We start from the raw sequence: 72,089 nt of genomic DNA, 5'->3' as shown, positions 1-72,089 counted from the left end.
GTGCAGCTTGTGTCATCATGAATAAAGATGGTGAGAGCAGAAGGACATCTTGGTCTCCTTACCAATCTTAAGGGGAAAATATTCAGTTTTCTCCTTTAGTATGATGCTAGCTATAGGCTCTTATGTGTATGCTCTATTTTCTTGAGGAAGTTCTCTTCTATTTTTATTTTTATGAGAATTTTACTTATTGAGTTCTAAATATTATCAAATATTTTTCTGCCTTCATTGATATAATCCTGTGATTTTTCTTCCTCAGTCTATTACTATAGTAGATTACACTGACTGATTTTCGAATGTTGAATCATATTTACATGCCAGGAATAAACACCACTGGGTCATGTTGTATAATTTCTTTTATATAATGCCAAATTCTATGTCCTAATATTTTATTAATGATTTTAGTATTTATATGCATGAAGGATATTGGTGATATTATTTACTACACCGTCTTTGATTGGTTTTGGTATCAGAGTGATACCCGCTTCAAACCAAAACCTGACAAGGACACACACACAAAAAACCCTACATGCCAACATCTCTGATGAACATAGATGCAAAAATTCTGAATAAAATACTATCAAACTGAAGCCAACAACACATCAAATAGATAATATGCCATGATCAAATGAGATTTATCCCAGAGATGTAAAGATGGTTCAACATATGCAAATGAATAAATGTACTACAACACATCAATAGAATGAAGACTAAAATCATATGATCATCTCAATATACAAAGATAAAGCATTAGATAAAATTCAAATCCTTACATGATATAAACGCTCAAACTAGGAACATAGAAGAAACATTCCTCAACATAATCAAGGCCATATAAGGCAAACTTATCATACTAACATCATAGCAAATGGGGAAAAGCTGAAAACCTTTTCTCTAAAAAGTGGAATTAGACAAGGCTGCCTTTTTTTTTTTTTTTTTCTTTTTTGAGACAAAGTCTTGCTCTGTTGCCCAGGTGATGATGCTCACTTTTACCACTCGTATTGAACATAGCACCAGAAGTCCTATCCAGAGCAATCAAACAAGAGAAATAAATAAAAGGCATCCATATTGGAAAAGAAAAAGGCTTTTTTTTTTTTTTACAGATGACATGATCTTATGTAGAGAGAAATCTAAAGCCTCAACCAAAAAACTCCTAGAATTGATAAACGAATCAGTAAAGTTGCAGAATGCAAAATCAACATATAAAAATTAATGGCATTCCTTTTTGGTGGGTTTTTTTTTGTTTGTTTGTTTTTTGTCTTTTTTGAGACAGTGTCTCACTTTGTCACCCAGGCTGGAGTGCAGTAGCGCAATCTTGGCTCACTGAAACTTCCACCTCCCAGGTTGAAGCAATTCTCATGTCTCAGCCTCCCCAGTAGCTGGGATTAAAGGCATGTGTCACCAAGCCCGGCTAATTTTGTATTTTCATAGAGACGGGTTTCACCGTGTTGGCCAGGCTGGTCTCAAACTCCTGACTTCAGGTGATCCATCCACCTCAACCTCCCAAAGTGCTGGGATTATAGGCATGAGCCACGATGCCCGGCCTTTTATTATTTTTGTTTTTCAGTTTAGTTAATGGTCTGCTGAATACAGAGTAGTTTAACAATTAGGGTTTGCTAGTTACTCCTCAGCGCAGAGATTCAGAGTCAGCACACAAATGTCTTAACCGTGACTGAGACAGTCACCCTGAACACAGTCCCAATTGTGTCATGTGGTCACCCCTCCCCCATGTCCATGGAAAGGGGCACCAGAGGCCAGCCGGGCTACAGCTATGAAAGGAAGACCTGACTTCAGCTCCTTGCCGTTTCTCCATCAGGTTCCTCCTCCCTGTGTGCCCATCATGTTTACCACTTCTTATTTCCAGAGGACTTCCTCCTCCATAGCTACCATCCCCTCATTGACTTTTACTGTCTACTTGTTTGCAGGGAGCTTCTCTTTGTGGCAGGATAGGGTGATGACCAGGCATTCAGGCTCCATCAGACAATCGAGTCTGGCTCTAACACTCATTATTTTTCAAACAACCTTGTGACTGTAACTACCACTTATTAGCATACATTATCATGCAGTTAATTAACAACCCTTAGGTCAGGTGTGATGGCTCACACCTGTAATCCCAACACTTTGGGAGGCCAAGGCCAGAGGATTGCTTAAGCCTAGGAGTTAGAGATCAGCCTGGGCAACATAGTGAGATCTCCTTGTCTCTACAAAAAAAAAAAAAAAAAAAAAATTGCCAGGAGTGGTGGTGCATGTCTGTGGTTCTAGCTACTCAGGTGGCTGGTGGGGAGGATCACTTGAGCCCAGGAGTTTGAGGCTGCAGTGAGCAGTGATCATATTACTACACTCCAGCCTGGGCAACAGAGCAAGACTCTGACTCTAAAAATAAATAATAAATAATAATAATAATAATTTAAAAAAACAGAGAAAAATCCTCTTAGATTCAGTTTTTACAAAGTGTCTTTGGAAGCATAAATGTGAACTTGAAGATTTTTCAGATATTTAACGTTGGATGGCTGTTTTGCAAGATTTCCATTGGCAGAGTTTTGTGCTGGAGATGAGGAAGTTTTTTTCTCCCTCTATTTTCTAAGTATTTGACAGAGAACAGTATTAAAACAACCTACAGGATATATGCTTCCCCCTGAACTGTTCTATAACATTTAACATAGCTAAAATAAATCAATGGAACAGATAACAATTATTTCTTTGTCTCCTTGCCTACACCCACTTCTCCTTTTATCAAAGGAAATTTGTCATTAGCTGAGTATATTCTAAGGTTGTTTCTTTGTACTTTGTTTTGTTTTAAAAGATAAGCACTAAAGAAAAATTCTTTGTATTTCTATAAAGCTTTTCACCTTATATTTCCACATACTTTGACAGTGTTTTTTCTTAAGTTCTGTTGCATGCTTTGTAAAAACAGCTATATTAGAGTATGATTTACACACAATAAAACTCACTCATTTTAGGTGTTCCTCAGATTGGCAAATATATACAATTTTATAACTACCAACACACTCAAGATATAGGGCTGGGCGCGGTGGCTCACACCCGTAATCCCAGCACTTGGAGGCCGAGGGAGGTGAATTACCTGAGCTCAGGAGTTTGAGACCAGCCTGACCAACATGGCAAAACCACATCTCTACCAAAAATGCAAAAAATTAGCCGGGAATGGTGGTGTGCACCTGTAATCCTAGCTACTAGGGAGGCTGAGGTGGGAGGATTACTTGAGCCTGGGAGGTGGAGGTTGCAATGAGCCGGATTCATGCCACTGCACTCCATCCTAGTTGACAGAATGAGACCATGTCTCAAAAAAAACCTGTTATACAAAATTAGAAGATATAGATATATGAAAGAAAAAAGAGGCAAAAATCACCAGTTTCCTTTGTCCAGAAGAGGCACATTGTTAAAATAACTTTAAAAATATGAACTTTCAGGCTTTTGTCTGTGTATGTGTGTGTGTCTTCTTACAAGAGTGGGTTAAAGTTGTGCATGATCTTTTGTATTTTAATTGTCACACTCGGTGATGAAGATCGTTTTCCTCACTTCTCTCCTGGGGATCTTTTCACATCAATAAATATGCACCTACGATATTCTGTATTTTATTACTTTTTTTAAACTTTTATTTTAAGGTTAGGAGTACATGTGCAGGTTTATAGCATAGGTAAACGTGTCATGCGGGTTTGTTAAACAGATTTTGTCACCCATGTATTATGCCTAGTACCCATTATTTTTCTTGATTCCCTCCCTCCTCCCCCCCACCACCCTCTGATAGGCCCCAGTGTCTATTGATCTCTTTATGTGTCCACAAGGCATTCTCACAATTTAGCTTCCACTTATAAGTAAGAACATGAGTTACTTGGGTTTCTGTTCCTGTGTTAGTTTGCTAAGGATGATAGCCTTCAGCTCCATCCATGTCCCCGCCAATGACATGATCTCATTCTTTTTTATGGCTGCAAAGTATTCCATGGTGTGTATGTACAGCATTTTCTATTCTGTTTTTTTTTTTTTTTTTTTTTTTTTTTTTTTTTTTTTTTTGAGATGGAGTCTCTCTCTGTTGCCCAGGCTGGAATGCAGTGGTGCAACCTTGGCTCACTGCAACCTCCATCTCCTAGGTTGAAGCGATTCTCCTGCCTCAACCTCCTGAATGGCTGAGATTACAGGCACCCACCACCATGCTCAGCTAATTTTTGTATTTTTAGTAAAGACGGGGCTTCACCATGTTGGCCAGGTTGGTCTTGAACTCCTGACCTCAAGTGATCCACCTGCCTCAGTCTTCCAAAGTGCTGGGATTACAGGCATGAACCACCATGCCCAGCCCACATTTTCTTTATCCAATCTGTCATTGATAGGCCTTTAGGTTGATTCCATGTCTTTGTTTTTATGAACAGTGCTGCGATGAACATATGTGTGTATTTGTCTTTATGACACAACAGTTTATTTTTCTTTGGGTATATACCCAGTAATGGGATTGCTGAGTTGAAGGGTGGTTCTGTTTTTAGGTCTTCAAGGAATAGTGACACAGTCTTCCACAATGGTTGTGGAAAACACTCCCACCAACAGTGTATAAGCGTTCCGTTTCTCTGCAACCTCATCAGCACTTCTTATTTTTTGTCGTTTTAGTAATAGCCATTCTGACTGATGTGAGATGGTATCTCATTGTAGCTTTGACTTGCATTTCTCTAATAATCAGTGATACAATATTCTTTTAAATGATTGATGAATCTTTATTCAATGACTCAGAATCTTATTTGATTCATGCTGATGGCACATGAGACTTAGATTATTTGCAATTTTATGATATTAACAGTAGGCTTTTATTCATTTTTAAGAAATTTATTGTACCTCCACTTACTTCTAATCCATATTTTTGCATTTTGAGATGATCATTTGATTTTAAGATCTACTATTCTTTAAAAGTACAACACTGGTTTCTTTCCCAGGTATCCTAGAAATGTTGGGGAAGAAATTGAACTTGGTGTGTAGATGGAGAAATGAACTTCATCTAAGTGAAGAAATACATCTGTTATGCAAGATACTCAGGTGCTGGATTTTGCATGTTGTCTCAAATATATTTTTTATCTGAATATAAAAAAACTCTCAGCCTTCAAAAGAGGAACTTTGAGTAAAAATTTGGTAGAAAAGTGTCTGAAAGGACGAGCTTCCTTTAGCAATGCAACTCCAGAAGTTTCATTTCTCCCTCTTTTTCTACTCTTCCCAAACTAGGAAACACTTAAAATACATGGGCCTAGTTGAAAAGAGCTTCAGTATTTGAGTGGGGGGTTGGGGGGTGGTAGAGCTGATGACAGGGAAAGAGCCAGTTCAGTAATTAGCCAAAATGACAATGGTGAAAATAATTCCTCTCCAAAAATTTCCATTCCTGAATTGTATCTGTGCACTTATGTAGACTACACTTAGTCCCCTCAAGTTCCCTTAACGAGTAACTGTTCTTGGCCAGGCGCAGTGGCTCATACCTATAATCCTAGCACTTTGGGAGGCTGAGGTGGACAGATCACATGAGCCCAGGAGTTCAAGACCAGCCTGGGAAGCATACTGAGACCTTGTCTCTACAAAAAATTAAAAAATTAGGTAGGTCTGATATGACTGTTGTCCCAGCTTCTTGGAAGGCTGAGGTGGGAAGATTACTGGAGCCTGGGAGGGTGAGGCTGCAGTGAGCTGTGATAATGCCACTGCACTCCAGGCTGGGCAACAGAGCAAAACCCATCTGAAAAAAAAAAAAAAAAAAGAAGAAAGAAAGAAAAAAAGAATTGTTCTCAAAGCCTTTTTGACAAAGAAAATGATAGAAAAGTCAATAGCGGAGATTAATTCACACAAAATTATTCCCCCCTCTTTTTTATTTTCTAAAAAGACTATTTTCAGAGATTTGAGACAAAAGGAAGTTTTAATATCATTTAGTACAGACTCATCTTTTTTATACACGAGGAAGTAGGTGGAGGCTATATTGTTTGCTTTCATTCTGATCTTTGTTTTCTTTTTGCTGTAAAGGCTTGGCTCTTCAATTCTGGTTTATATAACCATTTTTTATTTTATTTTATTTTTTGTAGAGACAGAGTCTCACTATGTTGCCCAAGCTAGTCTTGAACTCCTGGGCTCAAGTAATGCTCCCAGCGTATTGGGATTACAGGTGTGAGCCACTGCACCTGGTCTTTGTAATCATTTTTGAAAAGGGTTGCTTCTCTAGTAACTCCCTGATCCATAATGACTGAACAGGAAAGAATTTTCCTCTTCAAGGGATGAGGTTTAAACCTCTCAGGACTACATTAATGTAAGGAGTGAACTTCCTCCACTTAATCAACTACATTTTTCTGTATCTTTAACCTTTCTTATTTCATTCCTTCTTATTTTAGCGGAAGAAATAGCCTTGTTTCTTTGCAAAGGCAAACTTTTCATCTGTGTTTTTTTTTTCCTTTTGTTTCATAAAATCTTTTTGGAAAAGCAATCCATGCTGATTAAATACAAAGCAGAAAATAGTTAAGAGTTAATATATAATATTTTTTATCTCAGCAATGATTTTATAGAAAATGTAAAAATAACATACAAATCACATTGGCAATAAAATGCCTAAAATATGTAGTAATTAATCTTATCAAGAATGCACAGAACCTTTATGGCAAAAAATCCAAAACTTTATTAAGGATCATAAGAAAATATGAATGGCTGAGTTTATGGATGGCATGATTTAACATTTGTAAAGATGTCAGTTCTGCTTGGGTCAGCCTGGTCAGTCAAGGAAATTCCAATAAGAAAATGTAATAGGATATTTTGGGGTACTCAACAACTGACTGTGGAATTTTCATGGAAGTATAATCTATAAAATGGCTTTAAAAATTGTTTAAAAAGACCAAACGCAGTGGGAGAGGTTGGACTCACCCTTTATTAATATTGAAGATTTTATAAAGACTTCATCATAAATAATGAGATACTGGCACAAGAACAAAACTCCAATGCCACAGGATAAATAGCATAGGACTCACATACAGCCACATACCTTTATTTACCCGTCTAACATCCTTCATTCCATATGATTGGCATAGCATTATATATCAATAAAGAAAAGGTGAATTTTTAGCAGAAAGTAGTGGAAAAACTATATTATATGGAAAAAATAAAGTTGAATTTCTACCTCATACTACATACAAAGATGAACTCCAGAGGCATTAATGACTAATTGTGAAAGCAAAACTAAGGAGCTAATAGAAAAACTATAGGCAAATATTATGGTAATCTTGCAGTGGGAAAGAATTTTTTTCCTTTTTGAAAAAATAGACACAAGCTCTTCTCTGTTGCCCAGGCTGGAGTACAGTGGCATGATCATGGCTCACTGCAGCCTTGACCTCCTGGACTCAAGCAATCCTCCCACCTCAGTTTCCTGAGTGGCTAGAAATACAGGTACTTGCCACCACACCTGGCTAAAATTTCTTAAAAATTTTGTAGAGAGAGGGTTTCATTATGTTGCCCAGACTGGTCTTGAACTTTTGGGCTCAAGTGATCCTCCCACTTTGACCTTTCAAAGTGCTGGCATCATGGGCGAGCCACTGCACCCAGCCAAGATTTCTTAAACAAGATCCCCAGAGCAGAAGCCATAGGATAAAGATGAATGATTTCTAATATTAATATGTCAGTATCAAGGATTTTAGTTCAGTGACATATTCAATGTGCAAAGTTGGCAGAGGGATAATGGAGTAGAAGAAATTACTTTTAATGTTTAGAGAAGATGGCATACACATCCCTATGCAGAAAGAGAGAGAAAGGAAAAGAAAAAGGAAAAAAGGAGGAAGAAGAGGAGGGGGAGAGGAAGAAAAATAGAAATATGAGCAAAAATGTGAGAAGTCAATTTACTAACATAGACAGTTAACAAATACGTGACTAAATCATTAAACCCCCTAAATAGTAATAATAAAAAAAGAGAACAACTCTGTAACATGATGAAGTAACACATTACATCCATAAGCTTGGAAAAAATTACAAAGAGATCTACTAGTGCTAATCAGTACCAGAGTTCACAGAATTCTCATGTGCAGGGGGTCGGAGTAAAGCTGGCCAGTTTGCTCTGGAGAGAGATTCGACAGTACCTAGTGAAATTCAGTGTGACTAGCCTATGATTTAACAGTTCCCTTTCTGGATGCCTGCTCTAAGAAACTCTTTCTCAGGTCCATGTAGGGACACGTATGAGGTCATTCAATGAAACATTTTTTGTGTCAGTAGAAAGTTGGAGGTAACTTGTGTATTCATCATTAAGAGAATGGATGAATATAGGTAGGGTGCAGTGGCTCATGCCTGTAATCCCGGCACTTTGGGAGGCTGAGGTGGGTAGATTGCTTTGGGTCAGGAGTTTGAGACCAGCCTGACCAACATGGTTAAATCCCATCTCCACTAAAAATACAAAAATTAGCCAGGCATGGTAGCATGTGGCAGTAATCCCAGCTACTTGGGAGGCTGAGACAGGAGAATTGCTTGAACCCAGGAGGTGGAGGTTGCAATGAGCCGACATTGTGCCACTGCACTCCACCCTGGGTGACAGAGCAAGACTCCATCCCCCCCCGCCCCGAGAGAGAGAGAGAGAGAGAAAGAGAGAGAGAGAGAGAGAGAGAGAGAGAGAGAGAGAATGGGTGAATAAAATGGGGGATATGTCTATAATGGTATTATATATTATACACAATGACACATTTAGATTTTAAGATCATAGGGTCGGGTAGAGAAGGAAGCAGAATGAGATTCATAGCAAAATATTTTGTAATCTGACAACATACAAAGCAATACTGTGCATCTTTCATGGATACTTACATATCTAATGACATTGATTTAACACATTAGCAAAAATTTGAAGTACGTATTGAGATGTCAGGGAAAATTTGAGGAGGCTTAACAGACCTATGATGACATTGTGCCCTAAACTGTGTGATGAACTCAATTCTGCACCTGTGAAGAAAATACATGCATTCACTCATGCAAGGAAAATCTATTCATTTGACAAATACTTAGTGAGCACCTGCTGGAGTGAAAAAACATGCCACCCAAATCCTACCACATAGAAATAACCATATTTGACATTTGGTACACCTGTACTCTTTTCTCCACCTCCATCTCCCAGTTTTGAATCCTGATTAAAATAACCTTGTTTTTCTGCCGAAATGCATCTTCCCTTTCTAATGATGTCTTTTCCAATGCTACAAAACTTGCTGTTTTTAATCTCAAACATTCTCTGGACCATAATCCTTTGCCTTTCTAGTTCACAGTTCAGGACAATGTCTCCCAAACTTACTTTCTCACTCACTTCTCAACATACAACAATGGTCATTTCTTCTACTCTTTCTCAAAGGTCATCAATGGTTTCTTAATTTTTAATCAAGTGGTCTTTTCTCTGTTGAGATCAGTAAGTATTTATTGGGTATATACCTTGATACATGATGGCAGGGTCTATGTTAAGTGCTAGGGGTACGAGATGATTCCAGTCCGGTTCCTGTGTTCCAGGAAATCACACTGGTTTGAAAATAGATATGAAGGCTGGGCATGGTGGCTCACTCCTGTAATCCCAGCACTTTGGGAGGCTGAAGTAGGTGGCTCACGAGGTCAGGAGCTGGAGACCAGCCTGGCCAACATAGCAAAACCCGTCTTTTACTAAAAATACAAAAATTAGCCGGGCATGGTGACACATGCCTGTAATCCCAGCTACTTGGATGGGCAAGGCAGGAGAATCGCTTGAACCTGGGAGGTGGATGGAGGTTGCAGTGAGCCAAGATCGTGCCACTGAACTCCAGCCTGGGCAACAGAGCGAGGCTCCATCTCTAAAAAAAAAAAAAAAAAAAAAGATATAAATTGGATAATCTTAATATGATGTTCTAATTACAGAAATAAGGTGTGCCCAGGTTGCTGAAGTTCCCACTGGAGCTCAAGTGGGAACTTTGCATTTAGGAAGACGTGTTGGAGAAGATTCAGGCTGAGTATTGAAGGGTGAACGAATTAAATAAGATTAGGGAATTCTAGGCAAGTGGTTCTCAGACCTAGCTATTCATTTAAGCTTAAAAAAATACTAATGCCTAGGTCCCAGCCCAGACCAATGAAGTCATGTCTAGGGGTGGAATCTGCATATGATTTTAGAAGTTCCTCTTGTTATTTTAAGATATAACCAGGTCTGAGAAACACAGCTCTGACTGAGAGAGGAACAGGTGCCAGCTACAAGGGTATGGAATGGTAGGAGACATAGCTAATGTCAGAGCCTTTTTATTTTTATTTTTAATAACGAGATGGGGTTTAACTATGCTGCTTAGGCTGGTCTCAAACTCCTGAGCTCAAGCAATCTGCCTGCCTTGGCCTCCCAAAGTTCTGGGATTGCAGGCGCAGGCCACCATGGCCAGCCTAGTGTCAGAGCCTTTGATCTCAGACTGTCTCACTCAAAAGACTGTTCTTTTTTTTTTTTTTTTTTGAGACGGAGTTTCGCTCTTGTTACCCAGGCTGGAGTGCAATGGCGCGATCTCGGCTCACCGCAACCTCCGCCTCCTGGGTTCAGGCAATTCTCCTGCCTCAGCCTCCTGAGTAGCTGGGATTACAGGCACACGCCACCATGCCCAGCTGAATTTTTGTATTTGTAGTAGAGACGGGGTTTCACCATGTTGACCAGGATGGTCTCGATCTCTTGACCTCGTGATCCACCCGCCTCGGCCTCCCAAAGTGCTGGAATTACAGGCTTGAGCCACTGCGCCCGGCCTCAAAAGACTGTTCTTAACCACTTCTCAATACTGGTTCCACATGGCCGAGTGAGGTATTAGTCACGATATGTTAGATTATGCTGTGGTTAAACAAAAAATACTTTAGTGGTTTAGAATAACAAAGTTTGGACTGGGCAAGGTAGCTTATGCCTGTAATCCCAGCACTTTGGGAGGCTGAGGCGGGCAGATCACGAGGTCAAGAGATTGAGACCATCCTCGCCAAGATGGTGAAATCCTGTCTCTACTAAAAATACAAAAATTAGCTGGCATGGTGGCACGTGCCTGTAGTTCCAGCTACTCAGGAGGCTGAGGCAGGAGAATCACTTGAACCCGGAAGGTGGAGGTTGCAGTGAGCTGAGATTGTACTACTGCACTACAGCCTGGGACAGAGCAAGACTCCGTCTAAAAAAAAAGATAACAAAGTTTGCGTTTTAGTTTTACATGCTTCCACTGAGGATCATGGGGATGGAGGGTGGGGTTCTACTTAACATCATTCTTAATCAGAGACCCAGGCTTGGGGTCTTTTACTCTTTGACGCCAGGCAAAGGGAACATAGTGAACTGTACACCAATTCTTATAGGCTTCCACCTGCAAGTGGCCCATGACACTTTTGCTTACATGCACTTGCCAAATCCAGTCCTGTGGCCATATTCAATATCATGGTGATGGGGCATGTTACTCCATCATGTGCCTAGAAGATAACTAGAATATTTGTAAAAATAACCTTACTAAGCTGTATGAAATCAAATTAAACTTAATTGCCAATGGCAGCCATTTATATTCATCTGAGGTTCCACACTGTGGCACCTGGAAGAAGTGATTTCACTATATTTGTGCCAACCAAGATATTTCCAGGAGAGTTTAATGCTGGACTTTTTCATTCTTACATTCAATTCTTCTACTTTCAATTCCTTCCTTCCTCCCTTCCTTCTTTCTTCCTTCTTTTCTCCCTTCCTCTCCCCTTCCTCCCTTTCTTCTTCCCTCTTTCCCTCCTTCCATTCCTCCCTTCCTTCCCTCCCTCCCTCCCTCTCTCACTTCCTTCCTTCCTTCCGTCCTTCCTGTCTTTCTCTTTTCCTCTCACTCTCTGTTTCTTTTTCTTTTTTTTTGAATGGGTCTTACTCTGTCACTGAGGCTGGATAGCAGTGGCATAATCATAGTTCGCTGCAGCCTCAACCTCCCAGGCTCAAGCAATCCTCCCACCTCAGCCTCCATAAGTGCTAGGATTATGGGCATAAACCATGTGTGGTCCACTTTCGATTTCTTAACAAAGATCTGGCCTTTCCAGGAGAGTAAAAGTTGGGTTTCCAAGGTTTCAATACTTTCTGTATTTCTTCAGCTGGAAACTCTCTTTCCTCTTCTGGTAGTAAAACTAATGTAACAACGACTTTTTGAGCTAACCACAATATGCTCCACCCAAGCTCCATTTCTCCTTTCTTATTTGAGGACCCTCCCTTTGTGACGTTGATTTATGAGGACAAGTGACTTATGCCAGCTTCTTTCCATCTTTGTTTCCTTTGCTTATAAATTGATACTTTTCCCTATGTCTTTATGACTTCAAAGACCTTGCCTATAAGTGATCTCATTTAATTCCCAAATAGACTCCATAGTGAAGGCATGATTCAATCCTTTTTTACAAATACAGAAAATAAGATTCAGAGGTGAGACAGGGTCTCACAAAGGTTTCTGAAATATTTACATCTCCTCACAGCTACCCTTACCTTCTTTCTACTTTGTATTATTTTCTCCCTTTAATGAGTCAAAGTGTTTACTCATTCATCCACTCATCAGGTAGTTACTATCTATTAGAAGGCTGGCACTGACTCAGCTGCAGGGTCGTATGTACTTGGTGTCTTGTGCTCTGCTGTCCCTTGCTCAAGTAACAGACTTTTCTTCTAATAGAACTCTGATTTTCTTCAGGGAACCAGCATGTTTTATCTTCTGATTTGAAGGACCCTAGATCCCTATCCCAGGCTCAAGGCATATGGGCCTGATTGGTCTAAGCTAGTCATACCAAGAACCCAAAAGCAAAGGCAATAAAAACAAAGATAGAGCTGGGACCTAATTAAACTAAAGAGCTTTTGCATGGCAAAAAGGAACAGTCAGCAGAGTAAACAGACAACCCACAGAGTGGGAGAAAATCTTCACAGTCTATACATCTGACAAAGGACAGGATCCAGAATCTACAATGAACTTAAACAAATCAGTAAGAAAAAAAAATCCCATCAAAAAGCGGACTAAAGACATATATAGACAGTTTTCAAAAGAAGATATACAAATGGACAATAATCATATGAAAACAGGCTCAGCATCACTAGTCATCAGGTAAATGCAAATCAAAACCACAATGAGATATCACCTTACTCCTGTAAGACTGGTCATAATAAAAAAAAAAAAATCCAAGAACAGTAAATGTTGGTACAGATGTAGTAAACAGAGAACATTTCCACACTGCTGGCAAGAATGTAAACTAGTACAGCCATTATGGAAAACAGTGTGCAGATCCCTTAAAGAACTAAGAGTAGAACTACCATTTGATCCAGCAACCCCACTGCTGAGTATCTACCCAGAGGAAAAGAAGTCATTATTTGAAAAAGACACTTGGACACACATGTTTATAGCAGCACATTTAGCAATTGCAATATCGTGGAACCACCCCCAGTGCCCATCAGTTAATGAGTGGATAAAGAAACTGTGGTATAGATATGCAATGGAATACTACTCAGCTATAAAAAAGAATGAATTAATAGCATTTGCAGTGACCTGGATGAGATTAGAGACTATTATTCTAAGTGAAGTAACTCAGGAATGGAAAGCCAAACATTGTATGTTCTCACTGATATGTGGGAGCTGAGCTCTGAGTACACAAAGGCATAAGAATGATACAATAAACTTTGGAGATTTGAGGGGAAGAGTGGGAGAGGAGCAAGGCAAAAAAGACTGCCAATCTGGTGCAGTGCATACTCCATGGCTGATGGGTGCACCAACATCTCACAGATCACTACTAAAGAACTTATGTAACCAAATACCACCTGTACCCCAATAACTTGTGGAAAAATAAAAAATTAAAAAAATAAACCAATCATATCGATCTCATACAATAGATTTGAAGGTAAGCTGGTGGCCTAGTTCTGGATAAGTCAAGTCTGCCAAGAAGGACTTTTCTACCCAAATCAAAAGTCAGACTAACGATGTGAAAGCTTTTCTGTCTCCCCTTTCCCCTTCGCAAACATGAACTTGATGTCCAGAAGTACCTCAGCCCTCCTGTGACCAGGGTGTGACAAACCAGCATAGAGGAACACAAAGAGAAAAGTCTAGGTCCTTGATATTTTTGAGTCCCTGGGCTATCTACATCGGGGCTTCTTGTTAGGAGAGGAAAAACAAACCTCTTATTGTTTAGGCTTCTGTGAATTGGATTTTCTGTTCCTTCCAGTTGACTGGGTTCCTAAGTGACTTAAATGATTGTTTTGGCCACAGACTCATAAAGAATTTCTATTTGTATTATATTTGTTAGTCAGATTTGCGCACCACCATACCCAGCTAATTTGTCTACCAAACCCAGCCGCTTCTGAGTAGCGGTACTCCTTCCACACCCCGATTGCTGAAACTGCAAATGGAATGGTGGCATTCTGCACCGTGGGATCTTTCTTCTCCAGGGCAAGGCTGATCTCAGTGTAGCCAATCACAGGGAGCAGCCAGTGGAAAACAATCTGAGGCCTACCTTGGAAAATGTGAACCAGAGGGGCTCAAGTTCTCCCTCAGGAATCTGGCATATAGAATTGAAAGAATGAGTGAACTCAGAGAGCTGGGTTGAGGGTCACTTAGAGGATTTGGGGCTAGGGTGTATAATAAGGACCATGAGAAAGCTGACATCATGAGAAACCTGGTCGGGGAGAGGTTTAGAGAGGGACAGAAAGAGATACCCCAGAGAAGAGCAGAGGAAGTAACCCCTTGACATTTTCTAATGAGGTGCTGATTCCAGACTGCGTGTGCCCTTGTCATGAGTAACCACCTCCTTGGGGCAATTTGAGTGAATCTCAATATTCTTGTCCTGAAATCAGCTTGAATAACTAGGCAGTAAAAGCTATATTTTGAGTTAAGTTTTCAATGTCTTCCAATCCCTCTTTTCTTGTATGTATAATGCCAAATGTAATACCTCCTTTATGGGTTTTTGTTGGGATTACATGTGAACAAGACCCAGCACAGTGCTTAGCACATAGCTACAGCTGAATGAATGTTAATTCCTTTTCTATTTCCCCAGCGCCTAGGTTGTGAGCTTAATGAAGGCAAGAATGGCTTGTCTGATACAGCAGTCTCAGGGTTTAGCACAGTGCCTGCACATAGCATGAACTCAATGGGTTGGCAAAGGTTTTCTGTTATGACTAGATAGCAAACATTGTTGGCTTTGTGGACCATATGATATCTGTTGCAATTACTCAGTTCTATTGTGGCATGAAAGCAGCCATATGCTAAAAAATGGACATGACATGTTGCAATAAAAGTTTCTTTACAAAAGTGGATGTTGGGCTATATTTGGTCCAAGGGCCATAGTTTGCTGATTCTTGCTATAGATGATGAAGAAATGAATGAATAAAAATGAACGAATGGGATTTTATTTAAAAATGCCATTTACCAGAAAGAGAGTACTGGTTACTATAAAGGACTCATTATCAGAAAACCTGGATTCTATTTTCATCCTATTACATGTCTTGTATCTTCTCCGGCCTCATGCCTTTATTTGTAAAATGAGGCCTGATAATCCCTCCTTTGTTTAAAGATTTGGAACTGTCAGGTCTGTAAAGGTAAAATCTATGCCTTATTTGTCTTTATTCTCAGCGCCTAACAGAATTCCCACACGTCCAAGCATAATAGTTGACAATCACTTGCTCAATGATTACAAGTTTGAGGTGAATCAGGTGTTTGGTGAAGCAGGTGGTTGAACCAGATAACAGTATAAACTCTTTTATTACTTAGTCATGTATTTATTTTTTGAGACAGGGTCTTGCTCTGTTGCCCAGGCTGGAGTGCAGTGGCGTGATCTCAGCTCACTGCAACTTTTGACTCCCCGGTTTGAAGTGATTTTCATGCCTCAGCCTCCTGAGTAGCTTGGACTACAGGCGCATGCCACCATGCATGGCTAGTTTTTGTAGAAAGGAGGTTTTGCCATTTGCCCAGGCTTGTTTCAAACTCATGAGCTCAAGCAATTCGCCCACCTCAGCTTCCCAAAGTGCTGGGATTACAGGCATGAGCCACTGTTCTCAGCCCTAAACTTAAAATTGGGGAGGGTAACATGGGGAGAAATGCCAAAATATAGGTGATGGGGGGATGGAGGCAGCAAACCACATTGCCATGTAAGTACCTATGCAACAATCCTGCATGTTCTGCGCATGTACCCCAGAACCTAAAGTGCAATTAAAAAATATATACATATGTACATATGTGTGTGTGTGTGTATATATATGTGTATATATATATATATATATATATACTCTTAAAATTGGAAAGACTTTAAAATCATCCAGCCAAATTCTTACTTTGTAGAGGTTTTTTAGTAGACTTAAGATTCCAAATGACTGAAAACCCAATGCAAATTGACTTAAGCCCTAAAGGGAATTTATTGCCTCATTGATGTGCTTTGTTTAGGGATTCCACTCATGTCATAGACTAGGCTTGCTTTATTTCCTCACTTGCTTTCTGCTTGATTGTTCTCTTATGAGGCAGGCTTTCCTCGTTGGTGGCAAGACCGCTGCCATTAGCTTCCGGCTCATCTTCTCACAGCTCAGACCAGAAGAAAATAGAGAAGGTCTCTATCTCTTAAAAGTCACAATAAACATCTCAAGATTGTATATCCTTGACTTCATTTGAGTCACTTGCTTATCCTTGAGCCAATTGCACCCATGAATGAAATCAATGCCACCTGAACTGCACTGACTGAGGAAAGCCTGGTTCCCCAGAGGCAAACTTCCAAATGCAGAGAATGAAGGTGGCAAAGACATGAAATACCCATCACTGCTTAGGAGTCTCTCAAAAATACACTTTAATAAGAACTGAGCATCAAATATTCACTGTTTGTGAATATCCTGAAGCCTGATAATGGACTCTAACTTAGGAAGAGACTACCAAAGTTAGCCTCATTTTTCAGTGTTCGATCCCTCCAGTAACTAGATTAATTTTAACATTTACATTCCTAAAACAAAGGAATGTGTGCATTTAAAAAAACTAAATTTTATTTTAAAGCAGTTTTAGATTTTCAAAAACATCAAAGATAATACAAGAGAGTTCTCATGTTCCCATACACTTGATTCCCCTATTATTAACAGCTTATATTAGTGTGACATATTTATTAAAAATAACGAAGCAGCCGGGTGCAGTGGCTCATGCGTGTAATCCTAGCTCTTGGGGAGGCTGAGGTGGGTGGATTGTTTGAGGTCAGGAGTTCAAGACCAGCCCAGCCAACATGATGAAACCCTATCTCTACTAAAAATACAAACAATTAGCCAGGTATGGTGGCAGGTGCCTGTAATCCTAGCTACTCGGGAGGCTGAGGCAGAAGAATCACTTGAATCCAGGAGGCAGAGGTTGCAGTGAACCGATATCATGCCACTGCACTCCAGCCTGGGCAGCAGAGTGAGACTCTGTCTCAAAAATAATAATAAGAAATTAAATAAATGAACCAAGATGAGTACATTATTATTAACTAAAATCCATACTTTATTTATATTCTCTTACTTTTTAGGTAATGGCCTTTATCGGTTCCAAGATCCCATCTGATATACTACATTCCATTATTTATTTATTTATTTAATCTTTTAAAAATAGAGACAGGGACTCACTATGTTGGCCTGGCTGGTCTTGAACTCCTGAGCTCAAGTTACCTTCCCACCTCAGCCTCCCAAAGTGCTGGGATTATAGGTGTGAGCCACTGCACCTGGCTTGTTTTCTTCATGATTCGATGTCATTGGGTTTTGAGGAGGAAGTCCGTAGAGATAAAGTGACCCTTATATTGCATCATATCAAGGGTACATATTATCAACTCAACTTATGGTTGATGTTGACCTTGATTGTGTGCCTTAGGTAGTATTTGTTAGTTTTCTCCAATGCCCAGCAAATCCCCACTCTATGTTTTGAAGGAAGTCACTAAGTCAAGCCCACACTTAAAGAGTGGGGATTTGTGCTTTATCTCCTTGAGTGGGGAGTATCTACAAAAATTATATATAATACTTCTAGGCAGAAGATTTTCCTGTTCCCCTCTACTTATTCATGGATTCAATACTTTACTTCTTTCAGTATGGCCTCAGATATTTATTTTATACTTTGAATTATAATCCGGTATTCTTTTATTTATTTCGTTGCTCAGGTTTTCCAGCTTTGAGGTGGAGCCAAAGCTTTTTGGAAGCCCTTTTGATAATCTCCTTTGCCCTTTAAAATAATCCCATCATGAGGGAAAGTTTTTTTTTTTTTTTTTTTTAATTTTGTTCTTTTGTGTTTTAGCACCTTCTTGCTTTTACTTACTGACATTGCAGGATGCTCCAGGATCATTTTCTATATTTTTTGCTTCAGTACTAGAATCAGCTATTTCTCCAAGAAGCTCTGGTTCTTTTTATGGGAGGGTAGAAGTAGAAATTAAGATGTGGGTGCCAGGTATGCTCAATATATCCATTTTATTTATTTATGTATTTATTTATTTAGAAACAGTCTCCCTCTGTTGCCCAAGTTGGAGTGCAGTGGTGCAATCTCAGCTCACTGCAACCTCCGCCTCCTGAGTTCAAGAGATTCTCCCGCCTCAGCTTCCTGAGTAGCTGGGATGACAGGCTCGCACCACCAAGACCAGCTAATTTTTGTATTTTTAGTAGAGATGGATTTTGCCATGTTGGCCAGGCTGGTCTGGAACTCCTGGCCTCAAGTGATCTGCCCACCTTGGCCTCCCAAAGTGCTGGGATTAGAGGCATGAGCCACCACACTCAGCCTCAAGATATACATTTTTAAAAGTTAAGTTGTAAAAGGTTTATAACTTAAAAAATGGTAAATTTCTTCCCCACTTCTTTGCTTTAAATTTAAACTCTTTTGAGCTTGTTCTTCTGGCTCTTACCTTCATATTACTCATAGTGTGTTTATGCTGGTACTGTCTGATAGATAAGTTTGAGACACTATTTGTTGATTTCTTATAAAGGTGAATAGACTTTGGTTTTCTTACACCCCTACTCCACTTCCTCTCTACCAATCTTTCCAGTATAGTCATATCAAAATTGGGTGTTAAGTTGTGGCATGGTGGCTCATGCAGGCAGACCACTTGAGGCCAGTAGTTTGAGCCCAGCCTGGCCAACATGGCGAAATCTTGTCTCTACTAAAAATACAAAAATTAGTCAGGCATGTGCATGCCTGTGATGCCAGCTACTTGGGAGGCTGAAGGATGAATCCCTTGCACCCTGGAGGCAGAGGTTGCAATGAGCCAAGATTGCACCACTGCACTCCAGCCTGGGTGACAGAGCAAGACCCTATGTCAAAAAAAAAAAAAAAGGCCGGGTGCAGTGGCTCATGCCTGTAATCCCAGCACTTTAGGAGGCTGAGGCAGGAGGATCACGAGGTCAGGAGATCGAGGCCATCCTGGCTAACAAGGTGAAACTCCATCTCTACTAAAAATACAAAAAGTTAGCTGGGCGTGGTGGCACGTGCCTCTAGTCTCACCTACTCAGAAGGCTCTGTCTCAAAAAAAAAAAAAAAAAAAGTGTGTGTCAAGCCAGTAGCCAGATTTTATATTATCATGATCATGTAAATATTAATAACTTTCATATTTAGCAAATGCACCATAATTACATCTCTTTTCTAATATAACATTTTATCTTTCCTGGTTGTAATAATTACCTCAGTTTTTGTTTGTTTGCTTGTTTTTCTGAGACAGAGTCTCCCTCTGTCAGCCAGGCTGGGGTGCAGTGGCGCGATCTTGGCTCACTGTAGCCACCACCTCCTGGGTTCAAGAGTTTCTCCTGCCTCAGCCTCCCAAGTAGCTGGGATTACAGGCACCCACAACTGCATTTGGCAAGTTTTTGTATTTTTAGTAGAGACGGAGTTTCACCATGATGTCCAGGCTGGTCTGGAACTCCTGACCTCAAGTGATCTATCTGCCTTAACCTCCCAAAGTGCTGGGATTACAAGCATAAGCCTCCACACTTGGCCTTTGTTGTCTTTCTTTCTTAATTTCTCAAGTATCCATAAGATATTCATCCCATCACTGTGAGCAGTGGCTCATGCCTGTAATCCTAGCACTCCTGGAGGCTAAGATGGGAGGATCACTTGAGACCGGGAGGTTGAGACCAGCCTGGGCAACATGGCAAGACCATGCCTCTACAAAAATTTAAACAAATTAGCTGGGCATGGAGGCACGCACCTGTGGTTCCAGCTACTTGGGAGGCTGAGGCAAGAGGATTGCTTGAGCCTGGAGATTGGGGCTTTGCTAAGACATGTTTATACCAGTTCACTCCAGCCTGGACAACAAAGCAAGATCCTGTCTCAAAAAAAAAAAAATCCCAAATATTCCATCATACCTGCCAAACACCTATCAAATTTGTTTTCAAAATATCTAAGTACATGAGCTCATTCATGACACTACCAACACCCCAAGGCTTATTCCTCTGCCCTTCTGCCCCAGCCTGAGTTGGTTATAAAAGTAGCTAGTCTCCAGAGATGCTTCCCCTGCCACCCCAATGAACCACACTTCCTTGTATTCACATCCTTGTATTGCTCCGTCCACTTGAATTCTCTGGGACAGCTTTATAACTTGCCTTGTGACCAACAGAATACTGTAAAAATGATACTGAATGTCACCTAAGCCTAAGTCATAAAAACCTTCATAGATTATTCCTGAACATGTTGGAATGCTCATGTTTTAGAAAGCCAGATCCTACATAAGAAATCCAACTACTCTGAGACCACCATACTGTAAGGAAGCCCAAGTTGCCATGTAGAAAGGCCACATGGAGAGAGAGAGAGTTGTCAGCCTAGTCCCTACCTCTTCTAGTCATTCTATTAACTTGCTAGACATATGATTCCAGCTAAAAATGTCATTTTTGGTTATCTTGGACAAATAGTCCAATCCAGTCTTTAGATAGCTGCAGCTCTAGCCACCGTCACTGAGTGAGTGCTACCCAGCCGAACACTGTCATTCCAGGGAATCATGAAAAGTACATGGTTCAGGCACTAGGTTTTGGGGTGGTTTATGATGCAGTGAAACAGTTCCCCTCTCTGTTCTGCAGTTTTCTTCGTGAAATTTTTCTTCCCTGGAGTTAGATGTCGTGTTTTCTGGATCCAATGTCTTTCTGTTTCCTGGTTATTTCTCCTGTTTTGCTATAGATTTCCCTTCTATTACTTCCTAGGAAAGGAAGCATAGTAAGTAAATGTTGAATCCGTGTCCAAAAAAGTCTTTATCGTGCTCTTACATTTGAGAAATAGATTGTCTGGAAGTAGGATTCTGGGTTGAAAATAAATTTCTACTCTGAATTTTTTTTTTTTTTTTTTTGACTCAGGGTCTCTGTCTGTTTCCCAGGCTGGAGTGCAGTGCTGTAATCTCAGCTCACTGTAACCTGCACCTCCCAGGCTCAAGCAATCCTCCTGCCTCAGCCTCTGGAGTAGCTGGGACCACAGGTATACATTGCCACACCTGGCCATTTTTTTGTATTTTTGGCAGATACAGACTTTCTTTTCTTTTTCTTTTCTCTTTTTTTTTTTTTTTGAGACAGAGTCTCTGTCACCCAGGCTGGAGTGCAGGAGTGCAATCTCAGCTCACTGCAACCTCTGCCTGCTGCATTCAAGTGATTCTTCTGCCCCAGCCTTCCAAGTAGCTAGGATTACAGGAGTGCACCACCACACCCAGCTAATTTTTGTATTTTTAGTAGAAACCAGGTTTCACCATGTTGCCCGGGCTTGTCTTGAACTCCTGACCTCAAATGATCTGCCCGTCTTAGCCTCCCAAAGTGCTGGTATTAGAGGCATGAGCTGCCGTACCCAGCTGATACAGGTCTTCACCATATTGCCCAGGCTAGTTTGGAACTTCTGGACTCAAGCGATCCACCCACCTTGGCCTCCCAAAGTGATGCATTACAGGTGTGAGCCACCACACTCAGCCTCTCCTCTGAATTTTGAAGGCATTCATGCATTATTTTCTAGCTTTGTTGTTTGGAACACCAATGCCATTCTAATTCCAAATCTATCAATGTAATATGTTGTTGTTCTGGAGTCTTTTTGTATCTTTTCTTTATGTCTGATGTTCTTAGAATACATGATGATGTCTTGCTTTGTGAAGATATTTTCATTCACTGAGCTTAGCATTTGATTGGCCCTCTCAATGCTGAGAGTCATGTCCTTTAGTTATGAGAGTCTTTCTTTTATTATTTCTTTTTTTTTTGAGACGGAGTTTCTCTCTTGTTACCCAGGCTGGAGTGCAATGGCGCGATCTCGGCTCACCGCAACCTCCGCCTCCTGGGTTCAGGCAATTCTCCTGCCTCAGCCTCCTGAGTAGCTGGGATTACAGGCACGTGCCACTATGCCCAGCTAATTTTTTGTATTTTTAGTAGAGACGGGGTTTCACCATGTTGACCAGGATGGTCTCGATCTCTTGACCTCGTGATTCACCCGCCTCGGCCTCCCAAAGTGCTGGGATTACAGGCTTGAGCCACCGCGCCCGGCCTTATTATTTCTTTAGTAATTTCCTCTCCTCTATTTTCTTTTGTAATGTTTTGAAACAATCCTAGCCCTTTGGCTTTGTAGATAATTATATTTTCTAACAAATTTTCTTAACTTTATTTTTCAAACCTTCCATAAAATTCAGGGGTAGGTATAATATTTTTAATTTCTAAGAGTTCTTTTCTAATGTCTGATTTTTCATTTTTATAACATCTGTGTTCTTTTTCACGGATGTAAAATCTTTTTTTCTGAGAAAATATTAGCTTTAAAAAATTTTTTTTGAAGTTCTCTTTAGCTTACCCTGTTGTTTTTGTCTCTTTTTTATAATAAATACGTTCCTCAAATGTCTGATGATCCCTGGTTATCTGTTCTTATCTGAAAGTGACACTAAAAACTAATTAAAAGTTCCGCACGCATGGCTGAGGCTCATGAACTGGTGAACTTATTGAAGGAGGGTTGGGTGATTTTGTTGGGGAACACTAAAAAAATATAAATATCTGAAAATATTTTATTGGGACCATTTAGTTTAGCCAGAGATTAAATTCTCCAGTTTCCTGGGGATAGAATAGGGAAAGGATCCCATGGTTCTGTGGGCATTCAGGGGAAAGTTTCACTCTGAATCCCCTTATTTTCATCCCTGCCCATGTTAGTTGGCTTTCCTGAGTCCAGAATCTCAACTGATAATTGAGATTTTTCACTAATACCTTCAGTAGAAGCAATGTTGAAATGTTTGAGGTTTGTTGGCTGGTTACAATCAATTGAGGATTTTTAAAAATCTGGAACATTTGTGCATTCTTATATTTCCTCTCTGGTACTAAGTAGGAGCAAGACACAGGTAGGCTTGGTCATATGGACCCATTACCCAAAGGATCACAGGTCAGAGGACAATGTAGTGATTTACCATAAGCTTTGGAATCAGGAAGTTCTGGGCTTCAGTGTCTTCCTAAAATTTTACAAATTTTTTAATTTAATTTTTTTATTAAACATTTTTTTAAATGAAAAATTGAGAGGGGGTTTTGCTATGTTGATCAGGCTGGTCTCAGACTGTCCTGGCCTCAAGTGATCCTCCCATCTCGGCCTTCCAAAGTGCTAGGATTACAGGTGTGAGCCACTGTGCCTGTCTTCACTTTTCTTTCTCCATTATCAGGGCAAGGAGACCAGGGGAGAGGGTGAGGGAGAACCCAGAATGGAAATGGAGCCAACTTTTAGCCTAACTGTGCTTTGGCCCCATGAAGAATCTACCTGTAAACATGTGCCAGTGTGGAGAGTCAACTGCGTTTTGTGATAGGCTGCACAGCAGTTGGGACGACTGTGGAACATGCATGGGTTATACAGGCAAATTCGCACCAGCACATGCATGGATGCTCATGCACATATAGGAAACCCACTATACACGTGGACAAGAGGCACAAGTATGCCCATGCATCCCTCCACACACACATTAGTCACCAGGAGAAAAGGGCTCAGCACATTTCATCATGCTTCACCAATTGCGGGAAGACATTTAGGACAGGGGAACGGGAAGATTATGAGGGAAAAAGAGAAATGAAACAAGAGTCCCACCCTGTCAGCATTAACTGCAGTATAAGAAATGGGCTTTGGATAGATAGACAGACTCCTAGCTCCGGTCAACCGTCAAAATGTCCAAAGAAACTCTCTTTCTCTGGCTGGTGATTGAGTGTTGGGGGCTTTATCTGAGTAAGTGTTCTGAAACCTTCTATGTAGAAGCTCCTGGAGGACTTGCTATTGTGTGATGGACTTCCATGCACTGGTTTGGGCCTCCATAAAGAACAGGCTCACTTCATTTCTGTATCCCTCCCCTCTCCCTTCCAGGCTTTCTTCTGTGGAGAGTCTCTCCTGCCTCCTTACACAGAGGTTTATCCAGAGACGGGTCTGGAGGTTTTAGGCTGGGGTAATTTGGGTTTATATTGGAAATGGCAACTGAAGAAGAGACACGGAAATAAGTGGTCAGATAAACTGGGGAAAAGAGATTTCCTCTATGGTTGTTATTCATATAATCAATCAGGAGAATTGGTTCTGGTGAGAGTTGTGATAATTCTTATCATTTTCTCTGTTTTTTAGAAGTGTTTGTTTGCTTTTTGTTTTGTTTTGCTGGGGTGAGGCCTTACGGTAAGCTTTCTTTTCTGCACGTTGTTTTTGGGTTTTGGATGATGCAGAGGTGCACACTCAGTTTTGGCCAGTGAAGTCCTTTGCACCCTGGTGGTATAGGGCCAGGCGTTCTGGCCTGTGTTGCAGCTGCATCTCGGGCCCTAAGTCTTGACACTGGGAATACATCTAAATTGCTCTGGCTCTCCCATATTTGTCCCATAGTTGGAATGAGAGCCTTGGCTTCTTAAATGACCAGTTGTCACATCTGTGCTTCTAGGATAAGATAATATTGAATAGTCCTTGAAGTTTTATAAAGTCCATTTTTTTAATGGATACATAATAACTATACATATTTATGGACTACTTGTGTGTTATTTTGATGTATACATACAACATACAATGATCGAATCAGGGTAATTGGGATATTCATTTCTTGAAACAATAAATTTCTTTTTTCTTTTTTTTTTTTTTGAGACGGGAGTCTTACTCTGTCACCCAGGCTGGAATGCAGTGGCATGATCTCGGCTCACCACAACCTCTGCCTCCCAGGTTTAAATGATTCTCCTGCCTCAACCTCCTGAGTAACTGGGATTACAGGTGTGCACTACCATGCCCAGCTAATTGTTTGTATCTTTAGTAGAGAAGAGGGTTCACCATGTTGGCCAGGCTGGTCTCGAACTCCCGACCTCTGGTGATCTACCCACCCAGTCTCCCAGAGTGCTGGAATTCTTTGTGTTGAGAACATTCCAAATATTCTCTTCTGGTTATTTTGAAATACACAAGAAATTATTAATAACTACTGTGCTATTAAACACTAGGATGTATTCCTTCCATTTAACTGTATTTTTTTTCTTTTTTTTCACATGTTCTAACTAACTGTATTTTTGTACCCATTAACCCACCTTTCTTTATACCTTTTCTGCCCTATTCTTTGTAGACTCTGGTGACTATTATTCTACTCTCTACTTTCTTGAGATCAACTTTTTTAGCTCCCATGTAGGAGTGGGACCATGCAATATTTGTCTCTCTGTGCCTAGCTTATTCAACTTAACATAATATTAATAAACTGTTTCCATCTATGTTGTTGCAAATGACAGAGTTTCATTTCATGGCTGAATAATATTCTACTGTGTGTATATACCACATTTTCTTTATCCATTCATCCATTGATGGACACGTAAGTTGATATATCTTGGCTATTGTGAATAGTGCTGTGATAAACATGGGATTGCAAGCTCTTTAATTGATTTCCTTTCTTTTGGATACATCCCCAGTAGTGGGATTGTTGGATCATATGGTAGTTCTATTTTTAGTTTTTTAAGGAATCACCATACTGTTTCCTATAATGGCTGTAGTAATTTGCATTCTTACCAACAGTGTATGAGAGTTCCTCTTTCTTTTCATCCTAATTAGCAATGGTTATTTTTTTGTCTTTTTGATAGTAGCCATTTTAACGGGAATGAAGTGATACCTCATTGTGGTTTGGATTTGAATTTCCCCAATGATTAATGATGTTAAACATTTTTTTTCTACCTCTTGGCTATTTGTATGTATCTCCAACATGGTGCATGAGAAAACACCCACATTTTAAGGAAAACAAATGTATTTACTTGCCTGTCAAACTCGTATTATACTATTCTCTCTGCCATTGTTTCCTCAATAGTACCATGTATCCTCAGGTCCCTACTTAAGTCAGGCTTTTCCCAGCCACCCCGTAGCCTCTGGACTAGGTTAGGCATTTCTGCTATGAGTTCTCATTCTCCTTGGAGCTCCTGCATCTGCAAACTTGTGACTCTAGCAAATGCTTGCTTACCTGCCTCTCTTCCCAGCTACTCTGTAGGCCCCAGGAGGGCAGGCCGGGTCCGCTTTGTGGCTTGTTATATTTCAGCACCTAGTTCCATGCTTAATACATTATAGGCACTCAAGAAACAATCTACTACAGGCCAAGTGTGGTGGCTCATGCCTATAATCCCAGCACTTCAGGAGGCCAAGGTGGATGGACCACCTTAGGTCAGGAGTTTGCAACCAGCCTGGCCAACATGATGAAGGAAACCTTGCCTCTACTAAAATCACAATAATTAGCTGGGTGTGGTGGTGTGTGCCTGTAATCCCAGCTACTTGGGAGGCTGAGGAAGGAGAATCGCTTGAACCTGGAAGACAGAGGTTGCAATGAGCCAAGATTGCACCAAGGCATTCCAGCTTGGGTGACAGAACAAGACTGCTCCTCGAAAAGAGAAAGAAAGAAAGACAGAGAAGAAAGAGAGAGAGAGAAAGAAAGAGAGAGAAAGAGAAAGAAAGAAAGAAAGAAAGAAAGAGAAAGAAAGAAAGAAAAAAGAAAAGAAAGGAAGGAAGGAAGAAAGAAAGAAGGAAAGAAAGAAAAGAAAAGAAAAGAAGGAAGGAAGAAACAAAGAAAGAAAGAAAAAGAAAGAAAAAGAAAGATTCTACAGAATGAAAGCAGTCCCTGTCACTTTCACACTTCTGCTTTGGGTTTGGTATGAGCACCTCTTTGTTTAGATGTAAGAGAACTACCATCTGCCTTTTCATCAATGTTCTTTACTGACTTTGTCTTATCCTGGAAACTTGAGGTTTGCAGGGTTTTGTCAGGTTGAAAGTTGCTGAGGTCTGTAGGACACTGGTTGAGGGGCTTCTGTCTTCCAGGTTCAAGCGATTCTCCTGCCTCCAGTCCTGCTTGGAGGCAGTACTGGTAAACTGCTTTTTGTTTTATTATTTTTTTTCCATATGTGCCTTTTCTTTTTTCTTTTCTTTTCAATTTTTTTGTTTGTTTGTTTTTTTCTGAGACAGAGTCTCACTCCAATGCCCAGGCTGAAGTGCAGCGGTGCAGTCTCAGCTCACTGCAACTTCTCTGCCTCCCAGGCTCAAACAATTCTGCTGCCTCAGCCTCCTGAGTAGCTGGAATTACAGGCATCCACCACCACACCTGGCTAATTTTTTGTATTCTTTAGTAGAGACAGAGTTTCACCATGTTTGGCCAGTCTGGTCTTGAACTCCTGACCTCAGGTGATCCACCCGTATTAGCCTCCCAAAGTGCTGGGATTACAGGCGTGACCCACGGTGCCCGGCCTATACATGCCTTTTCTAAGATGACCAACTTAAAAGAGAGTGACTGCTCAGAATCACCAAGGATCTGAGCTGGATGTACTCTTAAAAGATGCCCTTCGCTCTGCAGATGGTGATTTTGACACTCAGATTGGGGAAGGGCCAGCCTTGCTCAAGGTCACCAGCTAGGGAAGGAACAAGCTGGCATAGGGACCTAGGTTGTATCCACCATTCCAGGTAGCTCCACAGAAGTGAAACTGATTTGATACCAGCAATTACTTTACTGAGGGATACTTTTGCAACAGACAGGAACCATTCTTTGTCTTATTTCTAAATTCTAATGTCCTTCGTTATGCGTATTAATGCTTTGTTAATTTCACATGTCATTTGATACTCCTTCTTACGTGGACCTTAGCACCATTTGTGAGGTGAGTATTATCCTCTTTGTCTTGTGATGATAATGAGGTCAAGATTACCATGGCTTTCCTCCAACAACACAAAAGCAGTAAGTAACTGGCAGGATGGGGTTTACAATGTGAGCCTAATGGATGTTTTTCCTGCCCTACCCAGTGCCTGCGTCCTTTTTTTTATATGAATTTTTAATAAGATGAGTAATACAGAAATACTCCTGGTGAAAATATTAAAATGTTATAAAGCCAAATGCCCTTTGGACTACTATCCCCAATTCCAGTCCCTTTCCTCTGATCCTGGGGGTAACTGACACAATGAGTTTGTTGTCTACTGCACCAGACAGTTTTCTATGTATTTAATTTCAAATGTCTGAGCCCACAAAAACAAAGACAATTGTTCTATTTATTTGTTTTACAAGAAGGGTTTTATATTTTATGTCTTGTTTTGAAATTTGTCCTCTTCATCATTAAATGGCTTGGAGTCTTCCTGTCAGTTCATGCAGGTCTCTCTCTAATGCTATTAATCTACATAGAATTCCATGGAATAAATACACCCTAGTTCAGCCATTCCGCATATATACATTCATTGTCCATTTCATTCACATATACATGGAGGCTGCAATCAACATTTGCAAATAGGCATCTTTGTGAACATATGTTTTTCTAGGGTAGATAACAAACATGAAATTGCTAAGGCATATCTAGGACTCATGTATAGTGAATATTTAATAGAAACTGCCAAATTTCCTCAGAGTGCGGCTGTACCAGTTCATGCCCCCATTTCACTCTGATTTATCTCAGGAGGCTAAGTCCTTTCCTAAGTCCCTTCCCACAAGTATTTTGGAGCCCTGTTTACTCACACCCTGGTCAATATTCAATATGTTCAGTGTTCTAAGTTTTTTCCAGTCTAATGGGTGAAATTAATTGGCTGCTCCTATTTTTTTATCTATGAATTGTTCATTATGTCCTCTGCTAGTTTCTCTATTGGATTTTTCTTATTGAGCAATTAGGATGCCTCCTTTCATACTATAGTACTTGGGAAAATAAAATGTTGACTCTCCAGTGGACTACTTCTTGTACATGTTTTATTAATTTATCAAATATTCATAGGAAAAAGATCATATGTTTTTTCTTTTTCCTTTCTTAAATTTGAGGCAGTCTTGCTTTGTTGCCCAGGCTGGAGTCCAGTGGTACAATCACAGCTCACTGCAACCTCAAACTCCTGGGTTTCAGCCATCCTCCTGCCTCAGCCTCCTGAGTAGCTGGGACTATAGGCATGTGCCACCACACTTGGCTAAGTTCATATTTTAGTAGTTATTAATTTTAGGTGAATGTGTTCTATGTTGTTAACACAGCTGAGGGTGATGACATTGAACTTCTTATTTTTCTCCTGGATTCATGGGAGGCAAAATGGACTTCCCGCTGCATTTATTTATTTTTTATTTGTTTATTTTTTTTGAGATGGAGTCTTGCTCTGTCACCCAGGCTGGAGTGCAATGGCACAATCTTGGCTCACTCCAGCCTCTGCCTCTTGGATTCCAGAGATTATCTTTCCTCAGCCTCCTAGGTAGCTGGGATTACAGGCACCTGCCATCATGCCTGGCTAATTTTTGTATTTTTGTAGATACAGGGTTTACCATGTTGGCCAGGCTAGTTTTGAACTCCTGACCTCAAGTGATCCACCCGCCTCGGCCTCCCAAAATGCTGTGATTACAGGCATGAGCCACTGCGCCTAGCGTCCCACTGCACTTATAATCTGTGAAACATTTCCATGTGGCGAAGTGAAGAGACCAAATTCAGGGAAGGCTGCAGTCTGGTCCAAATTGGGAATGACCTTTTATCATAAGAACACCCAGAGGTTGAAGTGAGCCAAGATTGTACCAGTGCACTTCAGCCTGGGCAACAGAATGAAACTATCTTTTTTTTTTTTTTTTTTTTAATGAGTTTCACTCTTGTTGCCCAAGCTGGAGTGCAATAGCCCAATTTCGGCTCAATGCAACCTCTGCCTCTCAGGTTCAAGCGATTTTCCTGCCTCAGCCTCCTGAGTAGCTGGGATTATAGCCATGCACCTCCAGGCCCAGCTATTTTTTTGTATCTTTAGAAGAAACAGGGTTTCATCATGTTAGTCAGGCTGGTCTTGAACTCCTGACCTCAGGTAATCTGCCCACCTTGGCCTCTCAAAGTGCTGGGATTACAGGCATGGGCCACCTCCCCCGGCCAAGACTGTCTTAAAAAAGAAAGCCAACTATGAAAAATCCCAGAAGCACATGGTCTTGCTTACCATCTGGGTGACTCTTCAGACTCATGCCCACCTTCTCCTAGAGAGAGGAATGCCTGAATGTTACTGTCAACTGAGTCAGGGAGGAACACGGCGCTGCTGGCCATGCCTTCTATAACTTAGCCAACTAAGTCAGCGAAGTTAGTGAATAGAGAATCTCACAGGAGGGTGCCTCAGAGAAAACAACGAACAGGGACCCAGGTACCCAAGGGGGAGCAGGGTGTGGTCCCAACAATCTGAGATCTACAGCCTGCCTGGCTTTCACTTCAATAGCATTTCTGGGGAGGGAAATGGTTTAGCATAATCTCTGATGCACAATTAAGCCAACGGGCTTAACATTTTTAACAGTGAAAATGTTTTGCAGATTATCAGAGATGAAGGTAATCTTAGAGGAGCTTGTCTAATGGTTCTGAAACACTGGATAAGCCAGTCAACTACATCAGGGTGACCTGGAGAACTTAATCCAAGTACAAATGCATGGGCCTTGGTCTCAGGGATTCAGGCTCAGGTTTGGGCAATACACTATGTATTTTTAACAAGCTCCTTAGGTCATGCTAATGAGTAGCAGAGGTTGGGACACACTCATACTTCATTTTACAAAAGGTGAAACATTTTTTTTTTTTACATCACAGCTGTCATTTTAGATAATTTCTGTGGTTCCTACTTGCGCTAATGTTAAAAAAATACATTATACAAAGTGAAATAAGCCATGCATAGAAAGACAAATACAGTATGATCTCCCTTATCTGTGGACTCTAAGAAAGTTAATCCCATAGCAACAGTAGAAAGGTGGTTGCCAGAGGCTGGGGGGTGGGTGGCTGGGTTAGGGAAAGGGGAGATGTTGACTAAAAGGTACAAAGTTTCAGTTAGAGGGAGGGACTAAGTTTTAGTGATCTATTGCACTGCACCGTGACCACAGTAATTAATAATGTATTAAATACTTCAAAATTGCTAATAGATTTTTAATATTCTCACCACAAAAATTTGTTAAGTTGATAAGGTGCTGCACATGTTAATTAGCTTGATTGAATTTTTCTACACTGTATATGTATATCAGAACATCACATGGTACCCCATAAATATAGACAATTATTATTTGTCCATTAAAAATAAATAGTCCATGAGCTCCACTTAACTTCATATTATCTAACAGCAAACAACTAGTCCAAAGCAAGTAATTTCCAATTCCAGTAATTTCCACTGAAAGGAGAGAAGGCAACGGAATACATACGTTTACAGCCTACCTTTCTATCATCGCACTCCCTGGCTTGGGAGACCCATTGAAGCTTTTCAGTCTGTAGCCCACAATATCGACTTGTAGAAAACAGCCCACCTGATTATATGAATAAGTGGAATTGGGTGACAAGGTCAGGATTTTTCATGTGAGAGTTTATTGGTCATCGAATAGAACTAAAATCAGAGGATTTAAATCAGCAAAAAGGTCTTGCCATGGAGATGAGTTTAGAGATTCAAGTGGCCACTTGGCTGCACTAAGTGGTGGAATAAGGAGCACAGCAGCACTGCGAAGCACATCCAAACTTACGCTAAAGAACCACATCAGCCTGGGCAACCTGGGAAACCCTGTCTGTACAAAAAACACAAAAATTAGCCGGGAGTGGTGCCACACACCTGTGATCCCAGCTACTCAGAAGGCTGAGGTGGGAGGATGGATTGAGTCTGGGAGGTCGAGGCTGCAGTGAGCCGTGATTGCACCACTGCACTCCAGCCTGGGTGACAAAGCAAGACCCTGTATCAAAAAAAGGAAAAAAAAAGAAAAAGAAAAGAAACACAGACTACAGTTTTTTTCATCTTCCCGGAAGCATCTATTAGACAAAAACTGTGGAGCATATTTGAGAGATTTCAGTACTGCATGACCTAGTTTTCACATTTTTCGTTGCAGCACCGGCCACATCAGAGATTGTTGTGATGGGGTTTTTGGGCCAGCCTGTGACTTTGCCCTGTCTGTACCCAACCTGGTCTCAGCACAGCAATAGCATGTGCTGGGGGAAAGGCCAGTGCCCCAACTCCGGTTGCAACGAGGAGCTCATCCACACCGATGGAACGCGGGTGACCTCAAGAAAGTCAGCAAAATACAGACTTCGGGGGACTCTCCAGAGAGGCAATGTCTCCTTGACCATCTTAAATCCCAGCGAAGGTGACAGCGGTGTGTACTGCTGCCGCATAGAGGTGCCTGGCTGGTTCAACGATGTGAAGTTACACAGGCGCCTGCAGCTACAGAGAGGTAAGCACATGAAGGGCCTCAGGTCTGTGGAGGGAGAGATTCAGTGCTTAATGGATAATGGAATCGGTGGCTGGTGGTGAAGAGGTTAGAACTGCTTTTACAATGTGTGGGAAGATTGAATTTGAAGTGAGATGCCGTGGTATGAAGTAGGGAAATAAACACAAAAGCAGCCACAGAAATGAGTGGAAGGTGGAAAGGGAACCAGCGAATTGCAGGGTCAATTTGAAGAGGCAGCTGCTATGTATCTAGGGGATTTCCACCTTGCAGATATTTGGGTCCAGTGTTTTTAGATCTATCCATTTTTATGTAAACTCTGTTGATTTTTTGCATGTTGGCAGATTTAAAATAATACAAAAATTGCATGAACTAAGTAAAATGTATTCATGGTTCAGCTTCAGCCAGTAAACCAATGGTTTGCCACTTCTGGCAGAGGAGAAAGGGCCTAAGATTTGGACACAGTCATAGCATTTTCAGGTGCTCTTTCTTTCATTACTATCGGTCACTTTTGATGAAATTTGGAATATGGTGGGACTCCAGAAATTTGAGCTTCATTGAGCCTACGGTTGAATAATGCTAATAATAATAATCTTTAGTAGTTTTCTGGCATGGAGCTTCCCAAAGTGAGCTCTGTATTCAGCCTGCATCAGTGTCACCTAGAGGATCCTTGGACTCTATTCCTAACTGGATGGGCACCTTTGAATACAAGAATCTAGATATCTATATTCTTTTTTTTTTTTTTTTTTTTGAGACAGTTTTGCTCTTGTCACCCAGGCTGGAGTACAGTGGCGCAATTTGGCTCACTGCAACTTCTACTTTCCAGATTTAAGGTATTCTCCTGCCTCAGCCTCCCAAGTAGCTAGGATTACAGGTGCCCACCACCACACTCAGCTTATTTTGTATTTTTAGTAGAGATGGGATTTCACTGTCTTGGCCAGGCTGGTCTCAAACTCCTGACTTCAGGTGATCCACCTGCCTTGACCTCTCAAAATGCTGGGATTACAAGTATGAGCCACTGCACCCAGCCTACATTCTTAAGTTTTCAGGTGACTCTAATGCACTCTAAAATTTGAGACCAACTGATATGGATGACTCTAATTTAGGAACTTACATACATATTAGTATATCTTTCTCTTAAGGCAACATTGTGAGATAGAGAGAAGGGATTCCAATTTTGCAGAAAAGAGAAATGAGGTTTATTGATGTTAAATGACTCCCACTCAAATCTTCTCTTTTCAAATTGGGTATAACCAACTATTATTTTATAGAATACTTGACAATATATTATGAGGTCATTTCCAAGTTCACTTAGAACAAATGGTGTCTTTCTGGTCCATTAGAGTCCATGAAAATTTGGCATATTCTAGAGAGGATGAGATTTGTAGAATAAACGGTGGCTAATGAAGCTCAGATCAGATGTTTAGGGGGTGAGTGGTGTCGGTATGAACCAATCTTTACTGTCTGAAAGAGACTACATTCTCACCCTAGTTTGCGTACTTTGAGCTCACATTTGATGCACTCATTTACGCATTCATGCAATGTTTTTGGAGCATCTACTATATGCCAGACACTGTGATAATTATTGGATTTGTAGCACAGAACAAAATAAATGACAGATTTTTCCTCACGATGCTTAAAGTTTAGTGGGATAAACAGACTTTAAACAATAGCAATAAAATAAATATGCAGTTATGGAATGCAATAAAGGCTGTGGAGGTAAAGTATGAGAGCACATCACACAAAAGCCTAATCGTTATTGTGGAATCTACGTGGCCTCCTTGCAGAAGTAACCTTTTAGCTGAGACCTGAGAGTTAAGCAGGAGTCAGCCTCGTGAAGAATGAGAATAGAAAGCAGCAGGTACAAAGGTTTGTGCAGTGGGCAGGTTGCTGATGTGTTCAAAAAGCTAAAGAAAGGCCGGTAGGGTAGGAAGAAGTGATAGCAGGTGGGTGGAGACATGAGATTGGAAAGAAAGGCAGGACTGGGTGGAATGGAGGCTTGCAGCTTGCAGGCCGAGGTGCAGGACTGGGTTCTCTATCTTAAGGGCAAGGAGCACCCGGGAAAAGATTTAGGCAGGAGATGGACATAATGATGTTTGACTTTTTTTTTTTTTGAGATGGAGTCTTACTCTGTCACTTAGGTTGGAGTGCAATGGCATGATCTCAGCTCACTGCAACCTCCTGAGTTCAAGCGATTCTCCTGCCTCAGCCTCCTGAGTAGCAGAGATTAAAGGCGCTCACCACCATGCCCAGTTAATTTTTGTATATTTAGTACAGGGTTTCACCATGTTGACCAGGCTGGTTGTGACCTCAAGTATTCCCCCACCTTGACCTCCAAAAGTGCTGGGATTACAGGCAGGAGCCGCCTGCACCTGGCCACCATTTTAAATGATTACTCTAGGTAGTGTGTGAAGAACAGATTGGAAGGAAGGGGTCAGGGCCAGGGCAGGAAATACAATCTTATTGGGCATTACAATGGTCCAGGCCAGCGGACCAGGTGAGACCACAGAAATGGAGAGAAATGGATGGGTCCCAGATGTACTTGCACTATTTCTTTTCCCTCCATCTCCGCTTGGTGCCAGACATGTCTGTTGTTGTTTACAGCCCCGACAACCACAAGGAGAACAACAACCACACGCAGAACAACCACCACGAGCCCCACCACCCCACAAATGACAACCACCACAGCTGCACTGCCAACAACAGTCGTGACCACACCCGATCTCACAACCAGAACACCACTTCCAACGACAACCATCGCTGTCCTCACAACAGCAGACTCGTGCCCTTCACCAAGCCCAAGCACCCTTCCAGAGGCGGCCACAGGTCTGACTCCCGAGCCTTCTAAGGAAGGGCCCATCCTCACTACAGGTACGCATATGTATCTTGGGTTTCTTAGAGTTCTCTCGCTGAATGATGCAGCCCAGTGACTTGCTTTCTCTCTCTCTCTCTCTCTCTGTGTGTGTGTGTGTGTGCACGCGCGTGAGCACATGTATTAGTTTGCTAGGCCTATCAAACAGACACCACAGACTGGGTGGCTTAAACAACAGAAATTTATTTTCTTGCCCTTCCGGGTTCTACAAGTCCAGCATCAAGGTGTCAGCAAGGTTGATTTCTTCTAAGTCCTCTCTCCTTGGCTTGCAGGTAAGAATACCAGTCATATTGGATTACGGTCCATTGGTATGCCCTCATTTTACCTTAATTAGCTCTTTGTATGCCCTATTTCAATGTCCATTTGGATCTGAGGCACGCAGGGTTAGCACTTCAACATATGAATTTTGAGGGGACACAATTTACTCCTTAACAGTAGGGGTGTGTGTGTGTGTGTGTGTGTGTGTGTAAGGAGATGTTTTTACTAAACTGTTCCTTTTCTTTTTTTTTATGGTGTCTCTTTTTTTCTGCCTTTTCCTTTGTGTTTTTGAAAAGTCAGCATTTTGGGTTCTCCAATTGACCTCTCAGGGGTGTTGCAAAGATGTTTATTAAAGAACCAGGAAAGGTCACTTCTGGTCAGACTCCAGTTCCATTCTTTCAGGGGTTAAGTTGCTGCCTGAGCATTAGCGATTGATTGAGGAAAGACCTCCAGTCGCCTCTAAAATGTCCCCTGACGGTGCCCGGTTCCAGCCTTGTTTCTTTTCTTTGTTTCTTTTTTTTTCTTCCCCTGAAATTCTCGACCCTGCAACTTGTACCTCTCACTGAGTGACTCGCTCCATTGGTTAGGGGGGCTTGTCAAGGCTGTCACTATATGTTGGCCTCTGATTCTGCAGTAAGAATTGGGAAAGCAATCATGAGATAGCTTGAAGGCTTTCTTAGACATTTCAGCTGCCTCAGTAAGTCCTGGATAATTCAAATAGCTTTATAAAATTGAATTGGATAATTCTATCATACTCTGAATAGTCACCTAAAATCCATGAACCCTGAACCAATCAATTTTTGTACGTATTTTTTATTCCTTTGGGCTTGAAAATAAATAACTACCGTAAAACACAAGATTTGTAGTTTCTATTTCTTAATTCTAAAAATCACTTGCACTCCTTGAAGAAAACTTGAAATATAAAAATAGCCTGGACCATGGTGATGTCAGCCCAGCTACTTGGGAGGTTGAGAAAAGAAGATCCCTTGAGCCCAAGAGGTCAATTCTAGCCTGGGCAACATGGTGAGACTCTGTCTTTAAAAAAATAGATACATTAGAAAAAAATAGTGGCCAGGTGCAGTGGCTCATGCCTGTAATCCCAGCACTTTGGGAGACCAAGGCAGGTGGATCACTTAAGGTCAGGGGTTTAAGACCATCCTGGCCAACGTGGTCAAACCCCATCTTTTACTAAAAATATAAAATTAGCCGGGCATGGTAGCACATGCCTGTAATTCCAGCTACTCCGGAGGCTGAGGCGGGAGAATCGCTTGAACGTGGGCGGTGGAGATTGCAGTGAGCTGAGATAGTGCCACTGCACTCCAGCCTGGGTGATAGAGCGAGACTCTGTTTAAAAAATTAATTAATTAAAAATTTTTGAAAAGGTAGTCCCAAATCCCACCACCGACTACAAACAAAATAATACTGTTATTTTTTATCTGCCTTTTATCCAACTTTTTTCTCTTCCAGAATCAGAAACTGTCCTCCCCAGTGACCCCTGGAGTAATGCTGAGTCTACTTCTGCAGACACTGCCCTGCTGACATCCAAAGGTGTGCAGACAATCACCTCCTCTGTCCTCCCTCACCCCTTGGACTGAGGAGATGGAAATTAATAAAAGTGTTGCTGAATCAGATGACTGACAACCTCTTTGGGTCTTTTGTGCCATAAAATCCTCCTGTGGCAAATTGGCCTCAGGGTAGTCTTTGTAGTTTGTTTCTTCTTGTGGCTGGGGGGTGGGAGTGGGGGGAAGGCCCTTCTTGTTTGGTGCAATTCTCCGCAGTCGCTCATGGTACATCTCTAGATGTTTGCTTTTAGACTCTAGGCTGAGTAGCACTTAGCTGTCTCATCCTAATTTCATGTATGTAAATCTTCTTTGTTGAGACCCCTGAGGGGTTTACTCATTCACTGATTGGCTTTTTTTAGAATGGGGGGAGAATTTTCATTCTTTCATTTATTTGTCCTTTCTCCTACCCATCAAACCTTCTTTAGGTAGTCACTGGGGTCCAGGACAGAGTATACCCTAAAATAAGACACGATTGGCATCCTTGGGGGTGCTAGAGAAGATCACTTGGGTTTGACTCCCAGTTCTACTACTTTTTGCTGGGGGTCCCTGACCTCAGTTTATTCCTAGGTTTGTTGTAGAGTTGTATAACTTCACGCATGTAAGGACTTAGAAGAATGCCTGGCACATTTGTAAGCATTAACATGGCAGGGGCTGCCATAATGAAGCTAATAATCTGGCAGAGGAAAACAGACATGTATAAGAGAAATAAATCAGTGTTTGTGATAGTGTAACATAGGGACACAGTACGGCAGAGTGATTTATGTGGGCACTCTGGCTTCACTCTGGCTAAGTACAAATCTTGCCTTTCTTGCTGTATGATCTTAGCTAAGCACCTAATCTCTCTGGGCCTTAGTTTCCTCACTAGTAAAATGGAAATAACACCTATCCTGTGGCTCTTTCTAAGAATTAAATGACAGATGCATGTATGTCACTTAGGACAGTGTCTGGATACTATTTTTTTTTTTTTTTTTTAAGAAAGAAGTCAGTATAGGAACAGTCGGGTACCAAAAGCAGGAAGACAGGCTTTGATCTAAGTCTATTTTCTGTTTCCCCTTTTTTCCCAAAGAGTCCAAAGTTTGGGATCTCCCATCAACATCCCATGTGTCAATGTGGACAACAAGTGACTCAGTGACTTCTCCTCAGCCTGGAGGTAAGGGGTCTGTGATTTTTTATTTTATTTTATTTTACTTTATTAATTTTTTTTTTTTTTTTTTTTTTTTTTTTAGAGACAAAGTCTCACCATGTTGCCCAGGCTGGCTTCAAACCCCTTGGCCTCAAGTGATCCTTCCACCTTGGCCTCCCAAAGTGCTGGGATTACAGGAGTGAGCCACCTTGCCTGGCCTGGGGCTGTGTTCTTATGAGTGGCTCCTCTTTGGCTGTGGAAATGATCTGTCATCTGCCTGCTTGCCTTGGGATTCAACTATTCTGGCTCCTTCGTGGCCACGTCCCACATCCTCCTGCCAGCTGGGGTGAAAGTGAAGCACGCTGCAAGCATCAGTGCTGGCTTCTCCTCTCCTCTGCTCATCTCTGAAGCCCCTCTGTTGAGATCTTCCTTCTTCCTTAGCAACTTCTGACTTGACACCAAGAATGATAGTAGGAAAGCCACCTATTCTTTTTTCAAATTTTTATTTTTTTATTTTAAATTACACAAATATTACATTAATGCATTTTTGTTAGGGGTGCATAAAAACAGAAATACAATTCTCTTTCACTCCTTGTCCTCGATCCCAGCCCTCTCACATGAGACAATAACTGTTATTAGTTGAAGATGATCATTCTAGGTCTTTTTTCCATTCCCTATGTGTCTGGATAGATATAGAGATATATAGCTTGGTTTTGTGCAAGCCTTTAAAAAATGCTATCATACTACATTTTGTTTTACCACTGATTGTTATATATTGGACCACGCTCTTCTTTAGTCTATGTAGATAGGTATCATTATGTTAAATTGCTGTGTAATATTTTATATTATGAGTACTCACAATATCTCTTGACTATTGAGGGACATTTAGGTTGTTCCAATGTTTCCTTTTTATTAACAGTGCTGTGGTAAACATCCTAATACATTCATGCCTGCCTAACCATTCATGCAAGCGTTTCTCTAGCTAGGATGGCGACCAAAAAGTAAAAATTACTGGTTAAAAGAAATGTGCACCTTTAAATTTAATAGCTTGTAGAAAAATATTCTCAGAAAAGGCTGTGCCAATTTATTTTTCCACCCACAGAGTATCTGTTTTCCCATATCCTCCCGACACTTGATATGACCATTTAACTTTTTCAATCTTCTGAAAAGAAAATGTCATCTTGTTCCTCCCTCCCTCCCTCCTTCCCTCCCTCCCTCCCTTCCTTCCTTCCTTTCTTCCTCCTTCCTTCTGCCTCCCACACTCAAGTGATTCTCATGCCTCAGTCTCCCGAGTAGCTGGGACTACAGGCACATGCCACCATGTCTGGCTAATTTTAGTAGAAATGGGGTTTCACCACTCTGCCCTGAGTGGTCTTGAACTCCTGAGGTCAGCTGATCCAAATGTCTCGGCCTCCCAAAGTGCTGGGGTTACAGGCATGAGCCACCATGTCCAGCCCATCTTGTCCTTTCCTTATCATGGTTAACAGAGAGTTTGAGCTCCTTTCTATATGTTTACTGGCCAGGAAACAGGTATCCTTTAATTCTGTGAAGGAGACAATGTAACATCACTCTCAAAAGTTCAGAAGATGGAATTGGAGGGGACAGACAAGAGTGAATGGAAGGGGACAGGTTTTGAAGTTAAGACTGTAACTCAAGATGAAATGCAAGGGGGACCTGGTGGTAAGACGCTTAGGCCTGCACTAACTCATACAGTGGGAAAACAGAAAATCTGGACTAGGAGTAGATAATTTAAGGGAAATGGGGTGCCAAAGATCCAAACCCTGTTTGTCTATGGGATGGAGTAAGGGTGGGGGACTACTTTCTAACAGACGAAAGAGAAGGCAGTGACTAGAAAAGTGATGGAAACTAGGCAGAACATCCTAACACCATCATCCTTTGTTCCATTTAAATCTTGGACTATTTTACATTGAATTACAAGGGAACAAAAGGTCCTGTGATTTTTACCTTCTATAAGCTTCTTGATAATTTTCATTTCTCTCCTCCTTTACCAAATCCCAGAACAGAGAACACTTGCTGCTTGGCTGAAGAGGAGCTTGGTGTAAGAAGGCTGGTCAGTCTCTGTGGAACATTTAGTCATTAGGGATGAAAAGCAGGGTTCACTGAGCAGGTGTTACGTGTTAGTTCAGTGTCAAGGTGTCTTCCTGGGCCACTTCATTTAATCCCTCTTCAGCAGATGCTCATAGTTCTGTTTTATCTAAATCTCCCAAGTCCACACAGCTCTCAGGCATCAGATCTAGGATGTCTAGCTCTGATTCTACACTCTTTAGATATCATTTTATTTTATCTGGATTTCTAATCTGAAATTAAAAGTCATATTCTTTTAACTACTATTCATTTATTTTAAATTACACAAACATTACGCTAATGCATTTTTGTTAGGGGTACATACAAACAGATGGAAATAAAATTCCTTCACTCCCTATTTCCTCTCTTCCCACTGTTTTTTCTTTTTTTTTTTTTTGTAATGAAACATTCATAGGGATCATTGTGGTTAATGTCCACCAAGGACTTATTTATGCATTAGGTACTGTGCTCAGCATTTTTGCGTTAATATTCTTTTTTGAATCTCACAACAACCTCCTAGGCAGGTACAGATATTATCCTCATTTTATAGATAAAGAAACAGAAGGTCAGAGAGTTTATTAGAGAAGCTAGTACCTACCATTGTAGGTCTGCCATTGTTTTAACACCATGCACATTCAATGTATTATCTCTTTTGATTGTCCACAAATCCATAAGAAATGGGTGCCATTATCACTTCCATTTTAAAGATCTTGAAGATTAAAAACCTGTCCAGTAAATGGCCGATCTGGATTTAACCCACGTCTTTTCAACTCTAAATCACTCTAACACCAAGGCACTCTGCTTCCTCCTGGTCTCCCCTCTGGAGCCTCTTACAGAATAAGACTACATCTTGATTCACATGAAAACCCTTTCAACCCACTGGGTTTTTCTTTCTCTGGCTAACAATCCTCAGCTCCCTCTCCATTTTTTCATGTAATTTTCGGATGGCAAAGCTTCTGTGGTTGCGGGCTTATTTAAATCCTTAAAGAGGGTCTTGTCAATCGCTGTTCTCTAAAATTAGCATGAGCCAGGGTAGCAATTTCTTCCCTCCACTAGTCATGGCTGACTAGAATGGAGCTCAGAGATGTAGAGTGTCTTAAGATCACATAGCTGAACAGTGGGAGAGCTGGGAGACATACCCAGCTTTCAGAGATTTTAAACTGTGTCTATGGACTCCTGGATGGGTGATATCTGTAGGTGAGCTTCTTGTGGGAAGGGCACCACCCTCCCGAAATTATATGCACAATTGTATGTATGTGTGCACACACATTTTTCTGGGGTGAAGTCTAGAACTTTCATTCAATTCTTCAAATGTTCTTCATAACGGCAAATGGCTAGGAACTATAATTCAGTCACAAATACAAGCACAAACAAACAAAACAACAATAGCAGCTCACATGAAAATATGGCGTAGGTCCCACTCCCCCTAAATCTGTTAGAGGAATACAAACTCATTTCTCAAGATACCTAGGAAATCTGACGATATCTTTTCACCCATGGGATTAATTTTCTTTTTTTTTTTCTTTCTTTTTTTTTTTTTTTTTGAGATGGAGTATCACTCTGTCACCAGGCTAGAGTGCAGTGGCACGATCTCGGCTCACTGCAACCTCTGCCTTTCGGGTTCAAGTGATTCTCCTGCCTCAGCCTCCTGAGCAGCTGGGACTGCAGGCACCCACCACCACAATGACTAATTTTTTGTAGTTTTAGTAGAGTCGGGATTTCACCGTATTGGCCAGGCTGGTCTCGAACTCCTTATCTTGTGATCTCCCCACTTTGTCCTTCCAAAGTGCTGGGATTACAGGTGTGAGCCACCACGCCCAGCCGGGATTAATTTTATTTCTTGCTTGGTAGCAGGAATGTGTGAAATGGTCCCCAGTTGCTCCCTATAGGCCCCATCTCTACTGGGCAGGGACTCCGAAGCCAGTCCTTTTTTATGTGGCCAGGACATAAAAAGCCACATAACTATGCCATTTCTTAAATAAAATCAGGTGGTCTGGGATTAAGCTCCCTGCTGCCTGTATCTCAGGCTCATGTTCACTGCCTCTGCAACATCCTCAATCCCTGTCCTTTGTCCTTTTTTCTCATATTCTCATGGCCTGTTGTGTAGCATTAGGTGGGGGTTGAAAGAGTTGAGTCAGGGAGCCTGAAGGCCCCTGATGATATTCTACCTCTGCCATTTCGTGTGATGTTTGTTTTTCTCGTAGAGTCTCAGGTGAGTCACTTGTTCTATCCTTTTCTAAATCTCAGTTTCCTCAAAATGTAACATGGGGATAACCACAGCACTTATTTTGTAGGACTGTTAAGCGAGAAAATGCAAGAGGAAAATGCCTAGTCCATAATTACTGGCTTGTAAATAATAGTCATTACGACAGACTTCTATTTTTTTCTTTTCTTTATATCTCTGCTACGATCCCAGATCACAACCTTCATTTTCAGGCCGCCCAGCAGGGTAACAAGAGGCGACTTCTGCCAGCTCCAAGGCTGTTTCTGATAAATATATGGATACTTTTTGGTTTTATGATTTTTTTTTAACTACTAATCACACTAGAGAAACAGCTGATGAGTGACAAAATCACAAACCTAGGGAAGTTACAAAAGCTTTTACAATCTCAGAGTAGTCATTGTCACTAATTATTAGAATACATCTGAGATTCTAAAAGCTTTTCACTGACCTCTGTTTAGATGGCTCTGTAGAACTCTCAATTATTGGTTTTATTCCTGTGGGTGAACATCTTTAATTTTCAATTGCCTCTCAGTTGTTTTGTTCTCACGTTGCTCAATCTATTGAGGCTCCAGTCTATAATTTAGGCTTGCGAAGCAAGTTACAGCTGAAAGAGAGCTGTGGTCTAGTTTGCCATTCAGATGCTTCCAGGTTTGTGTTATTTATTTTACAAAGCAACTCCATGTACATGTTTTCTAGTTCAATGCTGTCCTCCAATTTTTAGGTGTTTGGTCTGCAGAAATCAACCAAAGAAGCCCTCCTTAGTGTGGCAAATTCTAACCTCCACTCTCTGGACGCCAGATACAGAGCTCAGAGATGTAGAATGATTGACCCAAGGTCACACAGCTAGACAGAGGGAGAACTGGGACTCACACCCACATTTCAGGGGTTTAAACTTGTGTCTATGAGCTTCTGGAGTTGTTGGGGGGAAGTCTTGTCTGTAAAATACTCAGACACTAGAGACCTAGAGAAGGCCAGGGGCTTGAGAAAAGCTTGAAGGCAGGGTTCCTTATTTACTCCTAAAATATGAGGATTCGCTTTTTCTTGTGCCCTAAATGAATCATTATACCTATCATCAGCAGGCAGTCAAAGCTGTAGGACAAATTCAAATTGAATGCACCCAAAAACACATGAGGACTTTGCTTGTCAATATTCAAATTGGGAAAAATGAAGATTGCTCTGACAATAACATTTTTCTTTCCTTGTGATACTTAACAGTAGTTATTTCTTGGTCCCAGGGGCAAGATTATGGGAGAATGGGTTACGGATGATTTTAGGAACATTTTTTTCTATTACTATATCTTTGTATTTTGCAAAGCCAGCCAAAGCTTCATGGTCCAAAATGAGCTGGTCTTTCTATGGAGTTAAGGCATGCTCAGAGGGAAACGTGGTTGGACATAGAATTTTAAATCTATACCTTGTAACTCTGGCATTTAGTTCAGATATATGACAATAGATAATATATTTAGTTGCTACTTTATGTGGCATAGGACATGTAAAAATAAGTAAGTCATGGTCTTCATCTTTAAAGGGATCACATTTTAGTGGAATGGACAGGCTTGTGCATAACAAACCATCCTTTGGTGAGCTCTGCTTTGAGATAGAGGTAAGAAAAGGTACACTGGGGCCCAAAGAAAAGAGAGGTGATTCTATCTTGAAAATGAGGGCCAGGATCAGGACTGATTTTACTCACTGACCTTTGAATTGGTTCTTTAAGGAGAAAATGCTATGAAGGAGGGAAGACCTGACAGGAAGGAAGAACAGCATGAACAAAGACAAGGAAATGTAATATGACCATGGTATCTTCAGAGATTATTTAATAGTCTTGTTTAATCCAAAAATAGAGATAGGAAACTGGTAATGGTTCAGGTTCTTAAGGGGTTTGTATGATCGGCTAAAGAAATTATATTTTATTTCAGAGTCATGAGGAATCATTCATGGTTTTTGAGTAGGGAGTGACATTTTCAGTTGTTTTAGGAAAAATTGCTCTGGCAAGAGTACGGATGTATTAGATGGGAGCAAGGCTGGAGGCTCCTGCAATGCTTAGGTGAAGCATGAGTGTCTAGATTAGAATGATGGCAACAATAACGATAGAGAGTGGGCAGAGGAACAGCCATTTAGCAATTAGGAGTCAGAGGACTTGGTGGCCTAAGTGGAGAATGAAGGATGGCTGATTCTCCACAGCTGGGAGAATGGGTCAATGTGTGAGTTAACTGGTAAAGTAGCTCCATGAGGAAGAGTTAGGTTTGTGTGTGGGATCTTGAGTTTGAAATGCCTCTGAGAAATGTCTAGCAGGCAGTTGGAAGTGTGGGTCTGGGCTGACTCATGGATGCCTGGGTGGGTGTCTTTGCTAATTGGCACTTATATCTGATCAAAATAATTACTATGATGATTCACATTATAAGTGCTAAATAAAGACTTGCCAGTATACGAATATTCTCTCAAAAGGAATAGTGCAAGACTAAGGATATAATTTGGGAGGTCACTGCTCATAAATGACACTTATTGATTACTTCTTATATGCGAAGGCTTGGCTCAATGTGTCCAATGTATTGTCTCATTGTGAGCAATTGTGTGAATCTGCAAGGAAGATGATATCACAATGTCCATGACAAAGGAGGAAAACTAAGGTTTGAAGAGGTATAAAAATTGCCTGGAATTTGAATCCCAGATCTCTTTGGTGCTTGAACCTGAGCTCTTACACACTTTATTATCTTGCCTCATTAGCAGAGGGGGGATAATAGAAGCTCCTGTAGGATCATCTAAAGATATTGTGTGAGATGCAGAGAGAGACGAAGAGGTGCAAAGGGGAGAGAAGACTCCCTCCTCACAAGGGAGCAGTACACTGGGGGAGCTTGTGGTAGAGGAAGAAAAGCCAGCTAAGGAGCTACTCCTAAGCCAGCTAAGGAGCTAGACAGAGAGACACCAAAAGTAGGATGGGATGCACAAGCACAGAGGGCGGAGGAAGCTGGGCCGGCAAAGCCTGGGGAGGGTGTAATTAAAGATTAGGAAATTCTAGGATGAGGCCTTTGGAGAGGTGGCTGTGTACTGTAGGAGGGTCACCATAAAGTGGGCACAGAGTGTCTGAGCTCTGTGATGGGATTCTGTGAAATCCCAAAATGAGCAATTGCTAGAGGATGAATGTCTGATGTTCTTTCAAGAAATTTAGAGGGAAGGCAGGGCAGAGAAGGAAGGAAGGAGCTGGTGAATGAGCAAGGTGTGTTCTGGCATGGCGTAGGAGGATAGAGTTAAATGTGGCAGAAGTAGGTTTGATCCGGACATGGAGATAAGAGAGAAGAAGGTAAGGAGAGAATAAATGAAGGTGTGAGAACAATCAGCTCTCATGTTGACCTCTAGGAGGTAGGAGAAGACTGGGGAACCAAGACTGTGAACTTGGAGATCACCCAATCCATGAAGACCAGACCTGATCATGCGCTGGAATCACAGGGGGCTTAGTAAAAATATGGGTCTCCTTACTGTACCCAAGAATTGCAGATTAGAACCTCTGGCAGTGGTGTCAAGATATCATATGTTTAACAAACCTCAGAGGAGTCTTTTGAAGTCATAGCCCTGGTCCCAAGAAGGCAGTTAGGAATTACTAGTATAATGCACTCTCCTTATTTCCTAAAGAAGGAAACTGAGGCACAGAGACATTTAAAAAGTTTAAAGAGGAGTGAGCATTCGTCCCTAAGTAGCAGTCTCTTCTGGTTCCCAAATTAGAGCTCATTGCACTACATTGCACTATTTTAATAAAGTAAAGATAAAATTGAGGCCTGTCAGAACCTGACACTTTTCTGAGACTTTCACTGATCAAGGGCATGAAAAAGTTGTAGGAGGAATTGCCATTCTCAGTACAAGTTCAGCAGAAGGAACAGAGAAACACAGAGGAATGAAGCAAACTACATGTGTACTCACTGATGCCATTGTTAGGAAGAAAGAAATTGGATGCACTTCATTTCAAAGTCAACATCTTTCGTGAGGTATTAGCAGATTTGTTTTATCTCTCCTGCCCAGTGCTGTTCACAGGCTTAAATCAGTTGGTAGCCCAGCTGTGGGATAAAGGAAAAGGACAGAAATGGATTCTTATTATTTTTTCTCATAATAGCATTCTAGTCTACCAACTGTACAAATGATTTTTTTAATTAGTAAAATAGGAATCGAATCCATGTAATGCTAGCATCTAACAGCTTATCTTCAGAAATGTCAACCAAATAAGATCAAAGGGAATTGCCAAGCTTCAAAAGAGGTTATGTCCGTGTAAGGCAGAAGAAGAGTGAAAAAGAAATAAGGGGTGAGCTGTTGAAATAGAACATGAAGCCAGCCCCAGGATAGGTCCTCACTGATAGCTAGCAAGCTGGGCTGCGTAGCCCCTCTGTGGGCCAAAACATCCCTCTGATGCGTAGCCAGGGAGGGGTTTCCAGGCACTGGAGAGGTCTCTGATTTCAGAGGGTGGCATAAATGAGTAAACCTCAGTGAGTTCCGCAGTGTGCTCTCTCTCTGTTTTCTGCCCTGTAAACAAGTCTACAAATAAAGGTACAAATGCCCTTTGGCAAGATCTACCATCTATAAATGAGGGCTGTTGAACCCTGTGATACTCAGCAGTACAGTAGACAGGAAAAGAAGTGGAATCTGGAATCAGATGTCATTGCCCTACCATTCGCTAGCTCTCATTATTAGCTATACAGCCTTGAGCAAGATATGGACCCCTCAGGGCTTTCATTTCCTCCTCTTCCAATAAGTCTGCCCAAGTTTACTTAGCTCATAGAATCATATTAAAACTCCAATAAGATAATGTATGTGAAAGCGCTTTGTGCACTTTCAGATGCTTACATCATACTTGTAATAATAATCATCGATAATAATGATTATTAGAATCTCTTTTCTAAAACTTGTATCCATCCAGGTGATGGAGGACTGGGGTTTCATTTCTTTCTTTCTTTTTTTTTTTTTTCTTTTTTGAGACAAAGTTTTGCTCTGTCACCTAAGCTGGAGGGCAGTGGCATGATCTCAGCTCACTGCAACCTCAGCCTCCTGCGTTCAAGCAATTCTCCTGCCTCAGCTTCCTGAGTAGCTGGAATTACAGGCACCCGCCATGATGCTTGGCTAATTTTTTTAATTGTATTTTTGTAAAGACAGGATTTCACCCTGTTGGCCAGGCTGGTTTTGAACTCCTTACCTCAGGCGATCCGCCCACCTTGGCCTCCCAAAGTGCTGGGATTACAGGTATGACCCAGTCTTCCCATTGTATTTACTCTCCAGCACTCATCTTGCCACAGTTTTCAAAGTCCACAGAGCCCAGAGGATAAGACTTTGGGCTCTGCAGGTAGATGATCCTGGCTCTGAGATTTGCGCTGTCCCTTCCTGTGCGACTTGAGCAAGTTGCCCAACCTCTCCAGGTCACAAGTTTCCCACCGTGAGATGAGGACAATAATGGTAACTACTGCAGAGCATTTTCTGAGAATTCACTAAGAATGTGGGAAGTACTTCACATTGCACTTGGCCTGGAGTAAGTGCTCAGTATATGGTAGCCATTTATTATTATTGCTGTCATTATAAATAATTCTGAGGGTTTTAGGATAAAGGCAGATCGTCTCACCTCCCACAATCAAGATTTTTCCTTTGTTTGTTTTTGAGATGGGGTCTTGTTCTGCAGCCTGGGCTGGAGTGCAGTGGTAGGATCATGGGTAATGGCAGGCTCAATCTCTTGGGCTCAAGCAATCCATCTGCCATAGCCTCCCAAGTAGCTGGGACTGCAGGTATGTACCACCAAGCCCAGCTATTTGTTTTTTTAATTTTGTAGAGATGGTGTCTCCCTAGGTTGCCCAGGCTGGTCTTGAACTCTTGCATTGAAGCAATCTGGCCGCCTCGGCCTCTCAAAGTGTTGGATTACAGGGATGGGCCACCGCGCCTGGCCTCAGTGGAGATTTATTGATCAGCTAGTGTGGGCAAAGTAGAGTGCTCTCCCTTCAGAGGAGAGTCCCGTGATGAAGGATTAGGAATGAGGTCTTATCTGTGCTTTCCTGAGGCCCTCAGCTATTGGCACGTGAGAACAGGAGCCTGAGGAGGTGACTCTAGGCTCTCACAGGGATGATAAAATTTTGTTGCTAGTGTGTCTCAGAACAAGTGGAAGGTTGAGGCCAAAGTTCAGAACCAGGGTGCCTCTTGAACAATGGTGTTCTAGAATCTCTGGTTTCCTTCTGTTGACCTAATCTGTGTGAAATGTGACAGCATCTCACCATTTCTTCTTCTTTCTGAACCGCATTGGGTTCCAATACGACTTGCTCTCTGTTTTCTTTCAAAATTACCAACATAAACCCCACCCAATTCTTCCCTTGGACCTAAGGAATGCCTGACTCATGTATGTAATACTTTGTTGATTTATTCAAGTGTACGATGCTTTTTCAGATAATTCTACGTATTAAAAACATGCAGAGGCCTTCAGAATTTAAAGCAAGTATTTGAATTCAATATATGTGTGTTTCCACTTTCATAAGGAGTTTTGAAATTCCAGATCTGTATTAGTGTTGCTGGAAAGGTCAGAAAATGTGAATTCTGAGTAGAGGTCAGCAAATGTATGTAGTCCCTTCCTTTCTTACTCATTTACTGTAAAATCTTGGGCAAATGAACCTTTCTCTCAGATTTCAGCTTTCCTCTTAACAAATTAAAAAAAAAAAAAAAAGAAACTGGGGAGACCATTTCAAATCCCTCCCCACTCTTAAACATTCGGATTGTGATTTCCGGATTCTTTTGCAGCCTTTTGCATTTTTTAAGATCATATCGTCCATGATCCACAGGGGGCAGCATAAGCCTGTGGCTACCCACGAGAAAGAAGAAACTTGCACTTGTCACTTCTAAATGTCCAGGATTGCATTACAATTGCATCTTTGAGTTGACTTATTTCAGAACTAATTTTGTTTTAAGCATAGAGACAGATGAGTCCTAGCATTTATGAATTCAATGATGAGTCAACATATGTGATATCTGTTTTAAAATACACCCACTGAGAAGACAGAGTGCTTTTCTTTCCAGTTGATTTCTGGCTTGAAGCTCACTCGTTGGAGAATTTGTGTTTTCAAGTAGAATTTTAATATGCTTTTTTTCTTTTCTGTCAGTCTCATTACGAACATTTTTTTTGAGTCATTCAGAGTTGGGTTCAAATTTCCTGAAATTGTTTGTGTCATCTTGGGCAATTGATGTAACTTCTTTCAGCCTCAGTTTACACATCTGTAAAATGGGTTTATGAGCATTGAATGTGATGATTTGGCCAGGCGTGGTAGCTCCCACTTGTAATCTCAGCACTTTGGGAGGCCGAGGTGGGAGGATCACTTGAGCTCAGGAGTTCGAGACCAGCCTGGGCAACAAAGCAAAATTCCATTTCTACCAAAAAACATATTTAAAAACTAGCTGGGTGTGGTGTCACACACCTGTAGTCCCAGCTATTTGGGAAGCAGAGGTGAGGTAGGAGGATACCCTGAGACTGGGAGGTTGAGGCTGCAGTGAGTTCTGATTGCACCACTGCACTCAAGCCTAGGCGACAGAGCAATACCCTATCTCAAGTTTAAACAAAAAATTATAATTTATATGAAGTGCTTATAACTGTGCCTGGCACATAGTAAGTGCTCAATAAATGTATTCCAAGAGAAAGTCTCTGCTAATTTTCACGCAAGTCTCTAGGAATAGGGTGGGAACAGGGATGATATTAAAAGCTGACTCTTAAAAGATCTTCTTGTTTAAAATTTTAATGCCATTTTAGAACTGCATATAGCACAGTTCTAACTGAGAAAGGGTAGGCTCTGGTGTACCACCTTAAGCATAGCCATGTTGAAAGGGAAGTCTATCACCACCCTAAGTTCTGAGGCTCTTACAATTGAATTTAATTCTTTGACACCATGGGGGTTGTTTTGGTACAGTAGACCGATAGGGATCTGCAAACTTTTTCCGTAAAGGGCCAGAACGTACCTAGTTTAGGCCTTGCAGGCTCTACTGTCAGCATGTCTGTTGTAGCTACTCAACTCTGCTACTGTAGTGCAAAATCAGCCATAGACAATAGGTAAACAAATGGGTACAACTGTGCTTCAAGAAAACCTTATTTATGGACACTAATATTTGAATTTCAAAGTTTTCATGCATTATGATTTATAATTTTTCTTTTGACTTTTTCCAACTACTTAAAACTATGAAAATGAATCTTATCTCCTCCCAGGCTGTATGAAAACAGATAGTGAACTGAATTTGGCCCTCAGGCTGTAGTTTGCAAACTTTTGATCTATACCTTCCAGACACAAGACAGGTTCGTTAGAAAGGGCAGATGTGAAATTGTTTCTATAGGGCTCTTCCAGAACATGTACTAAACATTGCCTCCTACCCTACTAGATTTTAAGTCCTTTAAAGGTAAAGTGGGGTTTTATGCTACAGTTTTAACATTTAAACTTTATTTTTCAGGTTACAGAATAAATATACCTGTACTCACACAATAAAAGTTAAAACACATGAAGTGAAAGTTGCTTGTACCCCAAGCAGCACTCTCAGCTAAGCGCAGTGGCTCATGCCTGGAGTTCCAGCACTTTGGGAGGCCAAGGTGGACAGATCACAGCTCCTTGAGGTCAGGAATTCAAGACCAGCCTGTAATCCCAGCTACTCAGGAGGCTAAGGCGGGATAATCACTTGAACCTGGGGGGCAGAGGTTGCAGTGAGCCAAGATTATGCCATTGCACTCCAGTCTGGGAGACAGAGTAAGACTCTGTCTGAAACAAACAAACAAAACTCTCACCCATGAACAGATAAAGAGATTATCACTGTCACAATTTGTAAAGTGAAGTATCCTTTCTCTTTTCAGACTTTTTTTTCTTTTTTTAGGGACAAGATCTCGCTCTGTTGCCTAGGGTGTAGTGCAGTGGCCCAATCATAGCCCACTGCCGCCTTGAATGCCTGCTAATTTGTTTAAAATTTTTTTTTGTAGAGAGAGCATTTTGATATGTTTCTCAGGCTGGTCTCAAACTTGCTGCCTCAAACAATCCTTCTGCCTTGGCCTCCCAAAGTGCTAGAATTACAGGCATCAGTCACCATCCTTGCCCGGTCTTTTAAATTTTCCTCATAATAAGAGATCATTATTTTTCACAAAAATTTTCCATTATTTTCTTTTCAAAATCATTCTATGTTCTTTTGAACTCACTTTGCATTTCATTCAACAGTTTCATTCAACAAATCTTCACCACAAAGCTGTTATGTACCATTCATACATGTGATAGAACAATGTGAAATGGCTGATATTTAAACCATTTTCTTTTTTTTGTTTGTTTGTTTGAGACAGAGTCTCACTCAGTTGCCCAGGCTGGACTGCAGTGGTGTGATCTCGGCTCACTGCAACCTCTGCCTCCCAGGCTCAAGTCATTCTCCTGCCTCAACCTTCTGATTAGCTAAGATTATAGGTGCCTGCCACTATACCTGGCTAATTTTTGTATTTTTAGTAGAGACAGGGTTTCACCGTGTTGGCCAGGCTGGTCTTGAACTGACCTCAGGTGATCCGCCCACCTCAGCCTCCCAAAGTGCTGGGATTATAGGCTTGTAATCCATACCCACCCCTTAAACGATTTTCTTTAAAGCTTGTTTTAAAATAATTTTAGGCTGACGAGAACTTGCAAAAAAAGTACAGTAAGGTTCTCCTATATTTCCTCCAGTGTCCCCCAGTGACCACATCTTACATAGTTATAGTACATTGTCCAAGCCAGGAAACTGATGCTGGCAAAATACAGTTAACTAGTATATTAACCCTAGTAGGTCTTTGTCAGTTTTTATATGTACTCACTGTTAAAAATTTTTTTGACTTATAAAAACAAGCAGTATATATCTATTGGGCAGCTTCCATGTCAGTACTTTTAGATCTAGAGGGTATTCTTTTTTAATATCATCACTCTAACCCTTTTTTGGCTGTGGGTTACTGGGTTTCTAACGCATGTCTTTAAAGTTTCACATAGAAGGTCACTTTGACACTGCTTCAGAGAAAGGACACACACCCCAAGAGTTTGCCCTTGTCTCAAGCATCCCAGAGTTTCCAGTAATTAACATATGATACAAACAATATTTACCATTAGGCCAGGTGCAGTGGCTCACACATGTAATCCCAGCACTTTGGGAAGCTGACGTGGGTGGATCACCTGAGGTTGGGAGTTCAAGACCAGCCTGACCAACATGGAGAAACCCCATCTCTACTAAAAAAAATATACCAAAAATTAGCTGGACATGGTGGCCCATGGCTGTAATCCTAGCTACTTGGGAGGCTGAGGCAGGAGAATCGCTTGAACTCGGGAGGCAGAGATTGCGGTGAGCCAAGATCGTGCCATCCCCTCCAGCCTGGGCAACAAGACCGAACGTCCATCTCTCTCTCTCTCTCTCTCTCTCTATATATATATATATATATATATATATATATGTGTGTGTGTGTGTGTGTGTGTGTGTGTGTGTGTGTATATGTATATATATATATATACATATATATATATATACCATTAAAAAGTCACATTTGAGAAAATTTAGAAATTAGACAATTAAAATGGTACTAGGAAGAATAATTTTAATTGTCTTGATATTTCCACTTGAAAGCAGATGTATTTAGTCTTTATGTTTCTTTTTAGTTTTCTTTGGGGGATGAGAATGCAAATATTTAAAAATATATTATTGTATTTCTGTATGTATTTTTAAATATTTGCATACTTTTACTAATTATAGTTTTGTATCCTTTTAAAAGAATACTGTGAAATAATTTTCTCAGTAAAATTATTTGTAAAAAGACATCCAGAATTAGAAAGGTTGAAAAGGATATAGGAGATCAGTTGGTGAAATATTAGCATTTTCAGATGAAGAAACAATGGCTCAGAGAAGGGAAGTATCTTGGCCAAGATCACACAGCCAGGAAAGTTGAGATAAATACTTTGTGATGGCAGAGAATCCCAGGATGCCACAGTGAGGGAGGCTGAGGGGCAAGCGCTTGGCAGTACTCCAAGATCTAAGGTTAAGTGTTACAGGAATTCCATTTTACCAGAGTGTCCATGCCTACCAAGAACTCAAGAGTCCAATATACAAGTTAGAAAGCCAATTTACTAACTTACAGTGAGAATTCTAGCTGCCAAGAACTCTAACTGGTAATCCTTCTGTAAATACATTCTCATCCTGTAGAAAAATCTAATATTAACCAGAAGGTTTGGTGAATCCATGAACCCAGAAAAAGTGGAGTTAATGTTATGATTCTTTTGTTATTGTTATTTCCTTTTAATTAATTTAAGATACATTATACCCACACAAGGAAAAAGTACAAAGCATACAAAAAATGTTAACATGAAAAGACAATCTTTCTTTCATCTCTTGTGCCTGTCCCAGAGCCAATGTTCTTTTGGAAGGTCTTAGAGACCACTGTCTCTGTAGTAGTTTCTTGTTGCTGCTATAACAAATGATCACAAACTTAGTGACTTAACACACAAATTTATTATCTCATAGTTGTAAAGAGTAGAAGTTCTAAAATCAAGGTGTTGGTAGGGCTACATTCCTACTGGATTTATTAGGGGATAATTTGATTCTTTGCTTTTTCTAGCTTCTAGAGGCATTCCTTGGCTTGTGATCCCTTCCTTCATGTTCAAAGTCAGCAGCATAGCATCTTCAAATATCTCTATTAACTCTTCTTCCTTCATAACACATCCTCTGACTTTAACCTTCTTGCTGCCTCCTCCTAAGGACGCTTGTAGTTACATTAGGCCCACCAGATAACCCAGGATAATCTTTCCATTGTAAGATCCTTCACTTAATGATGTTGCAAAATCTCTTTTGCCCTGTAAGAGAACTACTCACAGTTTCTGAAGACTAGGACATGGACATATTTGAGTGTCATTATTCTGCTGACCACAGTCTCCAAACTACATTTGAGAGACACATGACTCCTTCCTTTTCTCTAGACCAGAATAATAATGTGTTCTGATGAAAAATAATGTATTCTGGTTATTAAGATGCTTATTTCTGTTTGTTTGCCAATTTGTTCTGTACATTATGAAATATATCCTTCTGGACAATGTTTAATAGATGAGGTATAAATAAATGTAAATAGAAGATGTCATTTTCCCCACAGCCAGCGGATTGCTTACTACACTCACGATGGGTACCAAGTCCTCTTTAGAGACCACTGTCCTGGACCATCCTTTTTCTAGGTTCACTGCCAATCACTGTCCTGAACATTCCTTTCTTCTGTTAGTTGGATGTGCTATTTATAGGGTAGAAGGCACTTGAGCTCCAGTATAATGAGGTTGTTAACCGCATAGGTATTTATGTCTGTCAGACAGGTTCAAATCCCAGCTCCACCAATACCACCTGTTCAACCTCCATCACATTGCTCAACCCCATAGGCCTCAGTTTTTTCACTGGTAATGTGCATAATGTCTACCTCATAGGGTTGCTTGTGAGGATTAAACATTCAGTGTGAGGCCGGGTTCACTCCTGCTATATCCTAGTACTTTGGAGGCCAAGGTGGGTGGATCACTTGAGGCCAGGAGTTTGAGACTGGTCTGGCCAATAGCAAGACCCCGTCTCTACTAAAAATGCAAAAAATTGGTGATTCACACTTGTAATCCCAGCTACTTGGGAGGCTGAGGCATGAGTATTTAAATATACATAATTCTGTATTTCTGTATGAGAGAACCCAGGAGGTGGAGGTTGCAGCAAACCAAGATCGTACCACTGCACTCCAGCCTGGGCGACAGAGCGAGACTCTGTCTCAAAAATAAATAAATAAATAATGTTCAATGGAATTTTAATAATAATATGATATCAGATTTATACTCTTTGAAGTTTAATATTAGGATCTTTCATTGAATTTAGTCTTACTTGTGCTCAGCACCCATTTTCCGACTTATTTTTAGGTTGGTTACCCCCAATTAAGGCCACTTTCAATGTCTGTGTGTTGATTCCTTTGAATATCGTTCCTGGGGCTTCCATAACACAAAGTACCACAAACTTAAAACAACAGAACTTTTTATTCTATCTCAGTTCTGGAGGGCAGAAGTCTGAAATAAGGGGCTAGCAGGGCCATGCTTTCCTTGGAGGCTCTAGAGGAGAACTCTTCCTTGCCTCTTCCTAGCTTCTGGAACTCCAGGGATTCCCTGGCTTATAACAGCATCACTCCAGTTTCTCCTACCTTCACATGACCTTCTCTGTGTGTCTCTCTGTGACCCCTTCTCTTAAGGACACCAATCATAGATTTAGAGCCTCCCCTAAATGTAGAATGATTTCCCCTCAAGAGCTTAACTAATTACATCTGCAGAGATACTATTTCTAAACAATGTCACAGTCTGAGTTTCTGGGTGGATGTGATGTGGTGGGGAGAGGGGTAGTGATACTATGCTACTCATTATACTTCCCTCTTGCAGAATTGCTTTGCTAGCAAGTTCTGGGAGGCTCCTGCCTTTGTCTCAATGTACATGTGTCAGAGCTCGGGGTCTTGAGAGTCTGAGGGCTGGAGGAACACAGACAACCTGGAAATCAGTAGTTTTGCCTTGCGTAACCCCCATCCCCTTGCCACTGGCATGGCTACTTTTCGCAAGGAAGAAAAATCACCATCAACTTATGCTCAGTGTTGCCATTCTGTGTACAGCCCTGTAGCCCTTGGAGTACTTCTCATTTGGGCTTTCAGCATCTTCATAAGAAGAAGAAGAAGGAAAAAAATGCTGTTTGGTATCACGCAGCAGCGTTTGTGTTTGCAAAATGTCTCTCCCATTAGACAATTCCAATTTAAAATACAGATTAGCTCTGACAAAACTGACCCAGGCCAGCTTTTCCCTTTGATGGTTTCCATTTCAGGTGTATTCATCACAAATCATTGTAATACAACAGGATTTTGACAGAACAGAGTTAGGAGTTTTAAATTCTTACCTGCAATTTTCAGCTTTAGGGAGTAACTTCTGAGAGAAAAACAACAATAACTTAGTTCGAGAATATGAAAACATGCTGAATTTCCTCTTGGAATTTTATGTTCCTAGGCATTTATCAAGCCTCTTTCCTGATGAACAAATTAAGCTCTGATACCAAATTATGAGCCTTATAAAATCTACCACATTTATCCTTTTGCCTTAAGTACAAAGGAAGCTTGGGGGAAAACACTGATCAATTTCATTAATTATTAGCTTAGGTATTTATTATATCCAGGCCTTCTCCCTGTGTGTTTTATTTAAGTTCTGTTTCTATTTTAAGATTTTATTGTACATATGACTACATCCCTCCTGCATGTTTACTTCCTTGCCCCGGCTTCTGACACTGCTCTTACTTTCTGCTCTTTTCTGACCATTTCTTCCCTTCGTTTTTTTCTCCTCCGTCTCCTCTGCCTACTTTTGAATGCCAATGTTTTCCAGGATCTCTGCTCTTCTCTCTGAACATGCAGCCCTTGGAGTTCTTATATTCTCTGAGGAGGTCAGCTGCTCCCTGGATACTGATGACTCCCAAAACAGTACTTCGAACTGCACCCTTTTCCTGCATTTGATTGAGACTCAAATGCATCAACCTGCTTGTTAGGCAAATTGTGCTTGCGTGTACCCCACAGTCGCTCAGTGATTGTAAATGGGAACTCAATACCTTTCTCCCAGACTTTCCCTTCTCCACTCCTGCCCCTGTCGCCAGTCTTAGTGGGCAGCTCAGGCAATGGCCAGGCGTCTCAAGCAGGAACTGCTGAGGTATCAAAGACTTTCTTCTCTTTCTCATTCTCACATTCAACATCCATATCCTGTTGTTCTCCCTTCTAAGTATTTCTGAAATCTCTCTCTCTCTCTTCAGTTTTACTGGCTCTGAATTTCAGACATGGAATTAGATGATAATTCAGACGTGGACTTAATGATAAATCTTGGCTGTTCCCTTATCCTCCTAACTGGACCATATCATGCTTAAACATTTCTGTGGTTTTCATGGCTGCTTGCCATCTGACAGGGAGGCCATGCTTTTTCTTGCTTCCACAGCTTTGCTGATGCTATTCTCTCCACCTGAAACACTGTTGCCAACATTCTCTGCCTGGTTAATTCTTTTTTTTTTTTTTTTTTTTTTTTTTAGACAGAGTTTCACTCTTGTTACTCAGGCTGGAGTGCAATGGCGCGATCCCGGCTCACCGCAACCTCCGCCTCCTGGGTTCAGGCAATTCTCCTGCCTCAGCCTCCTGAGTAGCTGGGACTACAGGCACGCGCCACCATGCCCAGCTAGTTTTTTGTAGGTTTAGTAGAGACGGGGTTTCACCATGTTGACCAGGATGGTCTTGATCTCTTGACCTCGTGATCCACCCGCCTCGGCCTCCCAAAGTGCTGGGATTACAGGCGTTAGCCACCGCGCCCGGCCTGCCTGGTTAATTCTTACACGACCTTAACTCAGCTCAAGTGTTATTCAACAAGCATTGATTGAGCACCAAGTATATGCAGGCAATATTGGAGTCCCAGTGGTGAACAGGCAGACAGGGACTCTGTCCTCATGAAACTTTATTCTAATAAAACTTTCAATGAACTACAATATTGAGCTGAATGCTTCTCCCTCGACCTGTTCTTCCAGCAGCCTGTGTGTGCTCCATCACTATCTTTTGCCTGTTAGACTGAAATCATCTTTCTGTCTCTCTTCTCTAATGGACTGTAAATTTCTTGAGGGTAGGGGCCAAGCCACAGTCTCACAGTATTCCTAGTATCCAGAACGGTGCATAGCACTTGGTAGATTCTTAGTATGGTTCCCTTGTAACTCAACTATAGATTATGAATACTTGATTCCACTGCTCAGCATAAGCTCCCATTCTCAAAGAAAGTTTTCCTTGACCCTCCAGAACAAGTCTGCCATCCTCCTGATATGTCCCTATACTATCACATACTGTTTTTTCCCAGAATTTTGTACTCATAACTAATTATGTTTCCAACTATTTACATTCGGTTTTCTGTACTAAGTTGTAAATTCTACGAGGTTCAAGATAGAGCTATCACACTGCGTAGCCTATAATAGGTGCTCAATATATATTTGCTAACTAGAAAAGTGACGAATTTTCATGCTGGATAAAAATCCTGAATGAAGTGCTGAGGCCTACAGAAAAATTAGAGCCAACTGCCTGCTGGCCCAACGCCTGACTCTACCCATCTGTAAAATGGAGATGTTTCTGGGGGATAATATTGGATAGCAGATAAACTTTACATTAAAATCATATCAAATCAAATATGCATAAATAGATTATACAAAAAAGACAGGATTAAATAATTAAACACATCAGCTGCAGTTCCAGATGGGCTCTTAATTACGTATTTCAGGATGTGATGTTTTATTCCCCCACCAGACATAATAACCATTTTCTTCTCTTTTCTTTCCCAGCATCTGAGAGAGCAGTTCCTGAGCAAAACAAAACAGAAACAGGACAGGTAAAACATCTGTGAAGTATTTGACGTATATCACTTAAATTATACAAATTCACAGTAGTGGCTGGGCATGGTGACTCATGCCTATGATCCCAGCACTTTGGGAAGCCTGGCGGGCAGATCACTTGAGGCCAGAAGTTTGAGATCACACTAGCCAATACAGTAAAACCCTATCTCTATTAAAAATGAAAAAATTAGCTGGATGTGGTGGCACATGCCTGCAGTCCCAGCTACTCAGAAGGATGAGGCATGAGGAGCGCTTAGACCCAGGAGGCAGAGGTTGCAGTGAGCCAAGATTGTGCCATTGCACTCCAGCCTGGGCGACAGAGCAAGACTCTGTCTCAAGAAAAAAAACCAATCAACAGTAGAAGTTTGCAGAGATGAACTAGGAAAAGCAGGATATTGCTAAGTGGCAAAATTAATTGCAATGATTATGAAATAGCCCAAGAATTTGTAGACTTGTATTCTTGGCAGAAATAACCTTGATTGTTACTTCTGTGTGTGCTGATGCTTTGAAAAGCAAAAAGAAGAAAACATAAAAAAATGCAAGATCATTGTGTGCTCCTTCTGCATGGCCCAGAATTCATGACATACTGCAGAATCAACACCTGATATCAATATTCCTCTTATTTTCTGGGGGTACTGTTTGTTTATTTTTATTATTACAAAAGTGATTCAAGCCACTTTAAGTGAAAGCTTCAGGCAGTACAGATGTCTGTAAAGGATACGTGAAGGTCCCCCATCCCCTTTTTCTTCTTCCCCATCTCTCTCTCAGACACTGTCTGTTGTCCTGCCCTGGTTGCTATGCCCACTGTGTGTTACAGAATGGAACAAAGAGAGAGGGAGAAAGCATAGCCTGGTCAATGGAGATGGCATAGTCCTGGCAAGATGCCTCAATGCCCGCCTGCAGAGCAGCACCTCTCAATTTTTTTCGTGTCAGGGTCCCTTTATACTCCATTATTTTTTTTAAGACATAGTCTCACTCTTTTGCCCAGGCTGGAGTGCAGTGGCACAATCTTGACTCACTGCAACCCTCACCTCCTGGGTTCAAGAGATTCTCCTTGAACCCAGGAGGGCTCAGTGAGAACCTTGGTTGCAGTGAGCTGATATCGCGCCACTGCACTCCAGCCTGGCAACAGAGCTAAACTCCGTCTCAAAAAAAAAAAAAAAAAAAAAAAAGAGATTCTTCTGCCTCAGCCTCCCAAGTAGCTGGGACTATAGGTGTGCACCACCATGCCCAGCTAATTTTTTGTATTTTTAATACAGACGGGGTTTCATCATGTTGGCCAAGCTGGTCTTGAGCTCCTAACCTCAAATGATCCACCCATCTTGGCCTCCCAAACTGCTAGAATTATAGACATGAGCAACCACACCTGCCCTATACTCTTTTTGTTTTTAACTTGGATTTTACTTGTGTATGTAAATAGCAACATGAGTACAGGGAGTTCTAAGGCTTGTGGCTTATATCTAAGTGAAAGGACTTCAGATTCATTTGCTTGTAGGATGGCATTACCCAAGATAACAGAGGCCTAGTATAATTTTTCCTGGAGAAGAAAGTCCGTTTAATACATTCAATGCTGACTTCTCTGCCATTTTTTTGTAAAAATACTTATTGACCATATGAAGTTTCTATTGCTTACCTATAACTGATTAAAATTTGCAGAGAATGGAATTTTCTACTTGTTTTCAGATGAATCCCTCACATTTCCTGGCTTTGGAAAGTTCTTCTTCCAAAAATCTTTCATGACTCTCTATCCTTGTAAGCCCGGGTCATATAATCTCTCCTTTCTGACCTGTACAAATTCAACGGGTTGTTGCAGATAATGAATAGAAGCTGCTAATCTCATGAAACCAGGTGGAAATATCCGCTGCTTTATTTTTGAACCTCTAGCCAAAACAAGTCCAACAAGGCCAACCAAACTGATAACACCTAGTCCTGGAAAAAATCCAGCAGGTGCATTTTGGAGCTATTCATAGCTGTCTCACCCCCATTGAACCAAACTTTACATCTTGGGCTTCATTTGGGAGGACCTTTCCTGACACCAACATGTATATAGCTCATGACAATGTCAAAGCTGAGAGATGCTTTTCTCAAGCTGGGTTTAGATTGGCCCTCGCGAACTCAGTAGAGTAAAAGCTCATAAAGCTTCCTGGGATTTGTGGGAGGGGAGTCCTTTTTTGGTGTTGCATAGACTTTGAAGGTGAGTAGGCTCAGGCTGGCCAGGCCCACGGTCCTCTGAACCACCTTGAACATGTTACCGGCAGTGGGGGCTCTCACAGGGCCATTTTATACTCTTGAAACTCAGTTTCTAGCCTGGGCAACATGGTGTGACCCAATCTCTACCAAAGTAAAAATGAAAAATAGCCAAGTGTGGTACCATGTACCTGTAGTCCCAGTTACTTTCGGAAGCTAGGGTGGGAGGATCACTTGAGTCCAGGAGGTTGAGACTGCAGTGAGCCTGGTTTGTGCCACTGCACTACAACCTAGGCAAAAGAGAGAGATCCTGTCTCAAAAAAAAGTAATAGTTCAGGTCTCATGGCACACTCCTGTAACCCCACTTTGGGAGGCTGAGACAGGAGGATTGCTTGAGCCCAGGAGTTTGAGACCAGCCTGGGCAAAACAGTGAGATTCTGTGTCTACAAAAAATTAAAAAAAAATAGCCAGGCATGGTGGTGCAAGCCTGTAGTCCCATATACCCAGGAGGCTGAGGCGGGAGGATTGCTTGAACCTGGGAGTTCAAAGCTACAGTGAGCTGTAATCGTTGCCACTGCACTCCAGCCTGGGCAAGAGCAAGACCATGTCTCTATGAAAGAAAAAAAAAATCCGTTTCTTAAAACTGAGACTTTGCTTTGTTTTATTTTTGATTGTCTAGACTGTTCAGCAGAAAACACAGAGACATTTTTGCAATTAAAAAAATTTTTTAGGCCAGGTGTGGTGGTTCATGCCTATAATCCCAGCACATTGGGAGGCTGAGGTGGGCAGATCACTTGAGGTCAGGAGTTCGAGACCAGCCTGGCCAACATGGTGAAACCCCATCTGTACTAAAACCCCAAAAATTAGCCAGACGAGGAGGCGAGTACCTGTAACCCCAGCTATTTGGGAGGCTGAGACAGGAGAATCGCTTGAGCTTGGGAGGCAGAGGTTGCAGTGAACCGAGATCATATCACTGCACTCCAGTGTGGGTGACAGAGCGAGACTTGGTCTCAAAAAAAAAAAAATTTTTTTTTTTTAAATCCCAGCAATTTGGAAGGCAATGATGGCAGGAGGATCACTTGAGCCCAGGCATGGGAACATTGTGAGATACCATCTCATTTTTAAAATTAAAAAAAAAAAAGTAAACTTTTCCTTTAGGTTCAGGTACATGTGCAAGTTTGTTACACATGTGTCTGTATTTTAAAAAAATTTTAAAATCAATTCATTTAAAAATAACAAGAAGCCCACTTTGTACTAACGTAACATGTTTAACAGCAACTAACTCTATTTTGAAAAGAATATTACTGAGAAAAATGAGTGAAAAAATTAGTGAGAAAAATGGCATTGTTTTACATTTCTTGCAAATCTCATTAATGCCTGGCTTAATAGGAGACAGAGGGATTCTCATCTCTGCTTTCCACATTCTGTATCAGTGAGAGCAATGACATCACACATCACATAGCCTAGGGAAAGTCTACTGTATATCTCATGAGAGAATGACAGGAAAAATGGCAAAAACGTCCCATGAAAATCATTTTGCTCTCATGAGCTCCACATCTAGACTTTGAGAACCACTGCTGTAAAAAATGGGAAATTAAGTTTCATTTTCTCTTTAATCCTGTTTTCCCTGGAAGCCTAAGTCAGCCATGAAAAGAGCAGCACAGGGCTAGGGAGACCTCAATGGATTTGAGCAGTAGCCATGAAAGGGATTTGACTATGGAAAACACAGCTCACAACAGTTATTTTTTACCCTCAGACTCCTGAGGCCCACAGCCCCTTATGCCTGTTGTCTAACACTAAGGAAAATTTTGGGATATGGGCAACGTGTTTTAGATTTTCAGAGATTTTTGGCAAAAGATGGTGAAATGTGGTTAAACTGCTGGTGGTTGTAAGGTACCCTTGGGTGGGGATGTTATCCTGTGAGGGTGGTGTCTAGCAGTGACTGGGCTCCTCTCCTTGCCTGTGTCCCATCAGATGGATGGAATGCCCACACTCACGAAGGATGAAATAGTCACCTCCCAACTACTGATGGTCGTTGTCCCCTCCTTGGGATTTGTGCTGTTGGCATTGCTCGTGGCATTTATTTTCAGAGGTAAGGAGGCAGGGCCAGGTGATGGAGCACTTCAGAACCCTGATGACTGCAGGAGGATCTGGAGTTCTATCCACTTCCTTCCCCTTTCTCTCTCCGCAAATAGGCTCAGTTTTGTCACTGTCTCCATCCCAGCCAAGGAAGTAACAAGTAAGCTCATTCTCCATAAGCGGCTAATGCCTCTGTGTATTAACCTCCTGGTAGAGCTGACATTTTGGAAAAGAAAAAAAAAAAGCAGAATAAGAGCACCTTCATTTATTGGACATTTCTGTGCCAGTCCTGATGGTATACTCTTGACATGCCTAATTCATTTTATCCCTATGACTGTCTTAAGAGGAAAGTATCATTATTATCACTATCTTTGTTCTATGGTTGAGAAAACCTTAGCTCGTCTCTTCTTTTGGCTAGGATTATTGCAGGAAGAAGACCATGAACGATTCCTGGTTTTTTTTTGTTTTGTTTTGTTTTTTTGTTTTTTTTTTTTGAGATGAAGTCTCACTCTGTTGTTCAGGCTGGAGTGCAGTGGCACGATCTCAGCTTACTGCAACCTCCGCCTCCTGGGTTCAAGTGATTCTTCTGCGTAAGCCTCCTGAGTAGCTGAGGCTACAGGTGCTCACCACCACACCAGCTAATTTTTGTATTTTAAGTAGAGACGAGGTTTCCCCATGTGGGCGAGGCTGGTCTGGAACTCCTGACGTCAGGTGATCCACCCACTTTGGCCTCCCAAAATGCTGGGATTACAGGCATGAGCCACCATGCCTGGCCTGATCCTGGTTTTCTTAGGTGTTCCCTGAAAGCAAGTCACAGGTGGCTTCAAGAGTAATGTGATTCCTTTCAAATCGTGCAAAAGTACTTATATGTTCATGCCTACATTTTTCAGGGGACAAAGTCTATAGTTTTCATTAAATTCTCAAGCTGCTTCATGACCTTGCACCTCCATCCCACCCCACCCCTGCCCCCAAAAGTTTTTAAACACTACAAAAACGAGCCATGAAACAGAGCTTATGGTTTTCATGCAAATTATAGGCACATGGCACCTGGTGCTGTTGTAAAATGCAGATAAATTGGTCTGTACTCATTAACAAAAGCTGTTTCAGGGAAGTACATCAGAAGATGAGACTAGTAACCCTCTCAGCGGATTGGAACAATAGTGAAACTTGTATATTTCAACACCTGCCCCAGGTGCAAAAGGAAATTTAAAATTTACTGGAATCCTGCTGTTAGCCTTCATACAAAGGCATGGTTACAGTTTTGAATTCTGAGTGTGTCTCATAAAGAAATGTTTACAAACCCAAGTGAGTATTTGAATTCTGGATAGGCAGATGACTCAAAATGAAATAGCTTAACTCCATTGCCCACATGTTGGAACGAGTTTGTAATTGATGAGCACTGACTGGTCTAAAACAGCAAGCACTTGACCTGGGAAAGGGAATGGCTTTTTCTGCCAAAGCCAGCCACTGGTTCTCGCCTTTGGCCCGTGTCTGCTTTTTGGGAGGCAGCACTGGATATCCCCCAGCATTTTGCATGTTCTATCCACCACAGCCACTCTGCTCACACTGCGGCCTTGTCTTTTCAGAGAAACTCATGGAACTCAATTGTTTGCAGAGGCACACGAGGTAATTTATCTTGCATGAATGGTGGTTGTAATGATTGTACAAGCTGTTACAAATGATTAGCTGCTACTCAGTGGTTTAATGACTTGAGCTTGTGTTCTGATTAAACATAGAATTGGAAAGATGTGACATTAGAAGGGAAAAAGTTATGCAGATTTAGCTCACATTAACCTGTGTCTTGGTTAACACTGTGTCTGAGCAAAATGCCAATACAAAGGCAGGTGGCATTAATAGAAGCATAGCATGCAAAGGAAAGGTGATACAGCACTCTGTTCTGTTTGAAATTTTTTGTTTACCTATGGGTAAATTAGTTTAAGAGGACATTGTTAAACTGGAGTTTATTGAGGAGAGTTGGCAATATGGAAAATGAAAAAAGCATGTAGAATATTATTCCTGGGAGTTGGTTCCTCTGCCCAATTAGATCATGGGAACAGCTTTTTATTTTGGGGCCTTTTTAAAAAGAGTATTTGAAGATTCTCTAGTAGGGGATTTTAGCCATCTGCCCTTTTGGAAAAGAAATGAAAAGACTTGGTGTAAATTATCAATGAAGGCCTTGCCTTCACTAATTAATTGCATTAATAGTGTGATATGTATTAACAAATAGGAAAATTGACACCCAGCAAAGTGACCTTTCAAGGTCATACTTAGAGACCTTTTGGTAAATAAATGTATTAAATCATGCTTTTAGATTTTGCTAAGAAATTTCTTTTATCTCCTTATTATAATGGATTGGCAGAAACTCTTTTCCCCCGCAGCCCCAGTTTTCCTGCCTGTAAAATGTAGAGCTTAAACTGAATGAACTGTGAGCCCTTTGAACTTTAAGGGTAATTGGATTGTAACTTAGCAGGATCTGTCTTTCATTTTGTTTTCTAGTCTTGTGTTTCCCATTATCAGCCTCTCTCTTCTGTTTACAGGCTAGGCAGCACTGGAGATAGTAAAAATGTCCTCAGTGATACGCGGCATGGAAGTGAAGAGGAAGATGGCTTTTTCACCCTCTAACATGCTACTTTTCGTTAGGCTTGAGAATGGGGTCATGAAAATTGAAGTGTCAAAATAAATTAGTAGGTTTACTTTTTTTGTTTGTTTCATAAAAAAGACTCACTTACCCGGTGGATGTCATTGATACACTCTTGCTTTAGTTTCACAAATGAAAGGTACTCTAGAGACAGCACCTTCTCTGTCCATGCTTTAATCATCTCTGTAGAAGTGATCTTTTATACTATACTAGAACACTTTCAGTGATGGTGAACTCCTTACCTCACCCAAGGGAGTCCATTCAATCTCAGAGCAGTTCTGAGATTCAGAAATATTTAAAGCAAAATCTATCTCCTGATGACCTCTGCCTATGGATTCTAGTTAAATTCATTGTGCCTATACAGAACATGTCTTTATTAAGGGCTAGTGTTGTGTGAACTAACAGGACAAAAATTCTATAGCCTCCATCAGTCAAGTAATAAGACTGATTTCTTTTCTCTCTTAAAGGTAATGTCAAGAGAGTAGAAATCCAAAAGATGGCTACCTTTGGAGAACCATGTACTTATTCCATTAATGTTGCTATTGCCCTAAGCATGCTGGGAAGTACTGGAGAGTGGTTAACTCTTCAGGTATTGGAAGGAGAACCTCATGTTTCTCTAAGTTTCCTTGCTTCTGGGATGCAATTTCTGGTCCTTTTGTTACCCTAATTACCTTCGTCTTGTATGTGTTTGTATCTCTCCTTTTATGCCCAGCTTTCAGAGTTTAGTGTCTCGCTGCAGGGATGATAGGAGCAGCACAGAGCCTATGCTTCATTAACAAGGCAGGAAATGACAAGGAGTCACACCATAAATTTGACTCACTTCTTTTTTTTCTTGAGATGGGGTCTCGCTCTGTTGCCCAGGCTAGAGTGCAATGGTGGAATCTCGGCTCACTGCAACCTCCACCTCCTGGGTTCAAGCAATTCTCCTGCCTCAGCCTACCGAGCAAATAGCTAGGGTTATAGGTGCCCACCACCACGCCCAGCTAATTTTTGTATTTTTAGTAGAGATAGGGTTTCACTGTATTGGCCAGGCGGGCCTCAAACTCCTGACCTCAGGTAATCAGCCGCTTCAGCCTTCTAAGGAGCTGGGATTACAGGCTTGAGCCACTGCACCCAGCCAACGTTGACTCACTTCTAAAACTCCTAAATTTTCTATTATTTTCTTTTCACATTTGAGTGTCTTTAGAGTTGACCATAGTGTCACAGCTTAATTCTTGCTTGGGGGATTTAATTTTGAAACAAAAGAGTCCATGGGAGTAAAATGTGATGAATGACAGCAATATTCAACCAGGGGCAGTGCTTAGATGCAAAAGGAAGGCAATACAAGTAAGTTTCTCTAAATATAATTCATGGAAATGTGCTCCTCAGTAACAACAGGTTTATTTTAAAACTTTTTTTTTATTCATTTTTTTATTTTATTTTAAAACTTTAGTAACTACTAACATGAGGAACCCTGGGAGAGAGATTAAAACAAACAGTTGTTGAACGAATGAATAAAAAACATGTGTGTCTGAGTGAGAGGGGCTTCTGGCTGGGTAGAAATGTGGGAAGTAAGCCATATCTGAAAGACATTTCTGTGAAGAACTTCCCAGCATGTTGATAGCAACATTAATGGAATAAGCACTTGGTTCTCCAAAGGTGTCCATCTTTTGGATTTCAGCTTTCTTGACATTACATTTAAGAGAGAAAAAAATCAGTCTAATCACTTGACTGGTGAAGCCTATAGATTTTTTGTCCTGCTGATTCACACAACACTGATCCAGCAGTTAGTAAAAATCCACCTCACCTGGGCACTTGGAATAAACTGGCCCAGGGCAGCCTGACTTCTGACTCGTTCAGTTGCTGTTGGGCAGAATGATTGGCCCCAATGATAAAAACAATGAGCAGCAGATTGGCAGTTTTTTTTTTCTTTTCTTTTTTCTTTTTTGTTTTTTGAGACAGAGGTTCACTCTTGCTGCCCAGGCTGGAGTGCAATGGTGCAATCTCAGCTCACTGCAACCTCTGCCCCCGGGGTTCAAGTGATTCTCCTGCTTCAGACTCCGAGTAGTTGGGATTACAGGTGCCTGCCACCATGCCCATCCAATTTTTTGTATTTTTAGTAAAAATAGGATTTCACCATGTTGACCAGGCTGGTCTTGAACTCCTCGCCTTAGGTGATCCACCTGCCTCAGCCTCCCAAAGTGCTGGGATTACAGGTGTGAGCCACTGCACCTGACCTTTTTTTTTTTTCCTCAGGTGAACTTGGCTTTTGTTAGCTTAAGATACAGGTATTGATTGACTTATGACCTATGCAACTTATGACCATTTGACTTTACGACCACAATCGCTAGCCACGACTGCTCCACGTCTGGCAGTGCAAACGTTGCCCAGCTGGGCGTACGACAGTGCGGACCAGCTTCCGGCAGCACTACCATCTCCGCGTGTACCATTTCAACCATAGATATAGCCTACTCAACTTACGACCAAATCGTGTTACAACCGGTCTGCCAGTCCCAATCATGGTTGTAAGTCGAGCACTAGCTGTACCTGAAATGAGTTGGTCTAATGTGCTAAACTCAAACATTTGTTTAGAAATGTGGGGGAAAGTGGGTCTAGAGTCAGGTTCAGGACCTGAATTTTCCCATCTGGAAAAGAGTGGGGCTAGATGGCTTTGGGTATGTAGTCAAGTTAATGATACACCCCACCCTAACTTCTCATGCCCCCTATCCATCTTCCCAAACCACTGCCATTATCGATGTCGTTACCAACTTGGGTCTGACTAGAAAAAGAAGACAGCAGATACCTCCTAAACAGAACATTTAAACTCAATGAATATTTTTCTGTTTTGCAAAGGGCTATCTTCAATCAATTCACAAATATATTTCTGAAACTCCTTGTTCAGACTAAGAAACACTGACATGAGCAATCATACTATTTTAGAACTGGTGATGGCCTCCAGGAGCCTCTGTCCTAGTAGTTCTCAATGTTAGCTGAACAATCAACTGGAGAGCTTTTAAATGCCAATTCCTGAGTTCTACCCTTTAAGAGATTCTTTTTGTAATTAGTCTGGGATATGACTTGGGCATCTAAATTTTTGAAAAATGTCTCGAACTGGTGCCAATGTAGAACCAAGGTCTATAAAAAAATTCTGGTCTAGTCTGGTGGCTCTCAAACAATGCACTTCAGACCAGCAGCCTTAGCATCACTGGTACTTTATAGAAATGCAGATTCAGGTCCTTCACCCCATATCTCCAGAATCAGAAACTCTGGGGTAGAGCCTAGCAGACTGTGTTTTAACAAACCTCCAGATGATTCCGATACGTGATAGAGTTTGAGAAATGTTGCAGGTAGTAATTCCTAACAGATGGATTGAGAGTTCAAGAAAAGAATCTCCCTTTTACCAGGGCTGTGTGGTGGTGGGCTTGGCCAGACAGAGGGTCAGGAGCTTCCAGTACCAGCAGCAAAGATCCTGCTGCTTCACCTCCTTTAAGCTGATAATGCTTTTTGCCTGGATTCTTGCAGTACCTTCCTAACTATAATCTCTGACTTTACTCCTTTTCCTCTCTAATCTGTTCTCCATGCTGTGGCAGAGATACCCCTTTTCAATACAGGTCTGGGATTTCTATCTCCTGACTTCTAGCCCTTTTCATCCTTGGCCCCTAGACCTACCTAGAAGCAGCAGCACATTTAGCTCTGCCTGGGGCAGAGGTGGCAAACTCCATTGACTTCAGAGGCCAGGCAGCTGATACAGTTGAGGGAGTCAACAGGAGATGACGTGGCCCATGATAAATTGAAGTGCGTGTATGTCCACTTAAGGGCGTTAAAATTTAAAATTAATTACAATAATTTCCTGGGCAAGCAAAGCATGGCTGTGGACTAAAACAAGGTAGCCAGTTTGAGACTGGGAGTAGGGGGTAGGTTTTAGTAAAAGATGAGTTAAAATATTTAATTCTTTTATCGAGACTCCTTGATCAGAGAAGTCTGTGGATATAGTTGTTCCTCTCATTCCCTCTCTGTGTAATCAGGATGAATTGTTAGCATGTATAAATAACTCTTTGGCATCTATTGTATGTGGGGCCCGGGAGAGAGAATTGCTTCTTTTAAGAAGCTTTGAATCTGAATGAGACAAACACACATGGGAAATGCAATAGAATAGGCCGGGTGAGGTGGCTCACAACTGTAATCCCAGCACTTCCGGAGGCTGAGGTGACGCATCACTTGAGGCCAGGCGTTCAAGACCATCCTGACCAACATGGCGAAACCCTGTTTCTACTAAAAATACAAAAATTAGCTGAGCCTGGCGGTGGGCGCCTGTAAGTCCAGCTACTCAAGAGGCTGAGGCAGGAGAATCGCTTGAACCTGGGAGGAGGAGGTTGCAGGGGGCCGAGATCGCGCCACTGTACTCCAGCCTGGGAAATGGATTAAGACTTTGGCTCAAAAAAAAAGTAATGCAATAGAATGGAATCAATGTTGTTTTTCCATTTCCATAAAGAAGGAACTTGATTCAGTATGTGGCTGTTACAGCTAATGATTATATGATGGATCCACAATCAAACCTCACAGTTTAAATCAGGGGCTTCCAATCTTTTGACTTCCCTGAACCACATTGGAAGAAGAATTGTCTTGGGCCACACATAAAATACGCTAATCATAGCTAATGAGCTAAAAATAAAAAATTGCAAAAAAAATCTCATAATTATTTTTTTAATCTCATAATGTTTTAAGAAAGTTTACCAATTTGTATTGGGCTGCATTCAAAGCCTTCCTGGGCCACATGCAAGCTCGATTTAAAGCAACCTAATTCTTCAGCTTTCACTATGGCCTTTCTAGGCCAAATAAAATAGATACTATCAATTTGTACTGAGCACCTACTATATTCTGGGTCCTGAATTAACTGTTTCAAGGTATTTATCTCATTGACTCCTGACAGCAGCTCAACAAAGCAGGTATATTATTTTGGCTTTGGAGCGAAGAAAACAGAAGCAGAGGCAGGTGAAGGAACTTGCTCAAGGTCACATTGTCCAACCTCCTGTAGCAGAGCTAGGTTTTCAACCAGGATTGAAGACTCCACACTCTAACTACTGTAATTCACAGTGAGGGCTGCAATTCCAGATGTCATGCATATGGCTCTGTATCTCTGACCTGCACTGGACTCAAATGGATTTCAGAGTCCTCAGATCCACTGCAACCTAAGTATGTCAATAGCTTTCCAATCCCAACCCCATTATAGCTCAATCTTCCCTAGTCCTCGCATTATTTACGCAGAATCTGATTTGCATTTGCAGTGGAAGCTGCAAAGGGAGAACCTGGCAGGAACTTTAATGAAGCCAGGTGGGACACATTTAAATGGGAATGTGTTGAACTAACTCATGAAGAGCCAAAGCCAGCTGTCAGCAGGCTTAATGAAAGGTTAACAGGAATCCAGATGGGTGGCTGGGGAGCCTCTTTGTCTCTCTAAAGAAAACAGGAAGTTGAGAAGTGGGCTTTTCAGGTGGAGGTGAGAGCAGAAGGAGGAAGCTATTCGAAACCAAAAGGCTGGATCTGGAAATAGAGTTTCATTTAGATTTGTAAATGTGTTACAGCCTTTTAAAAGAGCACTGAGTTCTCAGCTCTCTGAGCATCAAAGGACAGTGAAGGGAAGTATTCCCTGAATAAGATGAATACTAATGCTATCCAGAAGGAGTTTGGGGAGCGCTGGAAATGGCTGCTCACAAAACAGAAGGTGGATTTCCTCTCTGCTCGTGCTGAGAAAGGTACTGTTGTGCAGTTATATGCAGTATCCATATTGTATGTGAAATAACGTGGTGGGAGCACAGGAAAGACCCACACCCATCTGTCAGTTTAACTCCCATTTTTCAGCCAAAGAAACTGAGGCTCAGTAAGGGGGCATGAGTTGCCCAGGCCCTGCAGTAAGCCAGTACTAGAGCGAAGCCCTAACTGTGTTTTCTAGACTTCCTCTGTGGCTAACATTCTGGGGTTTTCACAGAATCTGCCCTGTTCTTCCCCTTCTGGAGCCATGTCATTAAGTTCTTATTGGTGTGGCCATGCAATTCAGCATTTCTTTTCCAGGAGCCAACCCTCCTTGCACACCCCTGGCTTGCTAGTGAGCTGCTGCCCCCAGGAAGAGGAATCAGAATGCAAAAAGTGCACAGCTTGGCCGCTGTTGCTCTCCTAACAGCACATAACTATGGTGACCAACTTGT

The 72,089-nt window shown here is 41.3% G+C and overlaps 1 protein-coding gene and 1 pseudogene across 3 annotated transcripts; one reads left to right on the top strand and one right to left on the bottom strand.

Moving 5' to 3' along the window:
* The first annotated feature begins 23,946 nt into the window (after window positions 1-23,946).
* On the top strand, window positions 23,947-65,997 carry TIMD4 (T cell immunoglobulin and mucin domain containing 4). 3 transcript variants are annotated; one of them, XM_032263769.1, is made up of 10 exons: window positions 23,948-24,086; window positions 32,143-32,484; window positions 35,083-35,349; window positions 37,076-37,156; window positions 38,237-38,320; window positions 58,953-58,999; window positions 63,165-63,282; window positions 63,384-63,429; window positions 64,856-64,895; window positions 65,807-65,962. In XM_032263769.1, the coding sequence occupies exons 1-10, from the start codon at window positions 24,029-24,031 to the stop codon at window positions 65,825-65,827; spliced, it is 1,104 nt and encodes a 367-aa protein (XP_032119660.1). In that variant the 5' UTR covers window positions 23,948-24,028; the 3' UTR covers window positions 65,828-65,962. The 3 variants fall into 3 exon arrangements, with proteins under 3 accessions (XP_032119661.1, XP_032119660.1, XP_032119659.1); XM_032263768.1 differs by lacking the exon at window positions 63,384-63,429 and having other exon boundaries at window positions 23,950-24,086; XM_032263770.1 differs by lacking the exons at window positions 63,165-63,282; window positions 63,384-63,429 and having other exon boundaries at window positions 23,947-24,086; window positions 65,807-65,997.
* On the bottom strand, window positions 60,346-61,366 carry LOC116540297 (annotated as a pseudogene).
* Window positions 65,998-72,089: the final 6,092 nt, after the last annotated feature.

The sequence above is a fragment of the Sapajus apella genome, unplaced genomic scaffold (assembly GCF_009761245.1).
Source record: "Sapajus apella isolate SASKATOON/1434 unplaced genomic scaffold, GSC_monkey_1.0 scaffold138, whole genome shotgun sequence".
NCBI classification, from domain to species: Eukaryota; Metazoa; Chordata; class Mammalia; order Primates; family Cebidae; genus Sapajus; species Sapajus apella.
Note: the sequence above shows the minus strand (reverse complement) of the source record. Positions and strands in the feature narration are given on the sequence as shown.

Coding starts and splice junctions, on each gene's coding strand:
- TIMD4 (XM_032263768.1), top strand. CDS start 24,029: ATGTCCAAAGAAACTCTCTTTCTCTGGCTGGTGATTGAGTGTTGGGGG. Junction 32,485..35,082: donor GCGCCTGCAGCTACAGAGAG/GTAAGCACATGA, acceptor TGTTGTTTACAG/CCCCGACAACCACAAGGAGA. Junction 63,283..64,855: donor CGTGGCATTTATTTTCAGAG/GTAAGGAGGCAG, acceptor TTGTCTTTTCAG/AGAAACTCATGGAACTCAAT.